Source organism: Heterodontus francisci, chromosome 33 (assembly GCF_036365525.1).
Source record: "Heterodontus francisci isolate sHetFra1 chromosome 33, sHetFra1.hap1, whole genome shotgun sequence".
Classification (NCBI taxonomy): Eukaryota; Metazoa; Chordata; class Chondrichthyes; order Heterodontiformes; family Heterodontidae; genus Heterodontus; species Heterodontus francisci.
The window spans coordinates 22,388,331-22,460,419 of NC_090403.1; positions in this window are offsets into that span (position 1 = coordinate 22,388,331).

Here is a 72,089-nt window from a genome sequence, read left to right on the forward strand (position 1 = left end):
TTTGGGAAAATGTTCATTGATCCCCTTACCTTGGGAAGGCAGTGAACTAGGAACTCAATGTTTGGAGAATGGCTGATGCAAACCTAGACCTTACCACTGCATGGCACGGCATGTTGGAACTGTAAAGCATTACATTGGAAATGCATCCCATTAATTCTTCAGTGTAAATGTCATCACATATCAGGTCCAGGGAATCACTGTACCAACTGAATGAAATCCACATGTTAAATTAAACCTGTATGGCTTAGAAATGTCTGTATGTGATATTTGTGTTCTAACACTGAGCATGCCCTTAAGGAATTATACTTTTTTAATATAAACGTAAGCCATTTTAAATGAATGGGTTAGCGTAAAATAGCAGTTAAGATAACATACTATGAACAAGTCTGGATGGTGTCAGTCACCACCATTTCCGGATTTATGTGTTTTATGGGAACTGCCTGTTGCATGTTCTTTGACAGTGTCTCCCTGCTGTGTGACCTCTATCACTGAGAAGGACCAGAGCAGTGAGGTTGTGGGAACAACATCACCTCCAGGTTCACCTCCGAGTCACATACCATCTCGACTTTAATGTATATTGCCATTACTTCCTTGTTGCTGGATCCTGGAATTTCCTAATTAACGGCACTGTTGGACCACATTCATCACATGGACTGCAGCAGTTCCAGGAGAAGGCCCACCATCGCCTTCTCAGGGCAACTAGGATGGGCAATAAATGTGGCATTACCAGTATTGTCCATTAACCAAAAACAAGCATGAGAAACTGTCATTTCAAAGCCACAATCTAATCTTGGAGATTCCATTTTAAATTGCTCAAACATCACTGTCACAGTGCGAAACATTTAGCCACTTTTGAGAAAAATTCTATCACTTGTAAATGTTTGCAACGTGTTTAAAGAAATGCTTGCTTTTATATCGCAGCTTTCACAACCTTAGGATGTCCCAAGCATTTGACAATGAAGTACTTCTGTAGGAAACATGACAGCACACTGCAAGCTCCCACAAACAGCAGGGTGGTACTAATCTGTTTTTGTGATGTTAGTTGAGGGATAAATATTGGCCAAAACACCGAAGGGAACTCTCCTGCTGTTCTTTGAAATAGTGCCATGGGGTCTTTTATGTCCACGTACGGTTGGTGATGCTGTCTTTTGGATAAAATGTTAAACTGAGGTCCTGTCTGTCGTCAAGGTGCCCAGGTGCACATCGCACAGTGACAAGGCCGAAGCTTTGAGTGCTTGGAGCTTGGTCTCTTGGTCTCTTGCTTCCAGCCGCTTGGGAGGAAGGATTTAAATGAAGTCCTAAAGGGCATCAACAATAGAAAGAAGATGTAGCGAGAGGTCATCATTTCTTTTTCTGTGTGACACCAAACGCAACCCTATCCATCTGAAATGTACTTTCACCCATGAACCCCTAAGTGCATCTATGTGCTTTTCTTAAATCTTTTCCAGCTCCCACATGCTGCTCCGCATGCACTGTCAGCTGAGGCAGGCTACTGACCTTGCTGCCCCCTGGCTTGGGATGACCTTGACAGTCGTCATCTGGCTGCCTGAGGCCTGGAGGGCCCTGACATGCTTAGGGCCTCCTGCATAGGTTCAGGGACCCCCTCTAGCGTCATGGATTAAGGAGGCGTGGGCGTCACTGGCAGAGGGGCTTCGGAGCAACTGTCCACACCAGAAGCTCCTAGATGCAGCAAGGAGCCGCTCCTTCCCCCTTATAAGGCCCCCTTGTGCCTCCCTGCTGACCTGAGAGGGACTTGGACCTGGTGGAGACTCTTGGTGCCTCATCCTCCTCTTGTCTTGCCACCACTGCATGGAGCTCATATGATGGTATACAGGTCTGCATGCATCTCTGGCAGCCACTGATTGGTCTGCTGGATGTGGCTTTCCTTGAGAGTCTCCAATCTCTCAATGGAGGAAGCCAGACGCAACCGGCAGACAGTGCAGCACCCAAGACCTGGATGGTCTCCTCCATTGTCCGTGCTTGTGTACACAAACCCTCAGGCATCTCTGCAAGATGTTGCCTTACCTGTCACTGCAGCTGTAGCATTTCCCATGTTGCTGGTGACACCAGAGGCATGTCATCAGCTTGGGGCACAGAATGGGCCTGGCCTCCCACTGTTCTCTGACTGCCAGTGGCCCATCAGTTGCTGGGGTACGTCTGTGATGCGCTCACCAGGTTGTGTGCCCAAATCTTACTGCGACTGGATACCCAGCTCTTTGCTCTTGTCTTTCATCTTGACCTGCATGAGAAAACAGAGATATTGAAGGGTTAGGGTTTGGCCATCGCAACATTCCAACCACCCCTACTGTGCAGCTCCATTGCTGTCGTGGTGAACAGATGAGCAGCATGGCTTGTTTGCAGCAGATGTACACTTGTGTCCCAGGAAATGCTCACTCACTCTCTTGGGTAGGCTCCTTGCTAACCTGCCAGTTCCATGGCCGCCTCCTCTATTGGGCTCGAGACATGGAAATAAGGCACTCCATTGCCAGACTTGGCACGCTCTTTCTGATTGTGCGCTGTCTTTTCCTGCAGACACAATGATGAACAAAGTTAGTCTCCCAGCAGGGACAAGCCCAAGATGTATGATGGTGATAGTCAGGCAGACCACGATGAGGACACACACGCACCTCCTGACGCTCTTGAGGGACTGTGTGGGGTTATGCAATGACTGACATGCGCCTCTCATCGAGATGCAGCCAAGTCTCAGGCAGCTGGAAATTGGGTAGTCAACAGTAGTTTGTGCAGTTCTGACCTCTGTATCACACATGTCTGATAATTGTTGATGATGGTCTTGATATCCTTAGATATCCCAGGCCACCGGAACGAAGATTGTGCCCTTGAACTGTACTTGGATATACCCAAATGACCTTGGTGTAATCGATTTAAGATATTAAATCTCATTGAAGTAGGAATAACAATTCCATCGTTGTAAACTCATAAGTCATCAAGTATGGTAAAGTATTTCCTATACTTATGGACCGTCTTCATTGATCTCCCTCCAGGACTTCCCGGAGCCACCACTGAAAGCTGTGCGGTCAGTTAAAAAATCAGCCCTATGAGGCTCAACACAATCTAGTCAAAAATTTTCACCATCCTAGCAGTTAGGTTATTGGGAGGTAGCTTATTTTGTTCACCATGGTCTCTACTGCCATATGCTGTGAAAAACGTTTGCACTATAATCCCACCCTTGTCGCCAAAATCTCTTATATGTTGGGTAGAACTTGTAAAGAAAGACAGACATCAAGATGGCCAGATAACTTGTTTAATGATATCATAATACCCATAACAACTTTACACAGCCTAGATTTTGTGCTCAAGTTTCTGGAGTGAGATTTGATATCCAAACCTTCTGATTTCGAGGGAAGATTGTTGCAGACTGAACCACGGCTGACAGCATTGAAGTGAGTGTTCTTACAGTTATCCAATAGTACTGAGAATACTGGTATGCATACCGAGTCTCTGTAATTCCATTCTCTACCCCATATATAATCAATTGAAAATTATATCAAGCTGATGCGAACAAAGGCCAGAGAAAGCCACCCACTGTCTCAACTAACTGCTGTGCTGGAAGCACTGTATTATGATCATAAAGGACAAAAGTCATAGATCACAGAGCAGTCTGAAACAAGCACATTTGAATCAAAACTGTAGTTCTGAATAAATTGGCAAACTGTGAGAATAAATGGAAGCTTTGCACCCAACTGTTCAATTGATGTCTGTCGAGTCTCAGGTTACTGGCCCTATGATATTGTTAACTTTCATATAGGGTTAGTATATAATTAAAAACTGTGGTTATGTATTCTAGTCATAAGCAAAGGCGAACTGCAGAAAAATAAGCTACGAGGCACCTTCTGAACATCTAGTTTTACTCACATAACTAACTCAAAAAGGTAGCATATGCTAACTTGTAGTTTCTTTCGGTATTAGTCAATGATAGATAAACTGCCTGTTAGTAGCAGCTACAGAGTTAATTAGGTGATTAGTTAGAACTGGTTACCTGGTCAGCTGGGGCTGAGACAGGAATTTTTGCTAGTATAAATCCAGGAAGCTTCTGCTAAGGAATGAAGTCCAGTTTGACAGAGTGTTTAAGTTGGGAATTTGGCATAGTGAGGGAAGTGATTCTCTTTTAGTCTAATGCAGAACAACGAGTGATCTGAGAGAGGGAACGGGACGCAGCGAGATCTGAGAGCTAAACAAAGAACAAAGAACAGTACAGCACAGGAACAGGCCATTCGGCCCTCCAAGCCTGCGCCGATCTTGATGCCTGCCTAAACTAAAACCTTCTGCACTTCCGGGGCCCATATCCCTCTATTCCCATCCTATTCATGTATTAGTCAAGATGCCTCTTAAACGTCGCTATCGTACCTGCTTCCACCACCTCCCCCGGCACCAAGTTCCAGGCACTCACCACCCTCTGTGTAAAGAACTTGCCTCGCACATCGCCTTTAAACTTTGCCCCTCGCACCTTAAACCTATGTCCCTTAGTAACTGACTCTTCCACCCTGGGAAAAAGCTTCTGACTATCCACACTGCCCATGCCACTCATAACTTTGTAAACCTCTATCATGTCGCCCCTCCACCTCCGTCGTTCCAGTGAAAACAATTCGAGTTTATCCAACCTCTCCTCATAGCTAATGCCCTCCAGACCAGGCAACATCCTGGTAAACCTCTTCTGTACCCTTTCCAAAGCCTCCACGTCCTTCTGGTAGTGTGGTGACCAGAATTGCACGCAATATTCTAAGTGTGGCCTAACTAAAGTTCTATACAGCTGCAGCATGACTTGCCAATTTTTATACTCTATGCCCCGACCGATGAAGGCAAGCATGCTGCATACCTTTTGGGCAGCTATGTGGCCTTGTCCAATCTACACCTTCTCTTTTGTTATCTCTTGCCCCACCCCCACCTCACTTGCTTATAACCTGTGACATTACTAATATTTGTTAGTTCTGAAGAAGGGTCATTGACCCGAAACGTTAACTCTGCTTCTCTTTCCACAGGTGCTGCCAGACCTGCTGAGTGATTCCAGCATTTCTTGTTTATATTGCAGATTTCCAGAATCCGCAGTATTTTGCTTTTATTTTAGTGTTTAATACACTGCCACTTCTCTTCCAGGAATGCCTACCTTGAAGAAGTTCTGCTCTTCTCTCCGCTGGGATTTTTGTTTGTCTCTTTTACCTTATTCACCTTCATTGCTTTCTATTTCCCTACTGGTGTTTGATAAAGTTTCTACCAAAGCTCATTTTCACAGCCACATCTCCTTCCTCAGTGACTGTCTCCGGCTCCGACTTATTCCACGTGGATTCCAAATGCAGTTTCACCCATCATGTTTTGAATCCACCCAGGATCACAGGTATCTCCGAGAAATACACAACGTTCCTCGGACTGGTACTCTCGCCGCATCCTGAGATCCACACTCAGTGCTATGCGCCGCCACATGCACACACTGGACCTCTCTCTCCAGCAGCACTGCCTCACCTTATCTCAAAGCTGTTCTACTCCGCAGTTTCATTTCATCTTTCGTCTCCTATTTCTTATGTATTTATGTTCTTGTGTGCTCAGGTCGAAATCCTTAATTCAGTATTTTCTTCTGCAGTAGATGCACTTCATCCAGGGGTGGACTGGAATCACTGAAAGGTGTGGAATTCTTTCAGAAAATGGAGGGCTGGGGGCGTTGGGGGTGGAGTGCTAATAATATGGTGCCATGGAACCCTGCATAGGGGTACTTGGAAAATCTCCCAAATTCCTATGTGGAGATATAGTCCTGGAGATACAGTCCTGAGCATGTGAGGGAGATCTATGTCCCACCTTATCAGCTCCACTCGAGGATCTCCAAAGTTTACACTTCGAACTTGGGTATCTTCATCTCCATTATGCATACTTAAGGCTTTTGGTTTTTGCCTTCCCTTTCCCCCCCAACCCCCCACCGACCCCCAGCAATTCTGTAAGGCTACATTTATTGCCCGTCCCCAGTTACCCCGAAAACATGTAGGTAATGGGCCTTATTCTTGAATCACTGCAGTTTTGTGATGATGGAAAACATTATTTCCCCAGGCTGAAAGAGTAGATGGCAACCTATTCCCATACCTGATACCAATGTCCCTCTGGGGAAGGGAACATATGAGTTGAATTGTGCTGTGCTCTTCCTTTTTTGGTGGTTCAGTTGAATGCTAAAGATTTCATTGTACGAGAAGAGTGGAAAGTTCTCCCAGTGTCCTGGCCAACACTCCCCCCTCAACCAACACCACCAGTCAAAGTTAGCAGGTCACTTGCAATGTGGCAGGCTCTTACTGTGCACAAAAAGGTTGCTTAACCCTCTAATGAAAAGTAACTGCACTATATAACTCAGTCTACGTGAAGGTCTTTGAGATGTGATCGTGTGTTATATACACACAAGCTGATCGTAAGTTTATCATGCACAGTGAACACTAAATAGCGTGGGAAGAAGAGGAAAAATCTGTTTTTTTTTGCTGTTCAATTTTATTTAAAAAGAAAAGTCAGCTTCAACCTTTGCCTTTGCAGGAGGTAGCAGAGGGCAATGTGGAACTGTATCCCAACATGAGTCGATGCATTCAGGGAAAAGGGGGAAGGGGAAACCCAAAAAGCAAATTCAAACATGAGTAGGATCTTCCAGTTAGTTTTCCGGTAGTAAATGTGTCTCTTCATTTTCAATCTTATGAGGAATGTGACTTTGAATTAAAGTAGTTTTGTTATGCCAATGAGATATGTTGTTTGAAAAGAGACAGGCCTTTGGTACTTGAGAGGTTAATGTAACCACAAACCAGTCTGGGCTGTGGTAAACTTTTTGATTTGAGGAGTGAAACTAATTGAGAAATTTGAATTTTTATCTTCACAAATGGCTTTGGCTTCAAGAGGAGGAGAGGGAAAGGAATGATTGGTTGAATACAGAATTCCAAATGGTGACTTCAAAGGAACTGCTGAAAATCGATCCCCAGCAACTGCTCAATCCTATTACAACAAGCTTAGAAGGAAAAACAAAACATAATTAACATGCAGACACCTCTATTAGGAGTAGCCCTTTCAGTGACTCTCCTTCAATAACTATTCAGCCACTTTAACTTTTAAAATGAGAACACATTGTTCAACATGCCACTTTGTGATTTCCCCCATCTACAACCTGAGCGCAAAGACTGAAAATTCCAATGGTCTCTAGCTGCAAATTATTAACCTTTTCTTGGGAATAGGAAACCACTGACCCACATCATTGCTTGTCAATTCCTTTGCTAAACAGAGATTGCAGATTCTGCGGTTAGTGTCAAAACAGCACACCAAAGGTGGAGAGAAGGAAACAAAGACAATTTCTTTCATCATTGTCCCTCCACCTGCCTACCATTGTATCAGTACCTCTTGCAGCCCAGTATCTCACTGTTGTGCTCTAATTGTTATGCCTGCTGAATTAATAATCATATGATAACTGGGTCAGCTTCCTTTATTGCCTCATTATCTTAATTTTATTGCACGCAGTTGAAGACACTGAAGAACCTTCATCAAAACAGTGAATGTCTAATTATCCGAACAGTGCAGACACTTTAAATCTTGAGTGCTCCATAAAATAAACCCTTAGTGTTCTATTGTAATAAGTAATTGAAAATGCAAAATTGAAAGAAAGAAGACTTGTTTTTATATTGTACTTACAGTGAATTTGAAGTGCAGCGACTGTTGTTATGTAGACTGGCTTAGCAGCTATTTTGCACCCTGCAAGATCCTGCGGAATAGTAATATCACATGATACTTGTAGATGAGGAAGACCATTTGGCCACTTTCATCCAGAATAATCCTGCATGCCTCCCACTTCTGCAAGGAGTTAAATGATTCCAGCATTTTCAATTCTGCCACTTGATGCAGAAGTCAATCCCAAGTGCTGATGACTGTGTGAAAAAGAATCTCTTGATATTAGTCCCAAAGTTGCCTCTTACCAGGCTGAGCTTGTCCTATACCCACTCTTTATTTTAAAGTGGTATTCTGGACTAATCATTTCATTACAATTTACTACCTTTTTATATATCTCCAAAGGATCACCTCTCAGGCAACTCTGTTCTAGGCTGAAAAGCCCAAGTTTCTCCATTCCTCATAACTTAAAATACAGCCCCTAGTGATTGGATTCTATGGAGTCAGCGGGTGTTCTAACACCATACCCAAAAGGCAAAAGGAGACCACCCAGACTCTATTTAATGATGCACAGGCAATTTAATGATGCTGGCACCTGAGTCCCCATCTCTTTCAGGATGTGGATCCTGCCTCCAAGAGCTGCTGGCCAATCAGGTCCCCAGGTAAGTGTACAGGGTTACCAGAGCTAGTCTGGCAGGCCCTGGCGAGGGTGGAGTGGTTGTTGATGTAATGCGTTTTTACGTTGGCTGATGCAACATAAATGAGATGTGTGGAGTCCAGTTGTTTGAAGATCTCAAAACAGGTTTATTAACAGCTAACAAGTATATACAGTGCAGAGTTAACTATTTACAGAACCTTATTCGAGGTGTTACAGTTACAGAGTGCCTCTGGCTCCGAGTCACATAACTGCATCTTGACACTTAGCTCATTAGCATACTAAGATCTTAAAGGGACATCACTCTTAAAGGCAATCGTACAACATCCCCTTTCTTTCCAAAGATAAGTCTCATATGCTAGAAGTAAAATACATAAAATTAGAAAACATCAAAATATTTACACATGGATAGAGATTGTGAAATTTACAAATGTAGAGGCTCAAAAGTTCATATATTGTCCTGGTGGTTTGACAACTCTTGCTCGGGGAATTTGAGTCTCATCTGTTTCTGTTTTTTCTGAAATTTCTCCCTCTCTGCATTCAGGCCTTCAGCCTGCTAATATACTCTGTTGCTTTTCTTAGGATGACCACTTTCACGACCTTGTCATTCTTGGAAAGTTCCAGCACCTTATCTTGAAGAACCAACAGACAATCCTTCAACTCATTCCTAATCTGCCTCTTCAGGGCATTGTGTGTCCTTTGCCTCTCTTCATCCTCTGCATCTGAAGGCTTGGGGCTCAAGATCGAGGATTTGTTGCGGGAAGAGTACTTGGCCTCATGGTGGTACCTGTCCGTTCTGGCTCATTAGGTGCTGGCGGTTCTCTAGATAGCAGAAGTGAAGGTGCAGCATCGGTGTGCTGTTGCTGGGTTTCCAGACTGCATCGTTTGATGCTGATCAGAATCTGCGAGTGGGTTCCTGTCCTTGGAGATTTCCCCTTGGTCTTTTCTGTTGTAATGGGTACCTTGGTGATCTCATGGATGATTATGATGTTGGGGTCCTTACACGCTGGTAGTCCTGCCACTGCTGGTCTGCTCGTACCTACTAGGTAGAATGCTTGTGGTTTACATGCCAACTTGCCGTAACTGCTTTGCATTGTTAATGTGCCACTGCAAGGGATGGGTGACCTGTTGCATCCAGATAACTTGGCAGTTGTCGATTGTACCATTGATGTCCAATGACTCTGGTACATATCTTTTGAGGATTCGGACTGGTGGGATATTTGCACTAGCAATCTTGACCCTGCGTGTATGTTTGCCAGCTTTCTTTGGGCACATGATGTTAATAGCTTCCAGTTAAAAGCTTCCACTTTGACTTCATCAACGTGATATTTCAGGTTCACAATGGGGAACATTTTTCTGGCTGAGAATTATACCTCGTTGAGTCTTGTCTCAGGTCTGTTTCACTGTGGACTTTGTTTATTGGCTTGTGTTTACGTGGGTCTCTGACGCTTCCTTGCTGCTGTTGCCCTGTTGCTGTGCCTGTCTTCTGTTTGCTTGTGTTCTGCTGAAGCTCCTTGCCCCATGTTTGGAGCCATATTTCCTGCATAGGTAGGCCCAGTGTCCTATTGCACGACACACCTTGCACAGGTCTTGAAATGCAGGACAACCTTGCAGTGAGTGGGACCAACCACATTTACCACGCAGCTTGTTTGCTCTTTTCAACCTGCTATGGTGCCAATACTGTTGGCTGCACCTAGTACTTGCAGGTGTTATTGTCCAGCTACAATGGCTTCATAGTTCCTGTCATCTTCCAGCAGTGCATCAATGATGTGACCTTTCCTTTTTCCCAAGTGGCCCTTCTGAAACACTTCAATGGGTGTTGATATAATCACCAGCTCCATTAGTTGGTATGATAGCTCAGTATCTGAAAAATCTCATTTGTTGCCCTTGCTACGGCGTCTACTGATGAACTGGTTTATTAATTCCTGTGGCTGTTGCCTGTAGGACATCAATTTCAGACAGTGAATTCTAAAATTCACTCTTAATCTGAACTGATCTTCTAGCACTTTCCATTTCATTGCAGGATCTTTCTGGTCCTCTTCAGATTTGCCTAAGGTATTGATTCTGTGTAATCATCATTTTCAAATGCTATCATTATTTTTACAGCCTGTTTTTCTGGTTCTGCAATTACTTGGTCAGTGAAGCATAACTGCAGTCTCTGTTTGAAAAGCTGGAACTTGGATATGCTATCCATGGGCTTCCAGTTCATGCTGGGAAATTTGGTATCTTGCTGTTCGTTGCTTTAAAACTTGCTTTAAGACTGCTAAAGTTGTACCTGTTTAAAAAGGGAGCGAAGGGTAGACCAAATAATTACAGGCCAGTCAGTCTAACCTCAGTAGTGGGCAAATTATTGGAATCTATTCTGACAGACAGGATAAACTGTCACTTAGAAAGGCACAGGTTAATCAAAGATAGTCAGCATGGATTTGTTAAGGGAAGATCTTGTTTGATCAAATTTTTTGAAGAAGTAACAAGGAAGCTAGATGAAGGGTAGTGCAGTTGATGTGGTCTACATGGATTTTAGCAAGGCTTTTGACAAGGTCCCACATGCCAGACTAGTTTAAAAAAAATAAAATCCTATGGGACCCAGGGAATTGCAGCAAGGTGGATACAAAATTGGCTCAGTGGCAGGAAAGAAAGCGTAATTGTTGATGGCTGTTTTAGTGACTGGAGGGTTGTTTCCAGTGGCATTCTGCGGGCCCAGTACTGGGTCCCCTGATTTTTGTGGTATATATTAACGATTTGGACGTAAATGTAGGGAGCATGATCAAGAAGTTTGCAGATGACACAACGATTGGCCGTGTGGTAGATAGCGAGGAGGATAGCTGTAGGCTGCAGGAAGATATTGATGGTCTGGTCAGATGGGCAGAAAAGTGGCAAATGGAATTCAACCTGGAAAAGTGTGAGGTGATGCATTTGGGGAAGTCAAACAAGGCAAAGGAATAGACAATTAATGGGAGAATACTGAAAAGTGTAGAGGAAGTGAGGGACCTTGGAGTGAATGTCCACAGATCCCTGAAGGTAGCAGGCCAGGTCGATAAGGTGGTTAGGAAGGTATATGGAATCCTTTCCTCTATTCGCCGAGGTATAGAATATAAGAGCAGGGAGGTTATGCTGGAACCATCTAACCCATTGGTTAGGCCACAACTTGAGTACTGTGTGCAGGTCTGGTCACCTCATTACAGAAAGGATGTAATTGCAGTAGAGAGGGTACTGAGGAGATTTACAAGGATGTTGCCAGGACTGGAAAAATGCAGCTATGAGGAAAGATTGGATCGGCTGGGGTTATTTTCCTTGGAACAGAGAAGGCTGAGGGGAGATCTAATTGAAATGTACAAAATTTTGAGGGGCCTGGATAGAGTGGAGATGAAGGGCCTATTCACCTCAGCAGAGAGGTCAGTGACGAAGGGGCATAGCTTTAAAGTGATTGGTAGAAAAATTAGAAGGGAGATGAGGAAAACCTTTTTCAACCAGAGGGTGGTGGGGGTCTGGAACTCACTGCCTGAAAGGGTAGTTGAGGCCGAAACCCTTAACTCATTCAAAAGGAGCCTGGATATGCACCTCAGGTGTCATAAGCTGCAGGGCTACAGACCAAATGCTGGAAGGTGGGATTGGAATAGGTTGCTCATTTTTTCGGCTGGCACAGACGCAATGGGCCAAGTGGCCTCTTTCTGTGCCTTAAATCTTCTATGATTCTATAAGACTTGTTCCTTGACTCTGTACTGTCTACCCTTTGAAATAAACTCCCTTAGCTGCTTTGATTGACAAGAGCAGGTGTTTAGTAGTACTTGTCTGTTTATCTAGCTTCCAACACTCAAGTCTGTCTATTTACACAGGGCTGAATTTTACAGATCCCCGAAGTCATGGGTCGTGGTTAAGGAGGACTGAAAAATGCCTCCAGGAGAGGTCCACCATGTACCCCAACACCGTGAGGGCTGGCCCGATGTTGCCAGTGGTGGCAAGGTCTTGTGGCAGCCCCCCACTGCTCAGCGACGGGACCGCCATTAACGTATGTAAATACATTTAAATCACTGAATTAATTAACTTCATGGTTCCCGCCGTCTGTCCCAGTGCGGTATTCATGCTGGTGGCTGACACTCCTACGCCTTCGGATCCCCTTCTGGGGAACCAAGGCGGAACACTGTTGGGGCGGGGAGAGGAGGTAATTTTCTCAGTGTGGGGGTGGGGGAAGTTGCATCAAACTCATATCATTGGTGAAGGGTTATAATATAAAGTTTATGTACTTTGGGGGCGGGGGAAGATCAGATGGGTAAGTGAAGTGTTTTGAGGGGAGGAGAGGGCAAGTATTTAATTGTTATCGGGGGTGGGAGTGTAACAAAATAAAAGTTCCTTTAATTAAATTTTTCTTTAAATATATAAATTGAAAGTTAGGATTCAAAGCCCTTTAAAAATGGCGCCAACACCTTTGCACAGGCAGCTGACATCATTGCCGGGCATGGACAGCCCCTCCCCTCCACATCATTGGGGGAGGCGGTCCACCCTGGCTTTTTAAATGAGCTGCCACTCATAAAATCGCGGCAGCTCCACGATGTGCGGCCCGCATGGGCAGACCGCCATTTCATTCGCCTGCCACCGATCTTGGTAGCTGGCCTATAAATTTCAGCTCACAGTTGTGAAACAGGCATTTCAAGTGTTTTTTTCCTCTGCTAGAGTTTGTTTATACAACTGTTCAATAGGTAATTCTTCAAGCTTGAATGGTTTTATGGGTATTTTTTAAATTTTGGCTAAGTGAGTGAAAGCTCTTCATGCTCGAGTGGTTTCATGATCTTTTTGTACCTTTAACTGCAAGGTGCATGAATGGAGGATTCCCATGCTTTTTGCTGTTGGACTTCTCCTGTAATGGTGTGGACCTCGATCAGCCTTTGAAAACAACTGATCATCCTGAGATAGGGATTAAGTTTTCCCTGTTTTTTTTCTTTTACTGAGCCTTTTTAAAAAAAAAAATTCAACTTTGCCAGCACCTCAAAGCTTTTCTTTTTGACGGGGTTCCTGGACCATCGGGATAATGACTCACCAGATCACAGTGATTGATTTGCAGGCTGTCGTTCAGCATTCTGTCTTCTACAGCTTGAGGCAAGTGTTTTCTTACTTTCTCTCTTTTAGCTGTAGGAAGGTAGTTTTTAAAGCTGTTTTCCTGTGGTCTTCAATCTTGGATTCTGTCTTCTCACCACAGCTGCTACCATGTTCTTTCTTTCTTTTGGGCCTCCTTATCTCGAGAGACAATGGATACGCGCCTGGAGGTGGTCAGTGGTTTGTGAAGCAGCGCCTGGAGTGGCTATAAAGGCCAATTCTGGAGTGACAGGCTCTTCCACAGGTGCTGCAGAGAAATTTGTTTGTTGGGGCTGTTGCACAGTTGGCTCTCCCCTTGCGCCTCTGTCTTTTTTCCTGCCAACTACTAAGTCTCTTCGACTCGCCACAATTTAGCCCTGTCTTTATGGCTGCCCGCCAGCTCTGGCGAATGCTGGCAACTGACTCCCACGACTTGTGATCAATGTCACACGATTTCATGTCGCGTTTGCAGACGTCTTTATAACGGAGACATGGACGGCCGGTGGGTCTGATACCAGTGGCGAGCTCGCTGTACAATGTGTCTTTGGGGATCCTGCCATCTTCCATGCGGCTCACATGGCCAAGCCATCTCAAGCGCCGCTGACTCAGTAGTGTGTATAAGCTGGGGATGTTGGCCGCTTCAAGGACTTCTGTGTTGGAGATATAGTCCTGCCACCTGATGCCAAGTATTCTCCGAAGGCAGCGAAGATGGAATGAATTGAGACGTCGCTCTTGGCTGGCATACGTTGTCCAGGCCTCGCTGCCGTAGAGCAAGGTACTGAGGACACAGGCCTCATACACTCGGACTTTTGTGTTCCGTGTCAGTGCGCCATTTTCCCACACTCTCTTGGCCAGTCTGAACATAGCAGTGGAAGCCTTACCCATGCGCTTGTTGATTTCTGCATCTAGAGACAGGTTACTGGTGATAGTTGAGCCTAGGTAGGTGAACTCTTGAACCACTTCCAGAGCGTGGTCGCCAATATTGATGGATGGAGCATTTCTGACATCCTGCCCCATGATGTTCGTTTTCTTGAGGCTGATGGTTAGGCCAAATTCATTGCAGGCAGACGCAAACCTGTCGATGAGACTCTGCAGGCATTCTTCAGTGTGAGATGTTAAAGCAGCATCGTCAGCAAAGAGGAGTTCTCTGATGAGGACTTTCCGTACTTTGGACTTCGCTCTTAGACGGGCAAGGTTGAACAACCTGCCCCCTGATCTTGTGTGGAGGAAAATTCCTTCTTCAGAGGATTTGAACGCATGTGAAAGCAGCAGGGAGAAGAAAACCCCAAAAAGTGTGGGTGCGAGAACACAGCCCTGTTTCACACCACTCAGGATAGGAAAGGGCTCTGATGAGGAGCCACCATGTTGAATTGTGCCTTTCATATTGTCATGGAATGAGGTGATGATACTTAGTAGCTTTGGTGGACATCCGATCTTTTCTAGTAGTCTGAAGAGACCACGTCTGCTGACGAGGTCAAAGGCTTTGGTGAGATCAATGAAAGCAATGTAGAGGGGCATCTGTTGTTCACGGCATTTCTCCTGTATCTGACGAAGGGAGAACAGCATGTCAATAGTCGATCTCTCTGCACGAAAGCCACACTGTGCCTCAGGGTAGACGCGCTCGGCCAGCTTCTGGAGCCTGTTCAGAGCGACTCGAGCAAAGACTTTCCCCACTATGCTGAGCAGGGAGATTCCACGGTAGTTGTTGCAGTCACCGCGGTCACCTTTGTTTTTATAGAGGGTGATGATGTTGGCATCGCGCATGTCCTGGGGTACTGCTCCCTCGTCCCAGCACAGGCATAGCAGTTCATGTAGTGCTGAGAGTATAGCAGGCTTGGCACTCTTGATTATTTCAGGGGTAATGCTGTCCTTCCCAGGGGCTTTTCCGCTGGCTAGGGAATCAATGGCATCACTGAGTTCCGATTTGGTTGGCTGTATGTCCAGCTCATCCATGACTGGTAGAGGCTGGGCTGCATTGAGGGCAGTCTCAGTGACAGCATTCTCCCTGGAGTACAGTTCTAGGTAGTGCTCAACCCAGCGGTCCATCTGTTTGCGTTGGTCAGTGATTATGTCCCCCGATTTAGATTTGAGGGGGGTGATCTTCTTGATGGTTGGCCCAAGAGCTCTCTTCATGCCATCATACATTCCTCTGATGTTTCCGGTGTCTGAGGCCAGCTGAATATGACTGCATAGGTGTTGCCAGTAGTCGTTTGCGCAACGCCTAGCTGTTCTTTGTGCAGTACTTCTGGCTGCTTTAAGTGCTGCGGATGTTAAATCGCTGGGGGCTTTCTTGTAGTTCAAAAGTGCAATGCGCTTAGCGGCTATGACAGGTTCCAGCTCTTCATTATGAGATTGAAACCAGTCTGCATTTCTCTTCGCACTTTTGCCGTAGGTGGTCAAAGCTGACTCATAGATGGCGTCTCTGATGTGGGCCCACTTGGTCTCAGCATCCCCTGTGGGAGTGTTTTGAAGGGCTGTTACAAGTGAATTTAGAAATTTTTGTAACAGCTGTGGGTGAGAAATTCTGCTCGTGTTGATGCGCGGGTGGCCCTTCTGCTTGGAATGATGCAACTTCTTTGGTCTGAGTCTAACCTTGCTGCACACCAGGGAGTGGTCGGTGTCGCAGTCCGCACTGTGGAAGCTGCGTGTGATTTGAACACTGTTTAAGGCGGCTCGCCTTGTGACAATGAGGTCTAGCTGGTGCCAACGACGTGATCTTGGGTGCCTCCATGAAACCTGGTGACAGGGTTTAGTGTGAAAGAATGAGTTGGTGATGCAGAGGTTATGATAAGTACACAACTCAAGCAGTCTCTGCCCGTTCTCATTCATCCTTCCAACGCCATAGTGCCCAAGGCAGGAGGGCCATGAGTCATGGTCGGCCCCAACCCTGGCATTAAAGTCCCCCAGCAGGAATAGGTGTTCGGTGTTGGGGATGCTGCTAATGATGTTATGGAGTTGTTCATAGAACTGGTCTTTAGCTTCAGGTGCGGAACAGAGTGTTGGAGCATAGATGCTGAGTAGGTGTACTGGACCAGAGGTGGTGAGCAGTCGGATGGACAGTATGCGTTCCGAGCCATTTGAGGGAGGCTCTATCATGCTGAGCAAGGAGTTTCTGATGGCGAAGCCCACTCCATGCTGTCTTGGTTCTTCAGGATCCCTGCCCTGCCAGAAGAAGGTGTAGTCTTGCTCTGCTAGAGAGCCACTCGCGGGGAGGCGAGTCTCCTGAAGTGCTGCAATGTCCACATTGAGTCTACTGAGCTCGTTGTTAATGATGGCGGTCTTCCGAGAATCGTTGATTTGTGTAAGGTCTTCCGACAGGCCAGGACACATAGTTCTGACGTTCCAGCTTGCAAAGCGAAGGGCTGGTACCTTCTTTCCTTTTTTCATGTTGTTTGGTGCGGTGTATCAGTCCACCTTTCGGGCAATGACCCTGAGCTCCAAGCACCCATTGAAGCAGGCAGACTGTGGCGGGACAGAACCTTATTGACCGGGGGCTGCCCGGTTTGAGGCGGGCGGTAGCTGTCCAGTGAGGTGCAATGACCTCTCCCACCGACAAAGCAACCCGTGGCGCCCAGTTTCTACGCCAATTTATCTGGACTTATAACCCGTAACTGCTGCCTTCCGTGTTGTGTCAGTCGCTGTGAGGCAACTATGGAGTGACCTCTCCATGGCGCATGCCTGGGCAAATTTATGGAGGTTGAGAGTTGCCCAGTCGTCAAAACCCCCCTCTCGGCCTTTCTGGTGGGGTCCAAAGGAGTGCAGGACACGACGTTTGGCACCAGTATGGCTGCAGGAACTGCCGGAAACATGCCAAAGGTGACACATGACCGCCTACGGGGTTCCGCTCCGGATTTTCTGTTAGGGTTTACTCCCTTAGCCTTGGTCTCTCCCGAGACGCCCACAAGGCAGTGGGGTTGTTGGGGCCCCTACACAGGTGTAGGATGGTGCCGGTGGGAGGAGGGGATGCAAGGGGGAGGGGTAGAGGGAGGGGGTGGGGGGGGGTGCAGGGGAAGGGGGTGCGGGGTGAAGATGGTGCGAGGGGGGGGCGGGCTGGGACGGGGTTGTGAGGGGGTGAGCTGAGAGGGTGGAGCAGGGAAGGGGACGGGGGTGGGGGGGGGTGGAAGGGGGGTAAAGGGGGGGGGAGGGGGGGTGGAATCTGGTGCAGGTAATAAGCCATTTCCTCAGTGCCCACCATCGACGTCCATGTAATGAGTTCTTTTTATGTTGTCTGATGCAACATAAATGAGATGTGTGGAGTCCAGTTGGTTGAAGATCTCAAAACAGGTTTATTAACAGCTAATAAATATATACAGTGCAGAGTTAACTATTTACAGAACCTTACTCGAGGTGTTAGTTACAGAATGGCTCTGGGTCACATGACTACATCCTGGCACTTAGCTCATTAGCATTGTAAAATCTTAAAGGGATATTGCTCTTAAAGGCAACCATACAACAGTTGAGGGCACAGATTGCCCATGAAGGAGCCCCCCCACCCCCGCCCACAGGGAGGCTGTCTTGTTTTACTGGGCGAACTCCCGATGTGGCAGGACTCGCACCAGCCACTGGTAAAATACCAGCAGCAGGAGAAAGAAGCCCTTAAGTGGCCATTTAAGGGCCTCAATTGGCCTCTGGGTGGGAAGGCTGTCTTCAGCCATCCCTGCTCCGTGCTAAATTCCAAGGCATCAAGAAGGTGACAGACACTCCGCCCCCACCCCTGCCCCATCTTTCCACACAATTTTATGGGCCCCCCCCACTTCCATTCCCTTCCCTTAGAGGGCCCATAAAATTCAGCCCTCAGTTTCAACTTTGTGTCTCTTCTCTGCATGCTCTCATTTGTACTTATTTCAATGTTATTCAAGCAGTTCTTCTATCACCCATTTCCCTTCCTTTGTGCAATACTTTACAATTGACTACATTATGTTTTATGGGCTGAATTTTCAAAATGAGGTCGGGAACCCAATGATCTCCCGGTCCCGACGCCGAGCCTGAGCTGCATCGCTAACACAGCATGATCTTCAGATGTTCGTGCTCTAATTGGGCAGCAAGTGAGCTCAGCACCCAATTAGTGGCACCAAGCATGTGCAGGAGGCGGGATACGCCTGCAGAGTGCGAGTGGCAAAGGCAGGCGGTAGTCATGGTGGGGCTTGCCGCTGCCTTGCCGATGAGAACAGGCAGCTCCATGGAGGGCCAGTGAAATGAAGAGGTGAGGCTTGCTTCCATAATTTAAAAAAAAAAAGTGCCCGGAGCAAGATCCCCTGTAGGCCCAAAACATTTCATCGCGCAACAATAAAGTTTGTCCCTTACCCGCTGTGAGCCTGACAGCTGCGCGCTATCGTACACCAGATTGGTTGGACTGGCTGGAACTGCCATTGAAAATTACAGTGTGGACCCCACCGCCCTTTTAATGAACTCCTCCTCCATGGTCTTAATGGGCACTTACTTTGAGGCAAGTGGCTTCCCCATTCCCTTTTATTTCATTTTTAATTTGTTTGTTAATCCAATTAATCATGCTTGCTTAGTTTGAGTTTGCTGATTGTACGTGTCCTAGTCTGGAGTTCTGGCACTATTCTCTTGTGTTGTGTTGAAATATTGTCAAACTCAAGTCTGTTTGCTTTAAACCTTCCATCAACTTTTTGAATTTAGCCCTTATAAAGTTACTCATGGTCTTGTGTATAATTAAGTCACAGTTCATTGAATGAACACTTGATCTGTTTTTGTTGGTATTGGAAGAAGGAAGAATGTTGACCAGGTCGTTGTTGGAACTCTCTTCAAATCGTGACGCAGGATCATTATCATCCACTTTAACATGGAGACATAACTTTGGGTTGATGTCTCAGATAAAGGATGATAACTCCAATGATGAGATGGATTTGCAAAAAACATTGGATTCACTTCTAAGCTCCAGAATTGGTCTGGTTCCCAGTTAGCTAAACCTGGAAATTGATTCATTTCCGATCAAAATGACAAATGGAATTTTCCAGCTTCACTGGTAAACCTGCAGAGGTCTTTATGTCGCTGTCAATATCTCTTTGTAACTGATTCAGTCCAGTCTTCCCTCCCTGATACTTTGGAGAGCTCAGCTACAATGAAGAGTCCCCTTTAACAGTACAGTCAAAAAACAGTAAAGCCTCTTCAAAGAGAGTTTGAATGTTGCTTATGTCTAATTCTGTCCTCTTGCGCATCCCTGATTTTCATCGCTCCACCATTGTTGGCTGTGCCTTCAGCTGCCTAGGCCCTAAGCTCTGAAATTCCCTCCCTAAACATCTCAGTCTCTTCTCTGCATGGTCTCATCCTTACTTATTTCAACACCATTTATGGAGTACTTGTATCATCTCTCTCTCTCTCTCTCCCCCCTCCTTTAAGTCACTCCTTACAATAACTTAAAAGCAAAATACTGCGGATGCTGGAAATCTGAAATAAAAACAAGAAATGCTGGAACCACTTGGCAGGTCTGGCAGCATCTGTGGAAAGAGAAGCAGAGTTAACGTTTCGGGTCAGTGACCCTTCATGGTTAACTCTGCTTCTCTTTCCACAGATGCTGTCAGACCTGCTGAGTGGTTCCAGCATTTCTTGTTTTTATTCCTTACAATAACTTCTTTTGATCAAGCTTTTAGTCATCTGTTCTAATATATCCTTATGTAGCTTGGTTTCAATTTTTTTGTTTAAAGTTTCTATTTTTAATAAATTTAATGCTTTACTACATTAATGATGCCTTATAAATACAAGTTGCTGTTATTAAGTTTAAAATTTATACTTGGAGTGCCTGATAGGTAGATTGTCACCTGGGATGATGTTCAATGTGAGACATTTCAAAATCCCTGACAATTGATGAAACTAGCGAAGTCTGAGAAAGTGTGCATAATTTGTAATTCAATGAACAGGGCCCTAACCATAACTGGAAAGGAAATAGATCAAGTAGATCTCAAGGATGCCATGTCACAGTATAATATTACTCTGAATCACTTTGCTTCTAGGTTGGTAGGTGTGGTAACAGAAAGCAAGGCTTGATCTCAAATATGCACTATAACTTCTAACATTGTGCCATTGCATATTTCTTCCATATGTATGTGATTGGCTCTCAGCTAAGGATGGGCAATAAATGCAGTCTTTCCAGATTGAATCAGAAAATCATTCTTCCTAGAAGGAGGCTATTCTGCCCATCGTGCCTGTGCCGGCTCTTTGAACGAGCTATCCAATTAGTCCCACACCCTGTTCATTCCCCATAGCCCTGTAATTGTTTAGCTTTTCAAGTATTAATCCAATTCCCTTTTGAAAGTTGCAATTGAATCTTTCTTTCAAGCGGCACATTCCAGATCATTATTGCCTCACTGCCTGAGAACAAGTAAACAAAAACAAACTGTCAAATAAATATTCGTCTTTTGAAAAGAAACCTATTGATTATTCAAGCCAATTCTTAAGTCGTATCTCAAGACAGACGCTCATTGGATACAACATTCCTCCAAAGAAAGAGCCGCACACTGCAGAATAATCGCAGCTGCACCAAATATACAAATGGGGATCCAGTGAATAGATAAGTTTGCATTGAATTCTTTATATTTCCAGGATAGCATCTAATTTATTCTGAGTTACTGTAAAATATGCTCAGTTTCATGAATACATCAAATACTAGGGTTTCAATTATCATTGGAAATGTCCTCCTTCACCATTTAAATCTTCATGAGCTCCATGTGCTGTCAGGCTGTTATCAAATTAGCCCCCTTAGGTGTTATTTTAACAGAATCAGGTTGAGCTATCAGCATCTATTGCTGAGCTGTTTGCTGTCACTTTCTATTTCTCTCTGTCTGCAGTTATCTTTCCCTCTGTCCATACCCTGTGCCAACATTCTGCAAGTCTGCTTAGATGCAATCCTTCCACGGCAGCTTTGAGTTTCTCTGTCCTCTCTTCAGCACGTCTCCATTTTGCTGTGGTGGGAGCTATTCTGACTGAATCTGCACCATGAACGTAGTTGAAATTACTTTGAAAATTGTGGATGAGGTGACGCAGGGTTATATAGAAATTACATCGAATGTACTGCACAGAATCAGGCCATTTGGCCAACTGGTCCATGCTGGTGTTAATGCTCCATACGAGCCTCTTCCTATTCCTTTTCCTCAAACCCTATCAAAATATTCTTTGATTCCTCTCTGTCTCATGTGCTTATCTAACTTCCTCTGTAATGTATCTATGCTTTTTGTCTCAACTATTCCTTTTGACAGTGAGTTCCACATTCTAATCACTCTCTGGGAACAGACATTTCTCCTGAATTCCTATTGATTTATTTTATTAGTGACTATCTTATATTTATGGCCCCCAGTTACGGGCTCCCACACAAGTGGAAATATCTACTCTATGTCGACCCTACCATCCCATTCATAATTTTAAATACATCTTTTAGGTCACCCGTCAGTCTTCATTTTTTTTAAATAGAGAAAACAGCACCAGTCTGTTCAGCCTTTCCTGCTAGGTATAACCTCTCTGTTCTGGTATCATCCTTGTAAATTTTTTTCACATCTTCTCTGGTGCCTCTATATCCTTTTTATGATGTGGAGACCAGAACTGTACACAGTACTCCTAGGGTGTTTGAATATTGCTCTTTCATCGCTTGCATCAGCACTTGAATTCAGCCCACACTAATGTTGTCAAAGTCTCCTTTCTCTGAAGGTTGTAAGGAACTTGAGTGCAACAAGACAAGAGTAGTGGCATCTGGTGGCAGGATCGTATCTCCAACACAGAAGTCCTCGAGGCAGCCAACATCCCCAGCTTATACACCCTACTGAGTCAGCGGCACTTGAGATGGCTTGGCATGGAAGATGGCAGGATCCCCAAGGACACATTGTACAGCGAGCTAGTCACTGGTATCAGACCCACCGGCCGTCCATGTCTCCGCTTTAAAGACGTCTGCATATGCGACATGAAGTCCTGTGACATAGATCACAAGTCGTGGGAGTCAGTTGCCAGCGATCGCCAGAGCTGGCGGGCAGCCATAATGGCAGGGCTAAAGTGTGGCGAATCGAAGAGACTTAGCAGTTGGCAGGAAAAAAGACAGAAGCGCATGGGGAGAGCCAACTATATAACAGCCCCAACAACCAATTTTATCTGCAGCACCTGTGGAAGAGTCTGTCACTCTAGTATTGGCCTTTATAGCCACTCCAGGCACTGCTCCACAAACCACTGACCACCTCCAGGCGCTTACCCATTGTCTCCCGAGACAAGGAGGCCAAAGAAGAAGAAGGAACTTGAGTGCAACAAGACTAGAGTAAACACAAAATAGTTCCTGCTGGGAGTCGTGTAGTGCACAAAACTGTTTGCGAATTGACAATAAATTCGAAGGGCCAAGGGGGGGATGGAAAGGTCCCACTATGCAGTAAGTTATCATTATCTGAGGGTGGGGTTCAGGGAACACTGTTGTGTCAGAATAAGGTGGCAGATACACTATGGTTGGGAGGTTCCTTTAACACTGCAGCAGGAATCCTATTAATGTGTGTAAACGGTGTTATCGCCAGATTTCTGGTGAAGTTAGTGTCAGAGCAGGAGCAGCTCTGAGGAGTTTCCCAGCCTTTGGTCAATTTTCCTTCGTCTAGCATCCTGTGCGCTCCTGATCCTGGGATGTGTGGCAGAGGGGATTGTAGGTTAAATCTGCTACACACGGCCTCTGTGCCCTGTGTGCTTGGTGCATATTCCTTGAAAAAGGTGGAAGCATTTTAATTAGATAGTAAAGATACGGGTTTAAGGCCAAAATGGTTCCCTGTCATTTTCCTGGGTTCCCACCTCCTGGATGCCCAAAAAGAGGATCACCCAATGAAAATGGGAGTTGAAAGTTTCTGACCAGTCTCTTCTGTTTGGAGGATCTGTCAGTAGCCACAACCAGAAAGGTTGGTTTTGAAATGATATAGGTCAGCCTGGAGGAATAGTGAGTCTGGAGGCACCTGCTTGATGTTATTCACCCACTCCCCCTCCCCCCACGATTTCATATTGGCCCCTCAATTTATACCAGTAACCATCATCTTCTCCAGCTGGTACTCTTGTTCCACTCTCCAGTTCAAGGTGGTACTCTTCCATCTTGCCCCTCACATACTCCTGGTGCTTGTTTCCTTTCCCACCCCAAGTGCAATTCAGGGGCATCTCAAGGGCAATGCTCACATCCCATGAAAGAATTAAAAAAACACTCCCAGCTTCTTCTGTCATTCCCCAAAGCACTAGTATATCTTCCACCCCCTTCCCTCTCTGCGTTAGTGTCTTTCATTCTTCTTTTGCACTGTTGCGTACTATTTTTTCCTTTTTGTTACTATTACCTCATTCCATTGCTATCCAACAAGGACATTAACCTGCATTCAAATAGCACCTATAACATAGTAAAAACATCCCAAGGCACATCACAGGATTGATTATCAGATAATATTCGACACCGAGCTACATAAGGAAATATTAGAAGCTTTTAAGGACTGACTTAATGGAGGAGTGAGAGACAGAGAGCTTTGGGGAGGCAATTCCAGTTCTTGGGGCCTTGTCAGCTGACGACACAACCATCAATGGTGGAGTGATTAAAATCAGGGATATGCCAGGGGCCAGAATTGGGGAGTGCAGATATCTGAGGAATACAGGCTGGAGGAGGAAACGGAGATAGGGAGGGGTGAAGCCACGAAGGGATTTGACACAAGGATGAGAAGTTTAAAATGGAGGCATTGCTGGACCAGCAGCCATTGTGGATCAGTGAGCGCAGGGTGATGGGTGAACAGGATCCTTTCCTGTTTCTCCTACTGATTGACATCCAACCTCCCTCAGTCACTCAGTTCTGCTCCTATCAGAGACTGGTTATTAAAGTACCGAAAGAGGCTCCCCTCTCCTTGAACACTGCTCTCCGTTCAGTACTGAAGGAGTGCTGCACTGTCAAAGGTTCCATTTTTCAGGTGGGATGTTGAACCAAAACCTTGTCTGCCCTTTCAGGTGGATGTGGAAGGTCTCAAAGTAGAGCAGGGAAGTTCTCTCTGGTGTCCTGGCCATCAACCAACATCACAAAAAAACACATTATCTGGTCATTACCTCATTTCTGTCCATGGGAAATTATTGGGCTTAAATTGGCTGATGCATTTCCTCTAGTACATATTCAAAAGTATTTCATTGGCTGTAAAGCACATTGGCATGTCCAGTGGTTGTGAAAGGAACCATATAAATGCAAGTCTTCAAGAACATAAGAAATAGGAGCAGGAGTAGATCATTTGCTGCTTGAGCCTGATCCACCATTTAATAAGATCATGGCTGAACTGATTGTGCCCTTAACTCCACTTTCCTGCCAGCTCTCCAAAACCCTCAATTCCCTTGTCAATCAAATATCTGTCTAACTCAGCCTTGAATATAATCAATGACTCAGCCTCCACTGCTCTCTGGGGTAGAGAATTCCAAAGATTAACAATCCTCTGAGAAAAGAAATTCCTCCTAATCTCCATCATAAATGGGAGACCCTTTAATTTGAAACTGTACTCCCTAGTTCTAAAGTTCCTTGAGAGGAAACATATTCTCAGCATCTACCCTGTCAAACCCCCTCAGAATCTGATACATTTCAATAAGATCACCTCTCAATCTTTAAACTCCAATGAGTATAGGCTCAACCTGCTCAACCTTTCCTCATGAGACAACCTCTCATCCCAGAAGTCAGCCTAATGAACCTTCTCTGAACTGCTTCCAATGCAAGTATGTCTCTCCTTAAATAAGGTGACCAAAATATAGCATTCTAGGTGCAGTTTCACCAATGCCCTGTACAGTTATAGTCATAGTCATAGAGAGATACAGCACCGAAACAGGCCCTCCAGCCCACCGAGTCCATGCCGTAGCAAGATCTCTGCACTTTTATACTCCATCCCCCTTGCAATAAAGGCCAACATCCTGTTTGCCTTCCTTCTGTGTTGGGGGTGATTGAGGCAGCGGGAGTGGCTCTCCATTGGGCACAGGGTATCAGAGAGCCACCTGCTTTTTCCAAGCACTTTTTCTCGGGCCTGGGATGTCTGCTTGCCGTGGGTAAAATTGCTTGCTGTATCTACATGCTGACCTTTTGTGATTCGTGTACAAGGACACCCAGGTCCCTCTGTACCACAACATTCTGCAGTCTCTCTCCATTTAAATAATAATGTGTTTTTCTCTTCTTCCTGCCAAAATGGACTTCACATTTTCCAACATTATATTCCATCTGCCAAATTTCTGCCCATTCACTCAACCTATCTATATCCTTTTGCAGATTCTTTGTATCCTCCTCACAACTTGCTTTCCTACCTATCTTCGTACTGTCAGCAGATTTGGCTACAATACACTGGGTCCCTTCATGCAAGTCATTGTAAATAGTTGAGTCCCACCCGCTTGAGGCAGGAAGTCCCGCCTAATTGAACTGCTGGCCAATCAGCGGGCTGGCAGCTCTTAGTCCCAGCAGCGCTACTGGGAACAGTGGCCACTGCTGGAACTGCAGCCCAGCCTACAGAAGAAGATGTTGGGGAGCCCCAGAACCAAGGTAAGTTTTTGTTGCCTCACCAGGGGTGATCGGTTCGGCCCTAGCAAGGCAAGAGTAGTCAATTGGGGGGATGGGGGCATGTTGAGGGTGATTGGGGCAGCAGGGTGTCAGAGAACCACCTGCTTTTGTCAAGTGGCTTTTCTCAGGCCTGGAACGTCTGCTTGCCACGGGTAAAATCCCCGTGGCGGCGGGCAGAGGCCCTTAAGTGGCCACTTAAGGGCCTTGATTGGCCTGGGGCAGGCGGGGCATTTTTCACTGCTGCCAGCCTGCATAAAGTAGCAGCGGAGGTGGGACGGGGTTGGGCAGGGCCCCCTGAGCCTCCCACTCCATTTTACACCCCCCCACCCCCGCTGCCACATTCCTGCTCTTTGTGGGGGCGTTAATTTAAGCCCTATATCTTGATCTTCTGAACCAAGATACTTTCTCTCCATTGCACTGAAATTTCATCCTTTATTAACAGAGCTAACCCACCTCCTTTTCCTTTCCTCCTTCCAAAATGTCAAATACCCTTGAATATTCAAGTCCCAGCCTTGGTCACCTTGCAAACATGTCTCTGTAATGGCTATCATAGCACAAATAGAAATAAATGTCAATTCATCCATCTTGTTACGAATGCTACGAGCATTCAGATAAACAGCCTTTAATGCTATCTTCTTACCATTTTTCCCTACTCTGACCTCATTTGCTGGTGCACTCATACGCTTGTAAGCTCTGTCCCTTCCTGTCACACTCTGGTTCACATAACCCATATCATTACCTTGCACTGTTCCCTTGTCCTTTCTCTAGAACTTTCCAAATCTCCCCTCATGTGAATCCTCCCCCCCCCCCACTATCTAGTTTAAAGCCCTCTCTACCACCCGGTTAAACAATTCGCCAAGACACTGGTCCCAGCACTGTTCTGGTGAAGGCTGTCCCAAAGGTGAAGCTCCCTCTTTCCCCAGTACTGGTGCCAGTGCCCCATGAATCGAAACTCATTTCCCCACACCAATCTTTGAGCCACACATTCAACTCTCTAATCTTATTTACCCTATGCCAACTTGCTCGTGGCTCAGGCAGTAATCCAGAGATTACCACCTTTGTGGTTTTGCTTTTTAATTTTGCCCTTTGCTGCTCATACTCCCTCAGCAGAACCTCTTTCTTTAGTCCTACCCATGTCATTGGTATCCACGTGGACCACAATAACTGGATCCTTGCCCTACCACTCCAAGTTCCTCTCCAGCCCTGAGGAGATGGCATTAACCATGGCACCGGGCAGGCAACATGGACTTCGGGACTCATGCTCTTGGCTGCAGAGAACCGTATCTATCCCCCTAACTATACTGTCCCCAACTACAACTACATTCTTTTAGCGTCCCCCACTTGAATGGCCCCTGCACCACAGTGCTGTGGTCAGTTTTCTCATCCTCCCTGCAGTCCCTGCTCTCATCCAAACAGGCTGCAAGAACCTCAAACCTGAGGATGAGTGCAAGGGCTGAGCTTTACATAGGTTGGTCACCAACTGATGTGAGTACCTGTGCAGACCATCAGTTAACCTATTGCCCAACCAGTTATGAAAGACACTATTCAACAGAATGGCATCAATAAGTCTACATTCAATCAGCATATCACACTATACTCTCAGTGTCCTTTAGGAGGCAGCTGCAGTTTACAGTTTTACAATCCATTGACACCCAAGCAAGTAACTCATCAAGGTTTATCTGTTGTACATTGGCCAATTTCTGTCTAAAATCTTTTTCTGCACTGTTACTGGCAATAAAGGCCTGGATTTTATTCTGGCAGTGGGGGTCTCGACGTCTGGAAAAGGCGACACCAAGATCCCCGTGTCACCTCTTCTCTGGAAGGCCCACTGAATCTTGTGCCAATCAGGCACTTAAGTGGACAGAGACGTGCCTTCCACAGGATCAAGGACCCTGTGGCCAGAAGTCCCGTCCTTGCAGAGCTGCCAGCCAATCAGAGGCTGGCAGCTGCAGTGCCACCGCGGAGGCAGTGGCTGCTGCTACAGGTTCACCTACCGGAGGCCCAGGAGTGGTGTTGGACCCAGGCCACAGGTAAGTCAGGGCGCGAGGGGTCTCGCGTGGTGGGGATCGCAGGGGACGTGGGGAGGTGGTTGGCAGCAGGGCAGCGGGGTGGCTCTCAGCGGGCCTCCCCCTTCCCAATGCCGGGTCCCTCGATCAAGCATTGTGCCTTTCAATGAGAGACCCTCCCCCACACCCCCCCCCCCCCTGAGCTGGGAAGCAGCCCACACGGTTTCTCGTGCCGTGCTTCCCATGCAGTGACAGGGCAGCCTGCTGCATGGCTAATTGCGGGGGTGGTGGGATGAGGCCGTTAAATGGGGTTATTTGCCCAGTTAAGGACCTCAATTGGCAGCTGGGCGGGAAGGCCGTTCACAGGCCTTCCCTCCCCAGACTAAATTTTGGCGGAGTAGGGATGGTGGTGGGGACCCACCCCTCTCTCCCCCCCGCCCCCACTCCCCGTCACCATCCCACCCATTTTTATCCTCTGCCCAACTCCAAACCTGCCGTGGAAGAGAGAATAAAATCCCCCCACCCCGCAAGAATCCAAGTCAATTATCTAATAGACAAAAATATATTTCTGCACAGCTCTTTTATATTCCTTTCATCTATCAGCTTTTTATAATCACTGGAAGAAAAACTGCAAATGCTGGAAATGCACAGCAGGTCAGGCAGCAACTGTGTCAAGAGAAAGAGAGCTAGTAGTTCAGGTCAATGACCTTTCATCACAACTCTGGAAGTACTAAGCATGTATTGTGATATAACCAAGCATTCTTCCTCTCGTGGTACAGCAGGAGTGACTGTGGACCGCTTAAGTGCCCGTGACAGTCAGCAAATGTATATGTCACAGTGGCTAGAATACAACAACACAAGCGGGTGGATGATAATCTAATGGGAGTATAAAGAATAGGGCTATGCCTTTTTTAATAAACTGATAAAGAGACACCAGTGTCATCAATCAATAATAAAAACAGTGCCCACTTTTCAGAGGGCACAATTTATAATATTATACTTAATATCTAGAATAGGGATGAAAATGAACCACTCATTTCTGTCTGTTTATGGTTGTAGTTTGGGCCACCACAGATTACATTACTGTTTACAGTTGACAGATTAGTTTCTTTAGTTGCGCAGATTAGCTGCCAATTGCTTTGAACACCGGCGATAGCTGGCAATCAAGGCGAGTCTGCAATCAGTCAATATTAGCACATTAAATTCTCTTAACAGTTGCAGCTGTAGTTTGATGCTGCGTTGCCGTTCGTACTGGTGATTGTAGTTTCATTGATAGCTATACTGTAATCTCCCATGATGGACATATTTGCGTTGTGAATGACTGACTATAATTTAAGTGAAACAACTTTATATACTTTTCCCAGATCCAGCTACACTCCTGTTCAAACAGCAACAAATTAACAACATATATTCATCTCTCTCGTGGTTATGAGCCCAGAGTGATATTAAATCGGTAGAAAATGATTTTTTGAGAAAGCAAACACAGAATTTGTATATTCCTTCTTGAAGTGTGAAAATTGAAGTTTCAAGTCATCTAATCCTCATTGATGCACATCAGGCACAGCATGTTTCAGAATCAACAACTGAGGAAGTTTTTTGCTTTTTAATCTGATTATACTGGAGTGGTAAAAATACATTTAAAGAAGTAGAGGCGACAGAGCAGGTCTTGCTGAGGAGAATTTTTTGAAATCACAATAAAATGCCAGAGAAATTATTTCATTTCCTGCTCCACCTAAAATTTTGGGTCTAATTCTACACCCATTTTGAACCAGTGTAATTGCAGGAAATTTGAGTGTGCAGCTCTTTGCCGGGGTGGAGTGGGGGGGTGGGGGAGGGGCAAAGGCATTATGATAAACTGTGATGCGTTCAGGAGCAGGGACCAATAGGCAGGAATAGAAGCTGGAAATTACCTGCTTAACACACTTTCACCTGAGTTGGCTCTATCTTTTACACTGGGTATTTGCTTTACTCCTCCATTACATTTCTCACTCAGTGCAAATACACACACCACTATGTACAAGTGTGATGGAATATAGGTATAATAGGCTTAATTAAGTAGAATTTAGATATAGTTAATATATTATACCTTTTAGAATTAGAGATTGAATAAATGGTCAGTTTTCAAGACTCACTGACATTCCCCTTTAGGAAGGTAGAGTAAAACAATTTCAAGGTCTTTCAAGGCCCCTGTTACAATAGAATATGAACCAGAAACAACTTTTAAGTTGGGAAATTCATTTCAGCGTCCCTTTTGCCAGGGACTTGGAGGACAAACACACATTGAAATATCCTGTGTGACATCAGTAAAAGGTAGCCATAAATTTAATTAATTGATGGTGTTGGTAAATGTAGGCAGATTAACTCACAAAGAGGGTTCAACCTACCATAAAACACAATTATAGAAAATAAAACAATAAAATGGAATAGTACTTACAGGAACAAGAGGTCAAGTAAACATCATTATAAATATTTTAACCAGATAAATGCTCACAATTTAAGAGCAGAGGGTTTCCAGTAAAACATTAAGTGGATAAAAGCAAAATACTGCGGATGCTGGAAATCTGAAATAAAAACAAGAAATGCTGGAACCACTCAGCAGGTCTGGCAACATCTGTGAAAACAGAAGCAGAGTTAACGTTTCGGGTCAGTGACCCTTCTTCGGAACTGACAAATATTCGAAAAGTCACAGGTTATAAGCAAGTGAGGTGGGGGTGGGGCAAAAGATGACAAAGGAGAAGGTGTAGATTGGACCAGGCCACATAGCTGACCAAAAGGTCATGGAGCAAAGACAAACAATATGTTCATGGTGTGTTGAAAGACAAAGCATTAGTATAGATTAGGTGTTAATGCACTGAATATTGAACAGCAGCAAGTGCAAACCTGAAAAAAACAGTGGGTAAGCAAACTGAACAAACTAAGATGAAATGAAATAAATGCAAAAAAAGATTGTAAAAAATGTAAAAATGAATGTAAAAAGGAAGAAAAAATAACTAAAAATGAAAGTAAAATGGGGGGCTGTCATGCTCTGAAATTATTGAACTCAATGTTCAGTCCGGCAGGCTGTAGTGTGCCTAATCGGTAGATGAGATGCTGTTCCTCGAGCTTGCGTTGATGTTCACTGGAACACTGCAGCAATCCCAGGGCAGAGATGTGAGCATGAGAGCGGGGGGAGTGTTGAAATGGCAAGCAACCGGAAGCTCAGGGTCCTGCTTGCGGACTGAGCAGAGATGTTCCGCAAAGCGGTCACCCAGTCTGCGCTTGGTCTCCCCAATGTAGAGGAGACCACACTGTGAGCAGCGAATACAGTACACTACATTGAATGAGGTACAAGTAAATCGCTGCTTCACCTGAAAGGAGTGTTTGGGGCCTGGGATAGTGAGGAGAGAGGAGGTAAATGGGCAGGTATTACACCTCCTGCGATTGCAGGGGAAGGTGCCATGGGACGGGGACGAGATGGTGGGGGTAATGGAAGAGTGGACCAGGGTGTCGCGGAGGGAACGATCCCTTCGGAATGGTGAAAGGGGAAGGGAGGGGAAGATGCGACTGGTAGCGGCATCACACTGGAGGTGGCGGAAATGGCGGAGGATGATCCTTTGGATATGGAGGCTGATGGGGTGGAAAGTGAGGACAAGGGGAACCCTGTCATGGTTCTGGGAGGGAGGGGAAGGGGTGAAGGTAGAGGTGCGGGGAATGGGCCGGACATGGTTGAGGGCCCTGTCAACCACAGTGGGGGGAAATCCTCGGTTGAGGAAAAAGGAGGTCATATCAGAAGCACCGTCATGGAAGGTAGCATCATCAGAGCAGATGCGTCGGAGACGGAGAAACTCGCAGAATGGAATGGAGTCCTTACAGGAGGTAGGTTGTGAAGAAGTGCAGTCGAGGTAGCTGTGGGAGTCGGTGGGCTTATAATGGATATTAGTCGACAACCTATCCCCAGAGATGGAGACAGAGAAGTCGAGGAAGGGAAGGGAAGTGCCAGAGATGGACCATGTAAAGGTGAGAGAAGGGTGGAAATTGGAAGCAAAGTTGATAAAGTTTTCCAGTTCGGGGCGGGAGCAGGAAGCGGCACCGATACAGTCATCAATGTACCGGAAAAAGAGTTAGGGGAGGGGGCCTGAGTAGGACTGGAACAAAGAATGCTCGACATTTCCCACAAAAAGACAGGCATAACTAGGACCCATGCGGGTACCCATAGCGACACCTTTTTCTTGAAGGAAGTGCGTGGAGTTGAAGGAGAAGTTGTTCAATGTGAGAACAAGTTCAGCCAGGCGGAGGAGGGTGGTGGTGGATGGGGACTGGTTGGGCCTCTGTTCCAGGAAGAAGCGGAGAGCCCTCAAACCATCCTGGTGGGGGATGGAGGTGTAGAACGATTGGACATCCATAGTGAAGAGGAGGCGGTTGGGACCAGGAAACTGGAAATTGTCAAAATGACGTAGGGCGTCAGAAGAGTCACGGATGTAGGTGGGAAGAGACTGGACCAGCGGAGAAAAGATAGAGTCCAGATAGGAAGAAATAAGTTCAGTGGGGCAGGAGCAGGCTGACACAATGGGTCTGCCGGGACAGTCCCGTTTGTGGCTTTTGGGAAGGAGGTAGAAGTGGGCTGTCCGGGGTTGCGGGACTATGAGGTTGGAAGCTGTAGAGGGAAGATCTCCAGAGGAGATGATGTCAGTGACAGTCCTTTGGACGGTGGCTTGATGTTCGGTGGTGGGGTCATGGTCCAGAGGGAGGTAGGAAGAAGTGTCCGTGAGTTGGCGTTGAGCTTCTGCAAGGTAGAGGTCGGTACGCCATACAACAACAGCACCACCCTTGTCTGCAGGTTTGATGACCATGTCGGGGTTAGACCTGAGAGAACGGAGTGGAGATGTTAGTTAATGATACTACCAAATATGGATCTTGAAAGCAAGAAAAACACACATAGAGAGGTAACACCTATATGCTAAAAGGTCAGATGACACATTCGAAACAGTATAAACATGAGGGTATCTGAAGCAAAAATTAGAAGTGTTGAATTCCTCAAACAATACTTCTCACCCCATGGCTTACTTGGGGAATTTAAGGAAAAAGTTTACTTTAAATTTTGATGGATGATCTAAGATATTTGGCTGTAACATTAGCAAGGTTAAACTTTTGGATTCTATGTTAGAATTAAGATTATGTGTAACATCTCTTAGTAATATTTGATATTGTGATATACTTATCCACTTAAAAGTGTATTGCATATTAAATTCTTTAATAAATATATAAAAGTTAATACATTGTCTAATGTAGCATTCTGTATACAATTACAAAAATCCCTCTCTATGTCTCTTTACGCGGAGAGATACGTATTGAAGATAGTTTCCCAGACTCTTACAATATCTGGGATATTTATGACTTAGCCATAATTATTAAAAATAGGCTATCCGAAAGAAGGTAATATTCTTTGTTAGTTTTCTTTCTTTGAGGGAAAGCTCGTTCAATTCTTTGGACCCAAATAAGTGTCTAAAAGAATTTGTCTGGTTTGAACTTAAAGGAGATTCATAGGGATGCACTCCTGATTGGTTTAGCCCTTGTAAGAGGTTAAAGACATAAATCACTTCATATGTGAATTATTAATCCCACTAATGTGTCACTGGGCATATTTTGTTCAGCTCCCATTCATTGTTGGAAGGGAGCGCAGCTCACAAGATCATGCTTCCTTGCATTTAAGAAGGCTTGCCTCACAAAAATTACCCTCGTATCCTGAACACATCACAATGCAGTGAGAGTATTAACTACTGTTATTGTATTATTGCCCCATAATTTACTGTCAAAATAATGGTGAAGCAAATGACATTTGCAATTATTTATGGGGAAAATGGTATAGCAACTTCAGGTGAGTGTCAGGCGTTAGGTTAAATGTGGAAATCCATAAAAAGCTGTCCAAGATGTGCTGCTCTACCATTAGCTTCATGAAAATGGTGTCTTGTCGTCTGGTTCACTATTGGATCTAATTTGCACTTCCTTCTAAGTCTATGTGCCATTAATTTCATAATCCTTAAATCTGATTTGTTAGCAACATACACAGTTGCTTGTCTTGTTCACTCAGGTCCCAGGTGCATGGTTTCCCTTGCTGTGACATTATTAGCTCACACTTTCAGCTTGCAAAAAAGTTTTTAAAACCTCAACAAGCAAGGGCAGGTCTACATAACTGCAGATACCATTACGTTCACTCCTACAGCAAATTATGGTCCATTATATTTGAAGCAATGAACACTACTCTGAAAATGCTTGATCGCGGAAGGCAAGTAGAGTCAGGCCTGTTTAGTGGCCAGCAGAAGGAAGGTCTGGGGTAGTAGCTTGCTGTAGACTTTTATTTTATCAAAATGGCTATTGAATCCAAACTAATCACAACCCTCAAGACAATTGTATTAAAACTGGAATAAAAACACTATCAATGGGGAGAGGGAAAGGGTTGAGTAAATGACATTCAAGTAGCTCTGATGGGGAAGCTCACAATGAAAGTAAGAAAGAATTTACATCTATATAATGCCTTACATGACCTCATGACAACCCAAAGAGCCTTACAGCCAGTTAAGAACCTCTAAATAGTAGCCACTATTGTGACAGGGCAGCTAATTTAGGCTAACACTCCAGTGCAGTACAGAGAGAGCGATGCACTATTGGAGGTGTCATCTTTCAGATGAGATGTTAAACTGAGGAACCCCCCTACCCTTCCAAGTGAATGTAAAAGATACCATTACATTGTTTGGAAGAAGAGGACAGGCACTTTCCCTGGTGTCCTAGTCCATACTTATCACTTGACGAGCACCTAAAATCTGATTATCTGGTCATCATCACATTGTGGTTTGCTGGAACTTGCTGTGTGCAGATTGGCTGCCGTTTTCCCTAATTACAACAGTGGTTACGCTTTGAAAGTATTTAATTGGCTGCCAAATGCATTGGGACATTCTGAGATTGTGAAATGCAAGATGTTTCCTTTCATGATTTCAAATTTATTCGACGCAGGCCAAAATGGACATGACAAGTACTCATTGTATGTTGAGGTAAGTAAAGTGCAGGTTAATGAGCCAGGAGCAGTTGCTGAACCCACCTGGTTCAGCATCATGAGGCAGGAATGTGATGTGCTAAGTAAACTCACAAGCAGAAGCAGAGAGTACCCAGGAATGGGGGCAGTTGGGAGACCAGGTTAAACTGGGTCGCTGCTCCTGTTGTAACAGTGCAAATTGGTACATTTGTTTCCTGTAGCTCTGCCACTCCTCAGGATGGTTCACCAGGATTACAAAGTCTCTTTTGAAATCGAAGAGGATTAGCACAAATCTATCCCTCCAACTCTTTCAGTGCCCGTTCCATTCCCTGAAAAGTCTCTATAGCAACACTAAGCTCTAACTGCTTCATAGTTCTGCACTATTATCTGTGTGTTTTATTTTGCTGATATTTAGATCTTCAAAGCCAAGACTGTAAAGTTTATACACCAAGTTACAATTGAAACAAAAAATGTATTCATCCCAGAGCTCAATGAGAAGCAAAGAGATAAGTGAATCACTTGGTTTATATTATTGGAAGGGTTAAAAATCCTTGAAGGGCAGAGGATGTAGATATGGAGATAAAGTAAACAAACAGCTATCAACTGAACGAGATGCTGATATAATGTCAGTACACTTTATCCCATATATTGAGCGCCTGCCTATAAAAGACTTGGCTGTTGGCTGGAGGTAATTACGTGTGACCTGAACATTATCTCTCAACATTTAATAAGTGTTTATAAACTATCTGGGTATATACATGATAGTCTTTGGCAAATATATTGGTACTGACACCGTCATATCATCATTTGCTCTCATCCTTTCCTTTTATCCAATGATTGTTTAACTGATCAAAGAGTAAACTAGAATGGGACAGCTTGACGTGACGCAAATCACCCTTGCTTTTTGTTGTACGGTTTGTCCCTATAACAAAATGAAGGTCATGTATGAGGGCTGCTCATGTCCGGCATAAGTACAAATCTGTTTTCAAAGTAAGCTGGTAATTTTGACTTTAATATTGTATAAAATAGTAGCACATAGACAGCCTATTTTACACCTCTCCTGGTTTCTGTTATCATTGACTTCAATGGAAATAATGGCCAGAAGAGATGTTTAGTGAGTGGCCGTTCCACTATTGCCTATTTAACAGCATTTCACAAAGTCAAAATTACCCCCACTGTGTGAAAGTGAGTGAACATGGGAAAGGGGGTCTGAAGTAACATGATAGAAAAGAATGAAGGACAGGGAGAGAGGGAGTAAATGTGTGAGGGAGAAAGGGAAAGAATTGGAGCATTCAATGAAAATGTTAGGATATTTGCCTTGTAACTTTGTAAAAGAGAGACTTGCATTTATATAGCACCTTTTACAACTACCAGCTGTCTCAAAGCACTTTACAGCCAATGAAGTACTTTGAAAGTGTAGTCATTATCATAACTTTGGAAACACAGCAGCCAATTTGCACACAGCAAGCTCCCACAAACGGCAATGTGATGACCAGACAATCTGTTTTTATGATGTTGATTGAAGGATTAATATTGGCCAGGCGAGAACTCCCCTGCTCTTCAAACTAGTGCCATAGAATCTTTTATATCCAGGTGAGAGGGCAGATAGGGCCTCAGTTTAATGGCTCATCCATAGTTGGAAACAGTGTTGTTATAGAGTTTGAACCATGTTTCAGGGATGGTTTTACTCCCATAAACCAAAGTTCATGTCATTAATTTATGCTGAAACCTCTTTTGACAACCAGTACAACCCATGTTTCTGATCCGGGTATTTCAAAGCATTTACAGGTGCATGCTGATGTTTATGCTCCACACAAGCCTCTCCCTACCTTTTTTCATCTAACCCCACAACATATCCTAAATTCCTTTTTCATTCATGTGCTTATCCACCATCCCTTTAAATAATGCTATTCACAGATGTTGCTCCTATGAGAAATGTCACCTGTAGTTGGATGATGGTGGAAGAGTTCCACTTGGTACTCTGTGTGTGTGTGCATTGTAAGTGCTCTTGTAAAGACCATTCTATGGTTTTAGTGGACTGAGCCTGCTTAGGGAATCTGGAGGGAAAGGCCAACCATGGTTCCCAGGCCCTCATCATTATCCATTGACTTACTGCTGCAGAGTTTCCGTCTGTGAAGATGGGGTGAAGAGAGGAACCTGAGGCCCCCATCATGGATAGAATAGCCACCATTCACTGCCATGGTTCACAGAGGTAGCAGAGTGTGGTTGAAGTTCTTGTAATTGTGGTTCCAGGAGGAAGTTCATGCCTTGAGGAGAGAAGGTTGGCGAGAAACTTCTTTAAAGAAAGAAGACACATTAAAAGGGGCAATGTTGTGGTGAGAGGGGATTAGAGCTGGCGGCTGCTGCTCAGATAGGAATAAGCTGTGACCTGTGAGGGACAAAGAAACACTCTGTGGACATAATTAAGTTCCTCTCCTTATTCTAATTGATCAGCTTCCCTGAAAAGCATTGTCCTCTGTGGGGCTACCCTTAATTGCATCTTTCTTGATATTCAACCCACCTTATTAAGGCACCACCATCCCACTAAAGGTGACGTTTGACATGGGAGCAACATCTGCGATTGTGTAGATAATCATAGTATATTTAAGATCCTGCATTAGCCAGAGCGGTATTCATGCATCAGTTCGATAATCACAAACCAAGGTTTAAGGAGCACTTCATTGCTAGGACGACTCCATCTGAATGCTATTCTAATTAGACATAAAGCTCTGACTCCAGCCACGAAGTACTGAGCTCTTACTAGGGACTGTGTGTCAGAAATGTCTGCTACTTTCAGTTATGTGCCACAGCTGTGGCCTACCATCCAATCTGAACTTGAAGCCTAACTTTGCCCAAATGCTCATTCTGAATTCGAGTTCCCTGCAGACACTAGGCCAATCTGTGGAAAAGGGGGAAATCCCGAGAGCAAAGCACTTCCTGAAATGAGAATGAATGTTGATGCAAAGCAGTACTTGGATTTTTCCAAACAGTATAACGATAAGCACAGTCTGTCCTCAGTTCACGAGGTTTCTGAGACTGCATATGGTGAGCTCTGGGCAAATCTCTCAAGTTCCCTGTGGTTGCTGAAGATCAATTTACACTGGCTCCTCCAATCTATTTCTCAGATGCTCCTTGTAAGTTAGTTTTCTTCTCCAATTTTGTTCTGGTAATTCAAGGTTGCACACAAAAGGATATGAGCTTGGGACCTGATCAGACACTCAATTGTGTTGCTCTGGGGTGAAATTTCAAATGCCTATGCAATAGCGGGGGAGGGGGGGTGCGGTCAATCACTAACTTGACTCCAACTTTAGCATCACAAAGAGTTTGCATTTATATAGCATCTTTTTGTGATCTCAGGATGTCCCAAAGTGCCTTACAGCCAATGACGTAATTTTGAAATGTAGTCCGTTGTCACATGTCAACCGATCTGCACGCAGTAAGTTCCCACAAACAGTAGTGAGATAATGGCTGGATAATCTGTTTTAGCAATGTTGGTTGAGGAATAAATATTGGTTAGGACACCAAGGACTCCCCTGTTCCTCTTCAAAGTAATGCCGTAGGATCATTTGCATCCACCTGGGAGGGGCAGACGGGACCTCTCTTTAATGTCTCGTCCAAAAGGCGGCACCGCCAACAGTGAAGCACTTGCTCAGTACTGCACCCGAACTTACGAATTAGGAGCAGAGGTAGGCCAGTCGGCCCCTCAAGCCTGCTCCGCTATTCAGTAAGATAATGGCTGATCTGTTTGTGTTTCAAATTCCACATTCCCATCTACCCCGGATAACCCTTGATTCCCTTTCCTAACAAGAATCTATCTACCCCCACCTTAAAAATATTCAATGACCCCGCCTCCACCACCTTCTGAGGCAGAGAGTTCCAAAGTCGCACAACCCTCTGAGAGAAAAAAATTCTCCTTATGTCTGTTCTAAAAGGGTGATCCCTAATTTTAAAACAGTGCCCCATAGTTCTGGACTCACCCACAAGAGGAAACATCCTTTCCACATCCACCTTGTCAAGACCATTCAGGATCTTATAAACTTCAATCAAGTCTCCCCTCACTCTTCTAAACTCCAGTGAAAACAAGCCCAGTCTGTCCAACTTTTCCTCATAAGACAACCCGCTCATTCCAGGGATCAATCTAGTAAACCTCCTCTGAACTGCCTCCAGTGCATTTACATCCTTGAAGTGTCCAGACTGAAGTGTCAGGCTAGATTTTATGCTTGAGACTCCGAAGTGGAAATTTGAACCCAGGACCTTCTGACACAGAGGCAAATATGTTAACCACTGAGCCACAGCTAAAAGCTAAGAGGGAGAAACCGTGCTCATAACGCAAGAGAAATTCATTGCCAAGTTTCTGGTCTGAGGATGAGATGGGGAGACATAGATAAAGGGAGAAAGAGAACATTTTTTGTAAAAATCCAAATAAAATAATAAAACTTATGGGAGAATAAACCTAAACCTCACAAACTCCTTCGCTCTAATCATGCGGCACAGTGGCGCAGTGGTGAGCACCGCAGCCTCACAGCTCCAGGGACCCGGGTTCAATTCTGGGTACTGCCTGTGTGGAGTTTGCAAGTTCTCCCTCTGTCTGCGTGGGTTTCCTCCGGGTGCTCCGGTTTCCTCCCACATGCCAAAGACTTGCAGGTTGATAGGTAAATTGACCATTATAAATTGCCCCTAGTATAGGTAGGTGGTAGGGAAATATAGGGACAGGTGGGGATGTGGTATATGGAATTAGTATAGGGTTAGTATAAATGGGTGGTTGATGGGCGGCACAGACTCGGTGGGCTGAAGGGCCTGTTTCAGTGCTGTATCTGTAAAAAAAAAAATTCCAAATGCAGGAGACCTTATAGACAATTGGTATCAATTGTTGCAAAATTTGGAATTCTCACTCACAGAATGTGAACTGGTTCCACTCTAGAATCCACAGAGAATGGCACATAATTCTCTACAGCAATAATGCACTGCAGGTGGCAGAAGGGATGTGGGCACAAAGTGAGCAGACATGCCCCAACTTCATTACATCATGCTTGTATTTTTAGAAATGACTGTTTTATAGAGTGGGATGGATTTGAAATGGCAGTTAGCTGCAAACAGCAAAATATCTCCCTGTTTAACTCCCTGGCGTCCTAGAACAGGAAATCAATTCCTCTCAAAATAATGGAAATTATGGATGTGCCAGGCTTGGGGAGCACTCTGTAGAAGTTGTGAAATTTTCAAGCAGAACAGAATCAATTGGATTCTTGCTGATATCTGAGAGCATAATGAGTGATTCCAATGTGAGAGATTGTACACACAAGGGTAAATGTTCTGAATGCACGCTGCCAGCAAAGAGCCTTGCTGTCAGAGGCACGCATCGGGATGTTGCATGTGCACCATAATTTTGTGCCTATTATGGGTGGGAAATTGTTTGTGGGCAGGGTGAGAGATGGTTTGCTAGGGGGATCGTGCCATTCCCATTTGGTTGCAATTTCATGCTGAGACCACAGATTTGTAATATTCACTCTCCATTCCAAATAAGGAGCAGAAGATACCAGATTTGGACAGCAAGTTAGTCAACAAAGAAAAGTTTCTTGGTTGCTCTACAGTACATAGAAGCATGCATGGTATCTTGTTGGCAGCAGTGCATCATGCTTGTGGCATGTGCTTATGGAGGGATAGGGCAGTATAAATGTGGGTATCTACAGTGGCACTAATGCCAGCTTTCAACCAGGCTTATGTAACATCTTGCTACCAGGAAATTATAGGAAGAATATGGCTTCTCTCGGTGCTTTGCTCCCTCTGCCACCCTAACTGTGGCTGAACGTTGGTGGAAACCCCGTGGACACAGGCAATCGTGGCTTCCAGTGAACCTCTGACAATGTTACAGTGGCAGAAAGGGAGAAGATCCGAGGGAATTCACCCGATGTTTGTGTCACCTGGCAAATAGGACACATTGAGAAGAATTTTAACTGCCAAGGAGAGGCAGTCTCAGCTGTGGCCACAGGGTTCAATCCCTGCAAAGTGTTTTTGGTTCGGGAACCCAACATAATCTCGTCAATTCTGGGTTTGCCCCGGGGGATTTGCAGGCGAGTGGAGAACCCCCAAGCAACTGTTGGAAAAGTCATTACAATATGCAAAGAGGCAATTAAGTTTGAAGTTAACCCAGCATTCTGGCTATAATGGCTAGGCAGGGGGGTTCCCTAAGCTCTCTGCAACTCACCAGGGCCAAGGCGAATGCACAGTGGGGAGTGCCTGCTTAATGAAATTGATATGTTCGGACTCCTTTAAAGAGAGGTATTGCAAAGTTTATGGCCAGCCATAGTGAAAGGCTCGTACTTTCAGGATTAGAATTTTCTTCTTTGTGGGTCAATTTCACCTTTTTGGGAGTACTTTCAACTGCCTTGGCGCATATTCACCTTCATCTCAACTTCCTGCAGCATGGGAGCAACTTTAGAATCACTGAATCATAGAATGAATTACAGCACAGAAGGAGGCCATTCGGCCCATTGTGCCTGTGTTGGCTCTCTGTAGGAGCAACTCATGTTAGTCCCACTCTTCTGCCCTTTCCCTGTCGCCCTGCAAACATTTTTTTTCTCTTCAGGTACTTATCCAATTCCCTTTGGAAAGTCCTGATAATGCGGTGGAGACAAATACAATCATTCAGATCCTAACCACTTGCTGCATAAAAAATGTTTTCCTCATGTTGCCATTGGTTCTTTTGCTAACCACCTTAAATCGGTGTCTTTTGCTTCTTCATCCTTCCGCCAATGGGATCAGTTTCTCTCTATCTACTCTATCCACACCCCTCATGATTTGAACACCTCTATCAAATCCCCTCGTAACCTTCTCTGAGGAGAACAACCTCAGCTTCTCCAATCTATCCAATTAACTGAAGTTTCTCATCCCTGGAACCATTCTTGTAAATCTTTTCTGCACTCACTTAAGCCTTCACATCTTTCCTAAAGTATGGTTCCAGATTTGGACATAATGCTCCAGTTGAGGCCGAACCAGTGTTCTATAAAGTCTCATCATAACTTTCTTATGCAGCTATAGCCTGGACCTTTGAGGAGCTGCCACACCAGCAGCAGCAGCAGCAGCTTGCTTCTGCTCCACATGACTGAGGGGATAGACAGAGAACTGCAGCTTGAGGAAGGCGATACCCCCAGCATTGGGTATATAGACAGAGAGTGAGCCTCCTCGATGTAATGGAGCAGCAGTGCCTCCAAGAGGCTCAGGCTTTCACGGCAGGTCATTGCTGCCATCTGCAGCTTTCTGGAATGAGAGCTCCTCCCGAGGACCAGGTGGACACGCATTGCTATTGGTCAACAAGGTCACCACAGCCCTGAATTTCTTCACCTCCGTCTCCTTCCAAGGATCTGCTGGTGATATCTGTAGAGTTCTACAATCTCCCAGTGCATTTCCCAGGTCACTGATGCTTTGTTTGGTTGCCGATTATATGCACTTTGTCACAGATGAGGCCAGTCAGGCCCAGAAAGCTGTCAGTTTCAAAACAGTGGCTGGTTTCCCACTAGTGCAAGCAGTTATTGACTGCACACATTTGGCAATCATGGCACCTACAAATCAGCCTGGAATCTTCATCAATCACAAGGGATTTTGCTTCCTCAAGGTCCAACTAGTTTGTGACCACTGGGCGGTGATCATACATGTCTGCACTAGATATCCAAGGAGCAGCCATGACTCATTCATTCTGAAGCAGCCACATCTTCCCCAGGTTTTCACTCCTTCACACAGTAGCTGGCTCCTGGGTGACAAGGGCTACCCTCTGAAGACCTGGCCGCTGATTCCTGTAAGGAACCTTACCAGTGAACCAGAAGAGACGTACGACAGGAGCCACATCACCACCAGGGCAAGAATGGAACAAGACATTGGGTTGCTCAAGATACACTTCAGGTGCTTTGACATATGGAGCTGCCCTTCTGTATGCCCCATCAAGGGTCTCCAGGATTGTTGTAATCTCCTGTGCCCTTCTCAACCTCATGCTGCAGAGAGAAGTGGAGCTGCAGGAAGAGCAGGGTGCAGAATGACTGGCATCCAAGGAGGAGGAGAGAAAAGAAGAAGAGGAGGAGGTGGAGGGAGAAGAAGAAGAGGAGGAGGTGGAAGGGGGAGGAGGAGCCGAATGTGGCCATCGTGCCTGCAACTGCTCCCCTGGCTGCCAAAGAAACTGCGACAGACACATCCAGGCACGCTTTGCTTAATCTGAGTGTGTGAGGCCATAGTGCCTTCACCATCAGAAACAATATACACACCTACCCCCCCACCCCAGACAGACTTCATTCCAACAGTCAACCAGCACAGTCACATCCTTACCTCCTCATAAAAGCTAATCACACCATTCACCTGACGGCTACTCTCCAGGGTGAATAGGGGATGCAACAAAGTAGAGAATGAGGAGTTCAAATAAAGTCATTCATTCATTGAAATAAAGATTATTTTAACGCCATTGACATTGGTATAAACATCCAAATAAATCTCCTTGTGCAACTTTTCTCATCTGCTTCCCGTTATTCCTATATGCTGCAACCCTTGTGGCTTCAGCAGAGCTCGAGGCAGGTTGCTCATTCCCTTGATCTGACAAGAGATCTGTGGTGGGAATCCTCTGGGTTTTGGAACCCATCAATTCAACATGAGTGACAGTTAAGTGCCAAGTGACAGTGCATCTTCTAATGCTGTCACCAGGTCTCTGGCTCTCCCACATCTCTCCATCGTCAACACCTAGTGTGTGTGCCACCCTGCCGATCTCCAGGGTGTCCTCCTCCAAAACGGTCACGGTGGCTGTGGCTGCAGATCTACCCCGGTTCTCTGCCTCCCCCTGGAGTTGTGCGCTGTCTTCTCCTGCAATGAGAGGAAACACAGATATGTGTGAAAAGTGGAAAATGTGCTGAGGATGAAATGAGAACATTTAAGGATGGTGACTGTGTGGGATGAACACTAGAGGGGATAGAATGAGGGTGAGTGAGAGTGTTGGCTGTTCAGATGGAGATTTGAGGATGTAACTGCACAGAAATGAATATATAGAACTAAAAGCTGTATCGGTCAGTGGAGTGTTGTGCAGGGAGGTCAGAGATTGAAGGCTGTCAGCTGAGAGTTGCAGGACACTCGCCTTTACAGACCTGATGAGGTTATGAAGCAACCCTTTTCCATCACTGAATCCAGGTCCTCACCACTACACTTCTGCAGCTCACAACCTCCGCTACTTTAGCCACACCTGCTTCGTTTGGGTGGCTGGCCTCTTCTTCCCATGCACTGCCTGAAGCATGAGCTCCAGGGAAGAGTCAGAGAACCGGGGTGGGAGCAGCCTTCCCATGTCTTCCTTTCATCCTCTTGCTTTTAAATTGCTTTAGAAGCAAGCTTTCCTGCAGCTAATCTGACCCCCGCTGGGGTCCATTTAAATACAGGCCATTCATTGACAGAGTATAGGTTGTCCTCATGCCTGCACTCTGTTATTGGTTGGGAATCCCAATTGAGTTAAACAGCTATGGCAAAGTCTTCTTCAATTGCAAATGTCTTCCCGATCCGCTACTAGCCTCCCCGCTGTGTTCGGCTCTGTTATATTAAGATTCCTCCCAGACTCTTTCCAATATCTATCTGGTTAGATCTAATGGACACCCCTCTGCTGACTACACCCGCTCCCAACCCATACTCTGTATTTTCCTCTGCTTCAAATTTTCATCAAATGTTTAAACTCTGTCTCTTAATTAGACACAGAAGTTATTCAAGAGTGATTAAAATAATTACTTTTATTCAGTATTGAAGTGACTTTGTTCAGTCTTTCACACTACAATTATCGAATAAACAGACTTTTCAATCTAACTGCAAGTTTTTTTAAGTATGACTCAAAACACAAATCCCAAGCTGTTAAATCAGCTTGTTTCTTTGCCAGATGCCTCTGCAATAACTGTTATTCTTACTGGTTGTATACGTCTAAATTCAGGGTTTGCAGTCCACAACTCCCTGCTTTATTCAGATACTGATATAGTCCTTCCATGATTTCCCTCTTTTTAGTTAACACTTTCTCTGCAGTTCTTGCTTTTGTCTTTTATTTCAAATGTGAGACATTGCCTCATCACCAACCAATCACAACGCATTGTAAACGAAGTTTCAAATGCAAAATTGTGCTTGTTGCATCCTTTAATTTTCTTTAATGTTGAATGAGACATTATGCCCAAGAATATATCAGCTCAAATTGCCGGCACATGGGTGACAAAAAGGCTTACACTTATCACCCTTATCACAACTCTCACAACATCCCATACAATGAATTAAATTGAAGTACACTGACTGTTGTTTTGTAGGTAAAAATTGAGACCAGGGGCCGGAATTTATGTCCCCCAAAAGTGCGGGCTGGTGGCAGGGACAGTGGGGGAGGGGGGGGGCGTAAAATGGAGTGGGACTCTGGGGGTGTGGGGGGGGGGGGGGTCCCTCCTGATCGGACACCCTGTGCCCCATGTTGGGCCACCCTCGAAGCCCCAACCTTCCCTTGCCGGGGCACGACCGATTGTCCCCGGTGAGACCCTAAAAACTTACTTTTTTTCTGAGGCCATCCGTCATCTTTCTCCTGCAGTTAGGCGTAGTCCCAGCAGCGGCCACTGCTCCCGGTGGCGCTGTTGGGACTAAGAGCTGCCAGCCCGCTGCTTGGCCAGCAGCTCCATTAGGCGGAACTTCCTGCTTCAATGAGGTGGAAGCCCCGCCCGAGACCAATTAAGGGCCTGGGGAGCGTAAAATCCGCTCTGGATCCCCAGGCCCGGCGGAGGCGGGCTTGCCACTGATTTTTTGGCCAGTGGACGGGTCCCTCCTGCCCACCTTAAACCTGCAGCCATATTGTGCAAGCAAGACGTACAAGCAGCAATGAGACAGATGATCATTTAATATGATTTAGGGAGGAATATTGGTCAAGACACCAGGAGAACTCCCTCACCTTCAAACAGTGCCTTGGGATCTTTAATTTCCACTTGAACTATTGAGGGACAGCATCTCCAACAATAAGGTCTCCACTCTCACTCATAGTAACAATAACATCAGCCATGGGAGGAATGGAGATGTCGTGCTGCTGCAATAAAGGATACTCTGAGATAGGAGTTACGGTACATTGGTTAGAGTAGGGGGAGCTTTATCATGTACTGGGACTTAATACATCCGACCCGAGAGTACTTTATAATGACACTGCAGGCATAAAGTGCTTATTTTTTTTTATTCATTCATGGGATGTGGGTGTCGCAGACTAGGCCAGCAATTATTGCCCATCCCTAATTGCCCTTGAGAAGGTGGTGGTGAGCTGCCTTCTTGAACCGCTGCAGTCCATGTGGGGTAGATACACCCACAGTGCAGTTAGGAAGGCACTTCCAGGATTTTGACTCAGCGACAGTGAAGGAACGGTGATATAGTTCCAAGTCAGGATGGTGTGTGATTTGGAGGGGAACTTGCAGGTGGTGGTGTTCCCATGCATTTGCTGCCCTTGTCCTTCTAATTGGTAGAGGTCGCAGGTTTGGAAGGTGCTGTCTAAGGAACCTTGGTGCATTGCTGCAGTGCATCTTGTAGATGGCACACACTGCTGCCACTGTGCGTCGGTGGTGGAGGGAGTGAATGTTTGTAGATGGGGTGCCAGTCAAGCGGGCTGCTTTGTCCTGGATGCTGTCAAGCTTCTTCAGTGTTGTTGGAGCTGCACCCATCCAGGCAAGTGGAGAGTATTCCATCACACTCCTGACTTGTGCCTTGTAAATGGTGGACAGGCTTTGGGGAGTCAGGTGGTGAGTTACTCACCACAGGATTCCTAGCCTCTGACCTGCTCTTCTGGCCACGGTATTTATATGGTATTTAATTCCTCACTGAGGTATAATGAGCCCTAATGAACACACAAATCCTCCCAAAAGTAGTTAAAATTGGCTGAAAAACAGAGGAGATTATGTTAGGAACAAACATTGGGTGGTATTGCTGTTGACATGGATTTAATTGTGAAATAATGGTTGTAGTGGTTGTTGGAATGAATACTTCCGATGATTCTAAATTTGGAAGGAAACACTGAGGCTCAAGATAATTGCTAAATGCACAAATCAAATTGATGCCTCTATCCTGAATTTACCTTAAATTCAGTACTGCTCCAAGTCAGCTAACCTTGAATATAAGGAGACCACTGAGGCTGACTGCAATTCCCAAGTTCTTAGTCCATCACAGAGTCATCACCATTCACCACAGTACATCACAGTCACTGTCAGCAAATGATTACAACAATACCCACAGCATTTCAATGCAGAATAGGTTACATTAAGATTGAACACAGCCTTGTGGTTCTTTGATAAAATCTCTTGTAAAACATCTGAAGGCAAATCTTGTGCCATTTGTCAATGCTGCTGGCTGCAGGATCTAACTTAAATAGTTATTGCACCAAAACTGGCTATCTCAGGTCATTACAGAAGTGCTTACATTTTTAATAAAATTTCCTAATTGTTCAATTATTTAACATCTGGACAAGAAAACAATGCAGTCCAACAATAGTAATAAACTTCAAGATATCTGGGTTTTTTCCATACTAGGTGCTGTTTTGACATCCAGATTTATCTTCCTTCCAGTTCATCAAGACTCAATCACAGAATCACAGCATTCTTACAGCACAGAAGGAGGCCATTCGGCCTGTCGTGTCTGCACTGACTTTCCGAAAGACCAATTTACATAGTGCCACTCCCCAGCCTTCTCTTCGTAGCCCTGCACATTCTTCCTTTTCAGATAACAAACCAATTCCCTTTTGAATTCTTTGATTGATCCTGCCTCCATCACACTTTCAGGCAGTGCATTTCAGATCCTAACCACTTGCTGCGTAAAAAAGTTTTCCCTCATGTTGCTATTGCTTCTTTTGACAATTGCCTTAAATCTGTGCCATCTTCTTCTCATTCCTCCACCAATGGGAACAGTTTCTCTCTATCTACTCTATCTAGACCCCTCATTATTTTGACAACCGCTATCAAATCTCCTCTCAACGTTTCCTTCTCTAAGGAAAGCAATCCCAACTACTCAATCTATCCACATAACTCATCCCTGCAACCATTCTTGTGAATCTTTTCTGCACTCTCTCCAATGCCTCAAGGATGACATTCAAGCCTGGGGGCTGTACAGAGAAGAGCCACAGGGAGTGTTCTACTCCTGAAAGCCAGTTGGAGAAGGATAGTACTGGAGCCAATCTTTACTCAGCCTAGCATTTATTTACAAAGTGAAACATTACAAGCATACATCTCCTAACTCAACCATCCCACAGTTTCAGTAAGTGTCTCTTTATACATGCTCAAGTGAAACTCCACTTAATGCCCTGCATCTACACATAATTAAACACAACCCCTAATATACAATTTACAGGGATGATTCCAAAGCTTACTGTTGTGAGCTGAGGAAAACCTCGAGCTCTTCAACCTTTAAAGGATATGTTTGATAGGTGATCTTAGGGAGATATATAACATTGCAAATGACAAATTCATAAAATTACTTTAAGCTGATAGAGTAAAGGAAAGAAGTTGCATTTATATAGTGCCTTTCATGACCACAGGGCATCTCCAAGTGTTTAACAGCTAATGATATACTTTCAAAGTGGAATCAGTGTTGTAGGAAATATTCAATCAAAACTGTACACAGCAAGGTCCCACAGACAGGAATGAGAGAATCTGTTTGACAGATAAATGTTGGCCAGGACACTGGGAGAACTCCCCTCCTCTTCTTCAAATAAACCCATGAGATTTTCTACATCCACCTGAGAGGTGTCAGATTAACATCCCATCCACAAGCCAGCACTTTAACAGTGCAGCACTCCCTCAATACTGCATTGGTGTTCCAGCCTTAATTATGTGCTGAAGTTTCTAGAGTGGGACTTGATCCCACAGCCTTCTGACTAGAGGCAAGTGTTCTCTTGGACAAGGTTGGAAATTTGGTATAGAAGTGGTAGAACTGAAAACCCTGAAATCATTTCAGAGCCAATTGGATGCTGTGATGGGGGATTTTTAAGGTCATTCCGGATGAATGAGCTGAGCTGAGTTAGATGGCATTGGTCATCCACTAATTATCTTGTGAACAGAGGGTGGGCTCATGGCTCGCGTTCTTAGTTTAGTTTAGAGATACAGCACTGAAACAGGCCCTTCGGCCCACCGAGTCTGTGCCGACCATCAACCACCCATTTACACTAATCCTACACTAATTCCATATTCCTACCACATCCCCACCTGTTCCTATATTTCCCTACCACCTACCTATACTAGGGGCAATTTATAATGGCCAATTTACCTATCAACCAGCAAGTCTTTGGCATGTGGGAGGAAACCGGAGCACCCGGAGGAAACCCACGCAGACACAGGGAGAACTTGCAAACTCCACACAGGCAGTACCCAGAATTGAACCCGGGTCGCTGGAGCTGTGAGGCTGCGGTGCTAACCACTGCGCCATTGTGCTGCCCTTGTTCTGTTTGCTTTACTGCTAATGGAAGTTTACTGAGCATTCTTTGTGGGTGAAACTGTCTTATGCCAGGAGTGTAAAATGGGCTCATCGTGAATCAGTAGCCTGTTTTACACTGCTTACGATTCTGTTTTCCATTCACTTCAATCTTGTCCTATTTGTCTGGTTGCTTATTATCACAATATATCTTGGTGCTTTTATGAGTTATTTAGGTATTGAAATGTCGTGCTAAAGTTGCATTGCATAGAAGGTATTGAAAATGTATTGTAGAGAGAAGCAGCAGTCAGCAGAATCTTCAGACTCGCTGATCAAGAAAACACAGTTTCAGTTGTGAACCATTCAGTCTTTGTCCTCTGGCCTGTTAAAAGTTGTATCGCACAGAGACACCTGAGGGCTCCATGGCCTTTCATGGATAGTGAAGACCGACATTGTTCAATCATTCTTCTTTGTTGCTGAGAAGTCATTTGATCTTTCTACCCTGTGAGCTTACTGATATAATAGAATCCAACTACACTGCTTGTATTAGATAATTATATTGAAAAATATTGTGTACCTAGGCAGCAGAACGGGAAAGATCCTGTACAGTTTAAGTAGTCTGAGCCATTTGGAAATCAGCTGTCACTGTGTAGTGAATGGTTACCATTAAGTTCTTACTGTGCTCTGTAAAAGAACCCAATTTATGCTTCACAGCAAGAAATAGATTGTGAAATAGACTGACAAGAACACATTGCCAGGAGCATTCTGGGGTATACTCCTCCTGAACCGACTACCTGAGTTAAGAAAGATTTCTAAATGTGAGCATATTAGAAAGATCCTTATGCAAAGCATAAACATGGGATAGATAATGGCACTGTGTGAAGGTGGAAAATTCCCTTAGTCAAAAAAGTATCTGGAAGTGGCAGATCTTAAATAACCACTCATCCAAGGATGATCAACTAGGAAAGTGGTGTTTATAGCATGACTCATCCACCTCTGCTAAATGCCAGAGGTACGTGAAGCTTTAAGATATTCTCTCAGTAACAACCCTGAAATCAGGCAATCAGACATATCGGCCCCACAGTACATTATAAATCTGCTTTTCAAATAATGAGTCAAGCAAAAAAAAATTACCATCTGTCATGAGCCACCCAAGCGACTATTATGAAACACATCATCAATATAATATAATTTGAGTTGTAATTTGCACAACATTCAAGTAACTCGATCCATTCTCATTTCTCGAGAGGGAGACTGGTAAATGTTGGTGCAAATTCCTACAGTTATATAAGAAAAGTAAGGAAAGACTTGCATTTATATAGCACCGCTCATGACCATAGGATGTCCCAAAGCACTTTACAGCCATTTAAGTACTTTTGAAGTCTAGCCACTGTTGTAATGTAGGAAACGCAGCAGTTAATTTCTGCACAGCAAGCTCCCACTAGCAGCAATGTGATAATGACCTCAAAATCTGTTTTTGTGATGTTGATTGAGGAATAAATATTGGCCAGGTCACTGAGGAGAACTCCCCTGCTCTTCTTCGAAATAGTGCCACGGGATCTTTTACGCTCACCTGAAAGGGCAGATGGGGCTCATTAAAATCAGTGATGCACAAGAGGCCAGAATTGGAGAGATCTCGGAGGGTTATAGAGCTGCAGGAAATTACAGAGATAGGGAGGGGAGAGACTATGGAGGTATCTGAAAATAAGGATGAGAATTTTAATATCGTGGCATCGTTCAATCTGGAATCAATTTAGGTCAGTGAGCATAATGATTTTAATGTCTCATCCAAAAGATAGATATACATTGTCAGATCTTTGCTTTCGAATCTTTATGTGTCAGTTTTAACTTCAGGCAGCACAAGACATTTAACAGTGTGAGCGGGTTAGTATGAAAAGCAATGGCCCATTGACAGAACTGCATTAAGAATTCTTGGGGAGCTCTTTGCCAGGAACATTCTTGATACCTCCTGCATGACTCGCCCCTCCCCAAATCTATTTATAGACAAAGGGGTAGTACAAAATGTGAAGGAACACCCCTCTGCTCACTGACCTACATTGATTCCCAGTTGAACAATGCCACGATATTAAAATTCTCATCCTTGTTTTCAGATACCGCCATGGTCTCTCCCTTCTCTATCTCCGTAATTTCCTCCAGCTCTATAACCCTCCGAGATCTCTTTGTTCCTCCAATTCTGGCCTCTTGTGCATCGCTGATTTTCATTGCCCCACCTGTGGTGATTGTGCCTTCAGCTGCCTGGGCCCTAAGCTCTGGAGTTGCTCCCTAAACCTCTCCGTCTCCCTTTGCTCCTATAAGATGCTCCTTAAAACCTATCTCTCTGGCCAGCGTTTTGGTCGCCTGCCCTAATATCTCCTTATGTGGCTCGGTGTTAAAATGTGTTTGATAATACTCCTGTGAAGCACCTAGGGATGTTTTACTACATTGTTAGGTGCTATTTAAATGCAAGTTGTTCTTGTTGTAGAATGGTTACATGCTGCATTCATAATAAAACAAATCACTTCACAACTTATTCTGCTTAAATTAAACTGAAACTAATCCAAGGGTTGTATGCAGTTTGTCTATTCTGTGATGTGTTTTACCAGGGCCCCAAACTTGGCAGCCGTCCCTGCCCATTGAATTGCCATAACTGGGATCCGAGTTGATTGTTGGGTATTGCCTTACACTGGGGCTTTCTGACTTGTCCCTCAATATGCTGCCAGCTTAGTAAGGGAAGGGTCAATTAAGTTGTCTTGATTTCTCCCTATGTTACTTTTACCTTTTGTCTGTTAAGTGCATTTCGATGTTCAGTTTAATCAGTGGGATTTAAACGCTCTACAAAGCAGAGACAGTCTTTAGCCGATAAGTAATTGTCCTCCTTAACTCCAGCCTTGAATATGGACCCACATGAGAAGCATCACACATCTGCCAGGAATTTCCCCTCCGGGGGCAGGAAACAGAAGTCGGGACTGTTTCCAATTCCTGAACTTGCTCGCGGGGGGAGCAGTCACTCATTGCGATTTTCCCCAAGGCGACCAATTAATGGCCAGAGGTGAGCTCACTGTCCAATTAAGGACAGCGGGTGCACTGTTGAAGCTGGAGGGCCAATCAGAGGCCTTCCAGCTTGAAAGGAACAGCAGACTGTAATGGTGGGTAAGTAAGGGAAAGGAGGCTTCAAAATGGAGTCATCCTCTCTCCTACTTTTTCAAGGTTTAAGTTATAAAATGGGTTTGCAGCCAGGCCCACCATTGTGGAGGGTGGGGGGGGGGGGGGGGGGATGGTGGGGTGGGTATTCCCCTCTACAGAGCAGCCTGTGGCTGCTGCAGCACTCTGGAGGGCAGGCAGGGCATCTAGACCTGCCTGGAGCACTGGTCTCCCTGGTCTGCCACCAGAAGTATTAGGGTTAGTTATTTAGGTCAATGCTGCCTCCAGGTACCTAAATTGGCCCCACTGCCTGGGGGAACCTGGAGGCTGACTGGAAAATCCCAGTCGGCCACCTTTAATTGGCCTCAGTAGGTTCTTAATGAGCAGTGTCGGCTAACTGCTGTGTGCAGATGGGTACCCCTGCCACCCCTCCTCCAATCCCGCCTCTGAAAAAATGGCCCAGGAGCGGGATGGAGCCACGGAACCGCCATACCAAGCGGCAGGGCTATTTTTAGCTCTCTCCTGCCTCTGATCCCAGCCCAACAGGTGCTAAAATCCTGCACAGGGAGCTTGAATCGAGTTAAGGACGTATGATCTGTGTGCTATAAGGACAAAACAAATAAATCAATGGTGAATGATAAATGTGAATTAGGTAATGTAGAAACATGAGAATTCTCACAAAGCTAGGGTGGGAATAAAAGGTTTAAAGATAGGTTGTTACAAAAGACACTTACACATTAATTTAAGGTCTGGCCAACCAAAAACCTTTAGTTTGAGAACTGTAGCATGCTTTGAATTCTCCAATGAACATGCAACGTATCGCCGTGGTATCCACTTAAGTATATGTTTAACTTGTCAATTATCATTGTATGCTTAATTTCTATGAATTTCAATGAATGTTTTTGGGCTTTATTAATTTGAGGAGTAATTTATAAATTTGTAAAGATCACACATCCTCGAACAATTCATTCTGAAAAGATATCTTTGTTCGCTCTCTAAAACACCATGGTTACAATAAGCCTGAATCAGGGGAAATGCTCCCACCATATTCATGAAACTACTAACATAATGAGACCAGAGGAAATCTTCCCTCTTCCCCAAGAAACCTTTCCAGGACTACCATCTGAACACCAGAGGGAGATGCATGGAGTTACCGTCCCCTGTCAAGCACTGTGACATTGTTAAATAAATACAACACAGCAGACACATTCTAGTTCAGTTCTGAGGGAGTGCTGCACTGTCGGAGGTGCCATCTTTCAGATGGGAAGTTAACCCAAGGCTCCATCTGCCCCCTCAGGTGGATGTAAAATATCGTTCAAATGGAACTGCATGGATGTATAACTCATTCAACTCCAAAGCAGAAGCAATGGATGTTTGGCGATAAAGCAAATTTATAGCATTCCACTGGCTTAACAAGTGATATTGCCCCCAGTCTTTAACTGAGGCAGGATTTCCAAGCAGGGGGAGGGGAAGGAGTTCTGAAATGCTCCACAGTGTACATGCTTTTGTTTCAACAGGCTCCCCATCCAGAAATCAGCTTGATTGACAGGCTTGGCTCCTTGTTGGGCAATGAATGCTGAAGAAGAGGCCGCAGCCCAGGAGCAGGTACGTTTTGTGCTTCTGAGGTAGTGATTGCAAGCAGTGGTAGGACGGGTGTGGTGGGGTGGTTGGTTGGGTACAATATGGCTTGTAGTGTCAGAGATGATCACAAGGGGTCGGAGACAGTTTAGGGGCATAGATGGCGTTTGGGGGGGGGGAGCGGGCCAGTGATCATGGGAGGGTCGGATTGCAGGGCCAGTGATCAATGATCGCGGGAGGGTCTGATCGTGTGCGGGGGTTGATGATCATGCAGGAGCAGTGTCTGACCACATGGGATGCTGTCCACATGGGATGCAAGGAGGAAGCAGGTTAACTTGGGTGCTAGGATGAAGCACTCCTCTCCTCCTGGCCCACAAGCAAGGCTGAAAAAGCACTTACATTGTCTACACAGAAGTTTCTACCTCTCTTTAGCTGTTGGGCTTGCAAAGGTCCAGTTGGCTAGGGTTAAACTTGGAAGAGATAAAACCTGAGGCACACTACCTCACTAAAATATTTAAATGAGGGACTCGCATCCTTGAATGGGTCGGTTGCCCACCCCCATCTCATCTCCGTCAAAACCAGGAAGTGGCGGGTTCAAAAGGCGGGTTGGGATCCTGTTTGAGATCTTTGACAATTTTACCTCCTACCTCACCCAAACTCATCCCTTTTGGGGATTAAAATTTCCCTCATTATTGCAGAGTTTAAATAGGGTGCCCACCATATCCTGCTCTGTTTCCGATAAATGATGGGCATCACCCTCTCAGAACGCATTGTTTAGGCTTATGTCATTTATTCAAAGATTTACAATTACACAGAAGTAAAATAAAAATAGAACTCCCAGTGATAGAATGCTTGTTTTACAGGTTACTTTAAGTTGTCTCAAAAATAACAATGTTACTGCACTTTCCAGGATCTTTTATCTGAGTCTTTTTAATGACTGTGTCATGAGCATGTGTTATGCCGAATGATGATTTTTTTTTAATCCATCGGTTGGAAACCAGAATTAAACTTTAAAAAGAGCTGATAAAAGGTCACTGCTAGCAGCTAAAATGGTCACCGCAATTTGCATCTAAATATCCTACATACCAATGTATCGAGGTGGAGATATTCTTTTCTTTTCTTTTGGGCCTCCTTACACACTGAAGAGTGCCTGCAGAGTCTCATCGACAGTTTTGCGGCTGCCTGCAATGAATTTGGCCTAACCATCAGCCTCAAGAAAACGAACATCATGGGGCAGGATGTCAGAAATGCTCCATCCATCAATATTGGCGACCACGCTCTGGAAGTGGTTCAAGAGTTCACCTACCTAGGCTCAACTATCACCAGTAACCTGTCTCTAGATGCAAAAATCAACAAGCGCATGGGAAAGGCTTCCACTGCTATGTCCAGACTGGCCAAGAGAGTGTGGGAAAATGGCGCACTGACACTGAACACAAAAGTCCGAGTGTATCAGGCCTGTGTCCTCAGTACCTTGCTCTATGGCAGCGAGGCCTGGACAATGTATGTTAGCCAAGAGCGACGTCTCAATTCATTCCAACTTTGCTGCCTCCGGAGAATACTTGGCATCAGGTGGCAGGACCATATCTCCAACACAGAAGTCCTCGAGGCGGCCAACATCCCCAGCTTGTACACACTACTGAGTCAGCGGCGCTTGAGATGGCTTGGCCATGTGAGCCGCATGGAAGATGGCAGGATCCCCAAAGACACATTGTACAGCGAGCTCGCCACTGGTATCAGACCCACCGGCCGTCCATGTCTCCGCTATAAAGACGTCTGCAAACGCGACATGAAATCCTGTGGCATTGATCACAAGTCGTGGGAGTCAGTTGCCAGCGTTTGCCAGAGCTGGCGGGCAGCCATAAAGACGGGGCTAAAATGTGGCGAGTCGAAGAGACTTAGTAGTTGGCAGGAAAAAAGACAGAGGCGCAAGGGGAGAGCCAACTGTGTAACAGCCCCGACAAACAAATTTCTCTGCAGCACCTGTGGAAGAGCCTGTCACTCTAGAATTGGCCTTTATAGCCACTCCAGGCGCTGCTTCACAAACCACTGACCACCTCCAGGCGCGTATCCATTGTCTCTCGAGATAAGGAGGCCCAAAAGAAAGAAAGAATCTCGAGATTTGTTTGTCGGGGCTGTTGCACAGTTGGCTCTCCCCTTGTGCCTCTGTCTTTTTTCCTGCCAACTACAAAGTCTCTTCAACTCGCCACATTTTAGCCCCGTCTTTATGGCTGCCCACCAGCTCTGGCAAACGCTGGCAACTGACTCCCACGACTTGTGATCAGTGTCACAGGATTTCATGTCGCGTTTGCAGACGTCTTTAAAGCGGAGACATGGACGGCTGGTGGGTCTGATACCAGTGGCGAGCTCGCTGTACAATGTGTCTTTGGGGATCCTGCCATCTTCCATGCGGCTCACATGGCCAAGCCATCTCAAGCGCTGCTGACTCAGTAGTGTGTACAAGCTGGGGATGTTGGCCGCCTCGAGGACTTCTGTGTTGGAGATACGGTCCTGCCACCTGATGCCAAGTATTCTCCGGAGGCAGTGAAGATGGAATGAATTGAGACGTCGCTCTTGGCTGACATACGTTGTCCAGGCCTCGCTGCCATAGAGCAAGGTACTGAGGACACAGGCCTGATACACTCGGACTTTTGTGCTCCGTGTCAGTGCGCCATTTTCCCACACTCTCTTGGCCAGTCTGGACATAGCAGTGGAAGCCTTTCCCATGCGCTTGTTGATTTCTGCATCTAGAGATAGGTTACTGGTGATAGTTGAGCCTAGGTAGGTGAACTCTTGAACCACTTCCAGAGCGTGGTCGCCAATATTGATGGATGGAGCATTTCTGACATCCTGCCCCATGATGTTTGTTTTCTTGAGGCTGATGGTTAGGCCAAATTCATTGCAGGCAGCCGCAAGCCTGTCCATGAGACTCTGCAGGCACTCTTCAGTGTGAGATGTTAAAGCAGCATCGTCAGCAAAGAGGAGTTCCCTGATGAGGACTTTCCGTACTTTGGACTTCGCTCTTAGACGGGCAAGGTTGAACAACCTGCCCCCTGATCTTGTGTGGAGGAAAATTCCTTCTTCAGAGGACTTGAACGCATGTGAAAGCAGCAGGGAGAAGAAAATCCCAAAAAGTGTGGGTGCGAGAACACAGCCCTGTTTCACGCCACTCAGGACAGGAAAGGGCTCTGATGAGGAGCCACCATGTTGAATTGTGCCTTTCATATTGTCATGGAATGAGGTGATGATACTTAGTAGCTTTGGTGGGCATCCAATCTTTTCTAGTAGTCTGAAGAGACCACGTCTGCTGACGAGGTCAAAGGCTTTGGTGAGATCAATGAAAGCAATGTAGAGGGGCATCTGTTGTTCGTGGCATTTCTCCTGTATCTGACGAAGGGAGAACAGCATGTCAACGGTCGATCTCGCTGCACGAAAGCCACACTGTGCCTCAGGGTAGACGCGCTCGGCCAGCTTCTGGAGCCTGTTCAGAGCGACTCGAGCAAAGACTTTCCCCACTATGCTGAGCAGGGAGATTCCACGGTAGTTGTTGCAGTCACTGCGGTCACCTTTGTTTTTATAGAGGGTGATGATATTGGCATCGCGCATGTCCTGGGGTACTGCTCCCTCGTCCCAGCACAGGCATAGCAGTTCATGTAGTGCTGAGAGTATAGCAGGCTTGGCACTCTTGATTATTTCAGGGGTAATGCTGTCCTTCCCAGGGGCTTTTCCACTGGCTAGAGAATCAATGGCATCACTGAGTTCTGATTTGGTTGACTGTATGTCCAGCTCATCCATGACTGGTAGAGGCTGGGCTGCATTGAGGGCAGTCTCAGTGACAGCATTCTCCCTGGAGTACAGTTCTAGGTAGTGCTCAACCCAGCGGTCCATTTGTTTGTGTTGGTCAGTGATTATGTCCCCTGATTTAGATTTGAGGGGGGCGATCTTCTTGATGGTTGGCCCAAGAGCTCTCTTCATGCCATCATACATTCCTCTGATGTTTCCGGTGTCTGAGGCCAGCTGAATATGACTGCATAGGTGCTGCCAGTAGTCGTTTGCGCAGTGCCTGGCTGTTCTTTGTGCAGTGCTTCTGGCTGCTTTAAGTGCTATGGATGTTAATTCGCTGGGGGCTTTCTTGTACTTCAACAGTGCAATGCGCTTAGCGGCTATGACAGGTTCCAGCTCCTCATTATGAGATTGAAACCAGTCTGCATTTCTCTTTGCACTTTTGCCATAGGTGGTCAAAGCTGACTCATAGATGGCGTCTCTGATGTGGGCCCACTTGGTCTCAGCATCCCCTGTGGGAGTGTTTTGAAGGGCTGTTACAAGTGAATTTAGAAATTTTTGTAACAGCTGTGGGTGAGAAATTCTGCTCGTGTTGATGCGCGGGTGGCCCTTCTGCTTGGAATGATGCAACTTCTTTGGTCTGAGTCTAACCTTGCTGCACACCAGGGAGTGGTCGGTGTCGCAGTCCGCACTGTGGAAGCTGCGTGTGATTTGAACACTGTTTAAGGCGGCTCGCCTTGTGACGATGAGGTCTAGCTGGTGCCAACGACGCGATCTTGGGTGCCTCCATGAAACCTGGTGACAGGGTTTAGTGTGAAAGAATGAGTTGGTGATGCAGAGGTTATGATAGGTACACAACTCAAGCAGTCTCTGCCCGTTCTCATTCATCCTTCCAACACCATAGCGCCCAAGGCAGGAGGGCCATGAGTCATGGTCGGCCCCAACCCTGGCATTAAAGTCCCCCAGCAGGAGTAGGTGTTCGGTGTTGGGGATGCTGCTAATGATGTTATGGAGTTCCTCGTAGAACTGGTTTTTAGCTTCAGGAGAGGAGCAGAGTGTTGGAGCATAGATGCTGAGTAGGTGTACTGGACCAGAGATGGTGAGCAGTCGGATGGACAGTATGCGTTCCGAGCCATTTGAGGGAGGCTCTATCATGCTGAGCAAGGAGTTTCTGATGGCGAAGCCCACTCCATGCTGTCTTGGTTCTTCAGGATCCCTGCCCTGCCAGAAGAAGGTGTAGTCTTGCTCTGCTAGAGATCCACTCGTGGGGAGGCGAGTCTCCTGAAGTGCTGCAATGTCTACATTGAGTCTACTGAGCTCGTTGTTAATGATGGCGGTCTTCCGAGAATCGTTAATTTGTGTAAGGTCTTCCGACAGGCCAGGACACATAGTTCTGACGTTCCAGCTTGCAAAGCGAAGGGCTGGTACCTTCTTTCCTTTTTTCATGTTGTTTGGTGCGGTGTTGCAGTCCACCCTTTCAGGCAATGACCCTGAGCTCCAAGCACCCATTGAAGCAGGCAGACTGTGGCGGGACAGAACCTTATTGACCGGGGGCTGCCCGGTTTGAGGCGGGCGGTAGCTGTCCAGTGAGGTGCAATGACCTCTCCCACCGACAAAGGCAACCCGTGGCGCCCAGTTTCTACGCCAATTTATCTGGACTTATAACCCGTAACTGCTGCCTTCCGTGTTGTGTCAGTCGCTGTGAGGCAACTATGGAGTGACCTCTCCATGGCGCATGCCTGGGCAAGTTTATGGAGGTTGACATAGGTCTGGTAAATCTCCAACCAGAACAATAGCCTGAGGATTGTGAATGAGCTACCTGCCTTGCCTTCATTAACAAGACATTAAGGGTAATCTTGGAACATTGACACTGGTGGAGACGGACCACTCAAAGGTTAAACACTGAAACAATGGGACCTGAGAGAGATTGGAATTCTTGGACCTGATCTATTTAAGTTGCAAAAGAGAGCCATCATGTGACAGACTCTCCATCTATGTGAAACTAGCTGTTCCTTCTCTCTACAGGCAGACAAGCACCTGAAATTGGCAGTGAAGGATCCAAGTGGGGTCTCCCTCTCCCTCTCCCTCTCTCTCTCTCCAGGCCACACTGCAAGTCTGAACCCTGCCTGCTGGCTGCAAACATCCAAGCCTACCATTGCTGCAGACAGATACCCCTTAAAGAAAACCATCTGCATCACTGTCTCCAAGAAAACCCTGAACCAATCGGCCACCTCTACAAGCCAGAAACTTTAAGACCACTGAGTTCAGCCAAAAGACAACTGAATTACTGGACTGCACAGACTGTATATTCTTCTTTATTGTTCCGGACTCTATTCCAACCAATCTATTCTTCTCCACTCTGTAACCTATTTGTGTGTTTGTGATTCTCCTGTGTGTTTGTGTTTGTGTGAAAGTTGGAGCGTAGTTTATTACCTTACTTAGATCAGGTTTTGGTTTTAAGTACAATAAACTAACCTCTTTCTTGTTTAAACTCAAAAAAACCTGTCCAATTGGCTCTTTTATGATCATGGCACAAAAAGGGTTAAATGTTCAGTGAATTGGTAAGCATATCCACTGTTTAAAAGAAATAAACGCTCTTGTGGTCAAACAAGGAGAGGGACAAGAGGGGAGCCCTTTGACCCCTCCTCACCTGATTGTAACAACTGTAATGTACATTTGCTTCTGGAGTTCTATTTCACTGCTGCAATGCGAGAATAAACAGCTGAGACAAGAGACCTGTAGAATATAAAAAGCCGCCTCACTTATTCTTCCCCACACAGGCATTGAGCATTCCAGATTAGAGGAGTTCTTTCACACTTGGCATCTGAAGATATTTTAATCAATTTTAGCTTTCAAGCAGATAGAATCTGAGCCAGCAACTTATTATTTTCTAACACCTGGCTTTTATGTCAAATATCTTGGTCCTAAGAACTGTTCTTAGTGACTGTTATGCATCTGCAGGCTTTAGATGCATCTGGCATCCAAAGCTAAGATGAATTCCTGATGCAGTTGACATGTTGTTACAAATTCTGCTTTCTTGCAGATATCGTTGAGGGTACCATTTACTCCTTTAGGTGTTTTGAGTGTCTTACCATTATGGGAGCTTGCTCACACTGCTTTCAATGTACATGCATAGCAACATAACCCAGGAATGTAACAATAGTTTATTCTTGCAATCAGAACCGATGCCCACTCTCTGGCATATGTGTTTCTTCAATCCCTGGGAAGTGGTCCAAGTTACATTAGATGAGGCAAAGTTTGGTTTAAATTTCTTAAATGCTGTATTCCATAGTGAAGCGAAACATACCGAGGAATAGATGTGATCGGAGATGCCTGGTTCAAACAGTACAGCTTCAATTCATGCATAATAAAGATCATGCAATGTTATCCCCACTTGGTTGGATCATCCTGCTTAACAGAATAATCCATCTGTACACTGTTCTACAGTCCAAGTTAGAACCTCTCTCCCTGCTATGTCAGCTTTTACCCAGAAGTGAATCCCTCATTCCCTTCCAAGAATGATGTCCATCATTCTAACTTAGCAATGACTTTGTTGAGTTTGAATGAATAGAATGAATAAGACAATATCTATTTATCAGTACCTATCGACTGATTGCTATATCTATTTATCTAAAACTATCCATCTGCTGGTCCATTTATCCATTCACCACCCATTCACCTTATCTATCTATTTATATCCCATCTGTGTTGCTAACTCTACCTACCAATGCCTATATCAGTTTATGTACTGGTTTCCCAATTTATCCTTCTGTCCAACAATCTCTTTTTAAAATGGTAGGCTGGTGAAGGCAATTAATCCTTAGCCTATATGTTACTCTCTTTATAAAATTGAAGAAAACTACTTTCGTTAGACTGGGGAGGTTTAGAATGAAACTTTAGTGAAATAATTTGGCCAATTGTTCATCTGTATGTTTAGATCATTTGTTGATTGTTGTGTAAATTGTGTACTAATAATGCTAGTGCTTTATTTTTCTACTCTTTCAAGTTGTGGGGTGTCACCGATATGGGTTTTGTCACATTTTGTCGAGAGGGGTAATTCTGGGTGCCATGTCAAGTGCCCTTGGATTAAAAGGATATATGATGTGTGGATGAAGAAGACTTGGCAGATCTCAGGAGAATACTGTGAACTACCAGGTTCATGGTGCTGGTAAACCAAATCCACCGCAGCGGTAGTGTCCATGGCAACAATGAAAAGAGTCAGGAAGTATCTAGGGGCATTAACCAAAACTTAGATTTCATTTTAGTAATTTTTATTTTCAGCTCGCAAGCATTTTTACTTTCAACCTATTAGTCGCAAACACTGGATTAATTCAGTACATTTAGTCACACGGTAGGATTTTCATGGTAACTCTGTCAATGCTTCAGAGCTGCAGTAATTTTATCTTTGAAGATTACATTGCCATCTGTGTTTACTTTATCTGGCGTTTCACTTCTAATATTATGAACTTCTTCAGAGATCAGGAGCCAAAGGTGAGTTCATCACCAGGTCCCGAATAACTACGTTATGAAACACATTCTGGATCTCTTCCAACTCATCTTATTCTGAGAACAACATGCAGGGCATGTAGAAGTTTTAGAAAGAATGATTCATGCAGTGTTACAAATGTGGATAAGTGGATCTAGGATGACTATTATCAGATTCTTGTTCCATCCCAAGCAGATCCTGTAGACCAACAATGATCCCATTTCCAAGACTGCTGTGTGTTTCAGTTTGCCGAGAGGTCAGGATCTTTAAATATACTACAATAAGCAACCAGTATTCCATAAAGAGTATAGCTTTTGAAGTACAGTCATTGTTTTTATAGGCAAACATGGTTTAATTATCTCAAGACTTAGAGTTACACATTAAACTCCCTCAAAACTCTTGGGATCAGCTGTGTCCTAATTTTACCATCATTTTCTCTCAAAGGTGATATCATGGTGCTGAAATGCAGTCACTGAATATTAATTTGGCATTTATCATGAGAACATAACTTTAGGGTAGTGTGATGGTGCAGTGCACAGGGACATTGATAGACAGTACAAGCAACTGCGAAACATGGGATCAAAGCTGTGATTCTCCTATTTATTGGATCTCAGTCAAGTCCTTGCAGGAAGCACCAAATATCCAGTATGAAATTCCCCACTGGAATAGTGGGGAAGTCATCCTAAATTCTTTTTAGTGTCCAATTCACATTGGTGTCCTGGGAGCAAGGATCCCATTCATGTCTTTGCTATAAATCATGTATAGTTTGGAGAGAGCAACACCTGAAAAATATCTGAAGGAAAAACCACCCTCAAATAAAAGAAGAATAAAATGTAACTTGAATCTGTGTCAGAGTCTGGGTTGAGTTTGGAGTGACAGTGATCCTAGTGTTGTAATACACCAATGCCAACTCACCCTATAGAAGTAGCTCATTTGTAATAAAAACTCTTGGAATCTTGAACTATCTTGGGTGTCAGTGGTAGCACTCATGCCAGTCAGAAAGTTGTGAATTCTTCCACTCTAGATTTCAGCACATAATCTCAGCTGACACGCCAGTGTAGTACTGAGGGAGTGCTGCACTGTCAGAGATACCATCTTTTGGATGAGACTCCTCCTGGTTGAAGTTTGGTTAAAGGCTTACCGGGAATGTATGAATGTTTGGTGAATGAACAGTTGTGGTGTACTGAATGTTCACATTCTGTGAGACCTGTTACTGTACCTGTTGTGAGTCAGTACTCTTTTATAATATCTCACGGGAGACAGCAGTTAAGATTGATATGATTCAGACGCACTCTTGGCACTGGAATCTTTGAGCCTTGAGTTTCAGTGGAATCAGGAAATTTGTGCTCGTGCAGTTACAGTCTGTGGGATTCTGGCAAGCATTGACAATATTTATGTCTTATTGGGTTGAGAATGTTAAATCTGTCCAGCAACAAAATACATGAGCACCTCAGGTTTCATATCAAGCTGCAGTTCCATGGAGTCAGCTTGAGTTTCAGCACAGACACTGTGGCCCCCATTTTAAAGGGGGGATAGGTACAGTGCCCACGAGCTCCAAAGCACAGCGAATCAGTGAATTCTGAGCACATGGAAGCCTGGTCGATATTAAAAGCCAGAATCTTTGACAGTCACGCATGATGTGGTAAAGTTTGGGCACTTTTTCAGCCATCTCACTTTCTCCTTGTTCGCTCTTCCCTTTCTGCTGCTCCACTCTCTCCATCGCTTCTGCTCAATTCCTAGCCATCTCTCTTTCTCTCAGCTCCCTAGGATTGCCAACTCTAGCTGCACATATTCCTGGAGGTTTCATCACATGACCTCTTGCCTCCAATTGGCCCTCCCATTTAAACAGTTGTTTTCCCCGTCTCCAATATTTATACAACAATCTTTCTCCAGGGTTGCTCAAAGCAGAACCAAGGACATTAATCTATACTTTCTCAAAACTCCAGGACAATGCTGGAGGGTTGCTACCCTACCACTTCCTTCCATCACTTCCTCCCCAGTTCTTCCTATCTCGTTTCCTCCCTGCTCCCTCCTGTTCCTTGCACCACCACCGAAATCTGTCTTCTGCCTTATCTTCCTCACCCTCTCACCTCAGTGTGCCTGGCCCTGTTTTGCTCCAGCAAGTGCCAGTGTCAAACAGGTCATGGCTCGCTTCTGGTGTTTAGGTTTAATTACATTTGCTGCTGTAAAAAAGAAAGAAAGACTTGCATTTACACAGAACTTTTCATGACCTCAGGTCATCCCAAAATGGTTTGCTGCCAATGAAATATATTTGACGTGTAGTCACAGTTGTAATGTAGGAAAAGCAGCAGCCAATTTGCATACAGCAGTTTCCCACAAACCACAATGTGATAATGACCAGATAAGCTCTATTCTTGATGTTGGTTGAGAGATAAATATTGAACTATACTTTTAGTATACATTCTTGGGATGTGGGTCCCACTGGCAAGGTCAGCATTTATTGCTTCACCCTAATTGCCCTTGAGAATGTGGTGGTGAGCCGCCTTCCTGAACTGCTGCAGTCCATGTGGTGTAGGTACTCCCACAGTGCTGTTGGGAAGAGAGTTCCAGAATTTTAACTCAGTGACAGTAAAAGAATGGCGATATATTTCCAAGTCAGGATGGTGTGTGACTTGGAGGGGAACTGGTGGTGTTCCCATGTATCTCCTGCCCATGTCCTTCTAGGTGGTAGAGGTCACAGGTTTGGAAGGTATTTTTGCAGTGCATCCTGTAGATAGTGCACACTGCAGTCACGATGCACTAGTGGTGGAGGGAGTGAATGTTTAAGATGGTGGATAGGGTGCTGATCATGTGGGTTGCTTTGTCTTAAATGGTTATGAGCTTCTTGAGTGTTGTTGGAACTGCTCTAATCCAGGCAAGTGGAGGGTATTTCATCAGACTCCTGATTTGTGCCTTATAGATGGTGGACAGGCTTTGGGGAGTCAGGAAGTGATTTACTCACCGTTGAATTCCCAGCTTCTGACCTGCTCTTGTAGCAACAGTATTTACATGGTTGATCCAGTTAAGTTTCTGGTCAATGGTAACCGCCAGAATGTTGATGGTGGGGAATTCAGTGATAGTAATGCCATTGAATGTCAAGGGGAAGATGGTTAGATTCTCTCTTGTTGGAGATGGTCATTGCCTGGCATGAATGTTACTTGTCATTTATAGCCCATGCCAATGTTTTCCAGGTCTTGCTGCATGTGGGCACGAACTGCTTCAGTATCGCGAATGGTCCAACTCTTCTGGTTGCAGCTGTTAGTGATAGCAAATGGGTTAAAACAACAGTCAGCATGGTTGTAGTCAATGTATGCAATCCCCTGCATTTACCACCCAAGTAACCTCATTGGCCATTTTATAGGACAACCTCACTAAAGATCCTTTACCTGGCTGAACAAGCCAGGGATATAATGAATCTAAGAGCTTTAGATTTGATCGTGGTTGATTGATGTTAATTGAACATCAATATGGAAAACTAAATTAAACAACTGCATTTTCTACTCTGCAATAAGTACGAGAGTTTGAAAAACAATAAACCTGAGACAAGCCCAGCATATGTAAGCTTGCTCCGGGAGCTGAATATATTAAAAAGAAATAAAATATGTAATGGGGGAACTAATTTAAAAGAAATTAAGATAATATTTTTGAAAGGGCTGAGCTATCGAACATAATTGAATCTTCACTTTAAATTAAAGTCCTTTTATTTTCAAGCAACATGACTAATACTTTCCTATTAAAGAGAGATTGTCATATTAAGATCCTTTATCTTCATGGCAAAAGTTTTGAGACAAACCTTTTTCATGTGTTTGGCAAATCTAAGATGCATTGACAAACTTACTGCAAAAACATCAATAAATGTCAGGCTTGGACAGGGGCTGGGGAGAGGAGGCGGGGCATAGGTGGTCAGGATTGGACAGGCGACAGGGATTGGGGAGGGCAGAGTCGGGGATTGGTAGAGGAGTCAGGGATTGGGGAGGTCAGGGTCGGGGATTGGTAGAGGAGTCAGGGATTGGGGAGGTCAGAGTCGGGGATTGGTAGAAGAGTCAGGGATTGGGGAGGGCAGGATCGGGGATTGGTAGAGGAGTCAGGGATTGGGGAGGTCAGGGTCGGGGATTGGTAGAGGAGTCAGGGATTGGGGAGGTCAGAGTCAGGGATTGGTAGAGGAGTCAGGGATTGGGGAGGTCAGGGTCGGGGATTGGTAGAGGAGTCAGGGATTGGGGAGGTCAGGGTCGGGGATTGGTAGAGGAGTCAGGGAGTGGGACATCAGGAGAAGTGGCTGTCGGTGATGGCAGGAGTTGGGGGTTAGACATTGTGTGGTCACCATCATTCCTGCTGCCTTTGGCTCCATATTCAGCAAAGTTACTTCCCTCATTTGGATACAGGCTGTCCCTAGGCCCAATTTCTCTGAGTTCATCTGCCTCAAGGCCAGCCAATCTTACAGAAGGCGACCTCAAGAAGGCATTGGGACCCATATTTTCGTATGCAAATGACCTAAAGCCATTTTTAGGTGTGAGTAAAGGATGCCTCTTGTTTGTTTTTATCCAATATGGCAAGTGACGCACCTCAGGCCAGAACTGTACACACATGCTGCCCACTGGTCTGGGGAATTAGTGGGCTGCTTAGTCCTTGAAAAATGGGTCCAACGTGACACAATTTCTATTCCACTGTGTCACTTTTATCTGAGATCATCTTACTTCCACTTCCATCAATCAGTTTTCCAGATCCAGAATTTCATCTAGTTGCCCCTTGACCACTTTGTCTGCTACAGTGGTACTTTAGTCCACAACTTTATTACCTTTAGTCCGAGAAAATTCTACATTACTTACATTCTAATGTTCAGAAGTAAATCCATCAGTCTTGTACTTCAGGTACAGAGGGAGTGTGGGTCAGAGAGCAGGTTGGGTATTGTTGTAGCCCTGTCTCTATTCAGCCCTCCCCATCAAATCTGGTTCCTCAGTGGGACAGTGGGATTGGAGAATTTACCCAATGCTTCATTTGCAACTTGGGTCCCTTGGAATTTGAACCCTCCAATAATGGACAGGCAGGAAAATACCATCTGGTTCATCAAGCCTGCCCCACAGTCACCCACCCGCGCACCCCCCACACCCGCCCCAACTCCCTCTCCGCAGCCATGTAATCTCCAGGCTCAGACAAAAAAACAGGGCCAATAAGGGGGAAAAAGCACCATAAAAGTCCTCTCCAACCCCCTCAGCTGATTAAAACTAGTTCAGGAGATCACATGGACCAAGTGTTCAGTATCTGTTAATCCACTTACCTTCGACATGATGTGAACTCTGCCAGGTCAAGAACTGCTCCAGCTCCTCCTTGAAGGAGTGAAGAGAGTCAGCACCCACCACACCAGCCAGCGACAGGTTGCAGAGGCTGCCTACTGTCTGGCATTCACCTCCAAAATTTAGTTCTTGTCATCAGTTCAGCACATTCATTTAAATTCTTCCTTCTGCACAGTTGGAAGTTTTGTGGCTTTCTGGAGAGCATTGACTGATCCAGGTGCGGAGAGCCCTGCAGTTAAGCCTTTAGTCAGCAAGTGTTGTTAATGGCTGAAATACAGAGGTATTTAAAGGTCCAGGTGTCAGGTAGGAAGTGGTTTCTCTGTACACAAACGTCTTAAATCTGCACTGCATCACAAGGTGCATCAGAATCTGTGCTGATGTCATTAAAATTGTTTGATTCGATGCAAGATTGTATTGTGAGCCATTTTCCATTCAGCTGGGATAGTGACGAGGATCTGCACTGCCAGTCTGGACGCAGAAAGTGAACCTCTTTATGGACAATTTTTTCATGTACCCTAACAGGGCATTTTCTGAATTATTGTGATAACCATTGATCATCTATACAACAAATTTGTTGGTTTTCTTTTATTTTATAGGAACATAGAAAGATAGGAACAGGAGTAGGCCATTCAGCCCCTCGAGCCTGTCCCGCCATTCAATGAGATCATGGCTGATCCGCGGCCTAACTCCACATACCTGCCTTTGGCCCGTATCCCTTAATATCTTTGCTGAACAAAAATCTATCTATCTCCGATTTAAAATTAACAACTGTTCTAGCTTCAACTGCTGTTTGTGGGAGAGAGTTCCAAACCTCTACCACCCTTTGCGTAAAGAAGTGCTTCCTAACATCGCTCCTGAACGGTCTGGTCCTAATTTTTAGAATATGCCCCCTAGTTTTCGTATCTCCAACCAGTGGAAATAGTTTATCTTTATCTAGCCTGTCTTTTCCTGTTAATATATTGAAGACTTCGATCAGATCACCCCTTAACCTGCTAAATTATAGCAAAAACAGGCCTAATTTGTGTCATCTCTCCTCGTAACTTAACCCCTGTAGTCCGGGTATCATTCTTGTAAACCTATGTTGCACTCCCTCCAAGGCCAATATATATTATTTATGCCTTCCCAATCCCTCTTCCTTTCTATGTCCTCCTGAATCTTTGTCTCCACCCCTTCTGTATCCTTTCCACCCATCCTCTCTCTCTTCCTCCTTACCTCCTTCTGTCTGTTCTCCATGCCCACCCTGTTACTTTTCCTCTTCATTCCTTTCTGTCTCTTCTCCCCATGCCTTCTAGAGTCACCTTTCTGGGTTCTTTCCTTCCCAGCTCTTTCTATGCCTTTTCACTCAGTTTATATATGTCTTTTCCTGTATACTCCCAGCTGTCTCTCAAGAATTTATCATGAATGCTAGCTTAAACTGCACTGAAGCCTTTGCCAAATGAGTAGTTTGGCTTAGTCTTAGAATCTTTCATTACTTTACACTCAAGGTGCCGCTCAGAGGATGCTGGGATTAGAACATTAATAGAAAGATTGAAAAATGTTAATAAAAATAAATGATCTAATGTCAATATTTAATTCAAAGATGTGCCTTTATTCAGGTTGCTGTGCTGGAATTTATGTTAGATATTGGCTTCCTCTTGTGCCTGAATTCTTACCCAATTATTTAATCTGAAGGAAGGATGTCAGCTGTTGCTCAACAGGTAGCACTCTTACCTCTGGGCTTGAAGGTTGTGTGTTCAAGTCCCAATCCAGAAACAAAAATCTCCAATGTAGTACTGAGGGAGTGTTACACTATTGCAGGTGTGTCTTTGGGATGAGACTTTAAACAAAGTCCTCCTTTGCTCTCTCAAGTGAATGTTTGAATGATCCCAAGGAATTATTTCAAACAAGAGTTCTCTCAGGTGTCCAGGCCAATATTTATCCCTCAATCAGCATTACCAAAACAGATTATCTGGTCATTATCACATTGTTGTTTGTGGGAGCTTGCTGTGTGCAAATTGGCTGCTGCATTTCCTACAATACAACAGTACTACAATACACTTCAAAAGTACTTCATTGGCTGTAAGGATGTCTTGAGATGTTAAATGTTACAGTTCTGCTTTAACATTCTTTAAACGGCTATCCATCACCCAGACAGGATGTGAGGCGCAGACCCTTGTGACCACTGAGCATTCACTGCAAGCAGCTAAAGCAGTAACAACCAAGTAAAGGGCCTCTCCAGTATTGTTGTGAATGTTAAGTGTCTTCAATAAAAGAACCTACCTTATAGATTCATTGATTGTGTCTGTGTGAATCATGTAACACCATATAAATGCAAGTTTTTATTTTATTAAAAGCAGAAGAAATTGGGTTTTACTTTTGCCACTGACTTCTCCTTCTTCTCAATAGTCCATTGTTAGCTGGATACATGTTTCCTGCACCACCAGCTTAACCATGCTTGGGACTTTGCTGACACTGAAGAAAGACTGAAAAGACTAAACCTTCCTGTCTACTCAGCACGGCTCCAAAGCACTGTGTCCAGATACAGCTGGGCTTCCACTGGGACCCTAGATATTGATAGCAGTCAGCAGTTGAGACAGCCACCCTCTGTATCTTCCAGTTAATACATTTGAAACCCCTCTTGAATTGTGCAAGGCCATCATGACATAGTTGGGACTTCCACCACCATGTTCCTCTGGTTGGACCATCATCCCGAATGGTGAGTAGAGTTCACTGGATCCCTTGTTACTCAAACAGAGAAAGATGAATACAGAAAAATACGATAGCAGTGCTACTAGCAGATAAATAAAATCACTTGTGCCTTTCATGTACTTAGTTACAGAAAAAAATCAATCTGTAGTAAGAAGATTAGTTTAGAGATACAGCACTGAAACAGGCCCTTCGGCCCACCGAGTCTGTGCCGACCATCAACCACCCATTTATACTAATCCTACACTAGTCCCATATTCCTACCACATCCCCACCTGTCCCTATATTTCCCTACCACCTACCTATACTAGGGTCAATTTATAATGGCCAATTTACCTACCAACCTGCAAGTCTTTTGGCTTGTGGGAGGAAACCAGAGCACCCGGAGAAAACCCACGCAGACACAGGGAGAACTTGCAAGCTCCACACAGGCAGTACCCAGAATTGAACCTGGGTCGCTGCCGCTGTGAGGCTGCGGTGCTAACCACTGCGCCACTGTGCCGCCCTAGATGCTGTAGATGTACATAAATGATTCAATGTATATTCCCCACAAACATTGTAGTTACACAAATAAACCTGTTCTTCTGATCTGCTTCAGGTGCCCATTATATATTAATATTATATGTATATTAGAATAGATGGGCCTGAGAACCTTTTACAGCATATAATACATTACATTATGGGGCAGAAATTGGGCTCTGAGGCACCAATTGTTTTAGACACTTCACAGCCTCCTAACACTGGAAAATGGGGACCAAGATGTACGCAAACACTTCAGACAGGAGGGGAGCTGGATGCCATCCTGGCCAAGGGGTTTGTGTCTGTGCACCTAACGACCACCAGCAGCTTGCAGAGCAGACAGCTTATGGTATCGGCCAGTGCGCAATGTTTATCTGATGCCAGTGTTGCTATTTTTGAGCTCCATGCTTTAACTAACACCATGCCTTAGGAACATAGGAGCAGGAGAAGGCCACTCAGCCCATTGAGCCTGCTCCGCCATTCAATATGATTATGGCTGATCATCCACTTCAATCCCTTTTTCCCACACTATCCTCATATCCCTTTATGTCATTTGTATTTAGAAATCTGTCAATCTCTGCTTTAAACATACTCAATGACTGAGCTTCCACAGCCCTCTGGGGTAGAGAATTCCAAAGATTCACAGCCCTCTGAGTAAAGAAATTTCTCCTCATCTCTGTCCTAAGTGGCTTCCCCCTTATTTTGAAATTGTGTCCCCTGGTTCTAGACTCCCCAAAGAGGGGAAACATCTTACCTGCATCTACCCTGTTTATCCCTTTAAATATTTTGTAGGTTTCAATGAGATCACCTCTCATTCTTTGAAACTCTACAGAATACAGGCCCAGTTTCCCCGATCTCTCTTCATAGGACAGTCCCGCCATCCCGGAAATAAGACTGGTGAACCTTAGTTGCACTCCCTTTATGGCAATAATATCCTTCCTAAGGTAAGGGGACCAAAACTGCACCGAGTACTCCAGGTGTGGTTTAACCAAGGCTCTATATAAGTGAAGCAAGACTTCACTACTCCTGCACTCCAATCCTCTTGTGGTAAAGGCTAACATACCATTAGTCTTCTTAATTGCTTGCTGCACCTTCATGTTAGCTTTCAGTGACTTATTGACAAGGACACCCAATACCCTTTGTACATCAACACTTTCTAATCTCCTACCATTTAAGAAATACTCTGCACATCTATTCCTCCTATCAAAGTGGATAACCTCACATTTTCCAGTGACCACGGCCTCAGCAATGCCCCATCTCCATGGGGGTTAAAACATGCAGGCACACTTGTCCTTCTTCAGTTAATTCCTGCTGTTATGCGCCACCTTC